The 72,089-nt window shown below is 39.4% G+C and overlaps 1 protein-coding gene across 1 annotated transcript; it reads left to right on the plus strand.

Annotated features, from left to right (window-relative positions):
* The first annotated feature begins 22,397 nt into the window (after positions 1 to 22,397).
* On the plus strand, positions 22,398 to 55,976 carry Btla (B and T lymphocyte associated). Its single transcript, XM_052740800.1, has 6 exons — positions 22,398 to 28,080; positions 43,058 to 43,378; positions 47,369 to 47,404; positions 48,890 to 49,048; positions 52,691 to 52,737; positions 55,462 to 55,976. Exons 1-6 carry the CDS (start codon positions 27,996 to 27,998, stop codon positions 55,708 to 55,710), a joined length of 897 nt encoding a protein of 298 aa, XP_052596760.1. The 5' UTR covers positions 22,398 to 27,995; the 3' UTR covers positions 55,711 to 55,976.
* The last annotated feature ends 16,113 nt before the right edge of the window (positions 55,977 to 72,089 follow it).

Below are 72,089 nucleotides of genomic sequence, written 5' to 3' on the forward strand. Positions count from 1 at the left end.
GAAAATTGACTCTTCCCTCACCCAGAAGTGATCAGCTATCAATAGCTCCTTACCCAGGTGTGATGGCTCATGACCGCCTCCCTACTCCATGTTGGAATGTTGACTGGTTTGATTCTACGCAGGTCTTATTATGTAGACAGTCACTGCTGCTGTGATTTCATTCATAGAGTGGTCTTGTTATGTCTAGAAGACACCATTTCACCTTGGTCTTCCAGACCTCTGACTTTCCCAATCTTTCTGTGCCCTCTTTCATGATGGTTGCTAGTATTGGGGGAAGAGGTGTAATGTAGATGTTCCATTTAGGGATGAGCACTCTATAGATACTCTTTATCTATACTTTGACTAGTTGTGAATTTCTGCATCAATCAATGTTCTCTCCACAAAGAGACTTTCCTGATGAGGTTTGAGAGCTGCACTAATCTGAGTATAGAGATATGAATTCAGAGGGCAGTTTGATACTAGATCTATTTAACAAAATAATAGTAGTAGGTTCATCCCTGGAGCCTATGAGCTCCCCAGCCATGGGATCTTAGCTAGATTTAAAATACCAACCATGTGTTTCCTGTGGAGAAGGCCTTAAAAAACTCTGCCCATATTTAAATTGGATTATTTTTCCCATTGAATTGTAGACATTCTTGGATGGTTTGAAAGAAAATGGCCTCCCAAAAAGGTAGCACTATTAGGAGGTATGGCTTTGTTGGAGTGGATATGGCCTTGTTGAGGGAAGTATGTCACTATGGGTATAGACTTTGAGGTCTCATGTATGCTCAAGTCATGCCCAGTGTGACAGACCACTTCCTGTTGCCTGCAAGTCAAGATGTAGGACACTTGGCTACTTCACCGTGTCTGCTTGCATGCTGTCATGTCGCACCATGACAATAATGGACTAAACCTCTGAAATGTGAGGGAGCCACCACAATTAAATGTGTTCCTTTTATAAGAGTGGCTGTGGTCATGATGTCTCTTCACAGCAATAGAAACCCTAAGACACATTCCTTAACTGTTTTGGAATCAACTACATGGTTTGAAAATATTTTCTCCATAGTTTAAATTATTTTTAATTACTCGTCTACCTTGAGATCAAACAATTCTAGCCCAAAGTAGTCATTTTCCCTCCAACTGAAACAAATTTAAAGAGCACTTGTACAAGAGTGTTCACAGTATCTCTCTTTTAAAAAGATGACAACTGGAAATAGTCTAGGTGGCCTTATGGGAAAATTGATAAACTGTGGAATTTAGCATATATTGCATTCCCACTGAGAACACTTGAGAGATGCTGGTGCCACAAAAACCTCACCAACATCTGGGGGCATTCATCTTTTGGTTAAACATTCTCTAAGCTTATAGTAGTAACCTATGGTCTCTAATTTGCATTTCTACAAATAATTATGGTAGGCATAATTTTATGGACTTACTGGCCCCTTATGGATCTTTCTAAAATAATGTCTATGTTTTCCCATTTTTCAGTTGAATTTTAATAAGTTGTTTGGTTGTGGTTTTTATATATTCTATATACTGGAATTTTAACTTTTGTATATTTCACAAATATTTTCTTCTACTTTGTGGTTTGACTGTTATTTTCCCTTCCTTTTTTTGTTGTTGTTTGAGGTTTTTATTTTTTATTTTTGCTTATTTTGTTTTTCAGACAGTGTCTCACAAGGTAGCTCTGGCTGTCCTGGAGCTTGCTATGTAGATCAGATTGGTTTCAAACTTAAGAGATCTTTCTGCCTCTGTCTTCTGAGTGCTAGAAATAAAGGCACACATTATCATGCTGGCCTTCATCTTTTTAAGTGTATTTTTTGAAGAGTATACTTTTTAGTTTAATTTTTATGAGGCTGGTTTTCTAATATTTTTTTTTTAGTGTTGCTTCTGTATTCTGCCTCAGAAATCATTCAATGACATTACTAACAAATCAAATTGTTAGTGAAAATTTTGGGATGTTTCACCAAAGTAACCCCTGTTACTGAGTAAATTGGCATCCTCTCTTGAGGTTCTTAGTTTTGAAAATAAAAGAGCTTAAGAATGGATTCAAAAGGAAGCTTGAGAAATTTTATTAGAGTTTTAAAAAGAAATGAAAGCAAGCAAGCTGCAGATCTTGGCTGCCCAGAGGAGGGAGATGAAGAAGAAGGAAAAGGGGCTATACTGTTTAAATTAAGCCATCATGAAGATCAGCCGCATGGTAGGGAGGGAACCCTGAGGGAATGAATGAAGTGTTAGGGAAAGCATCGTTAGGCTCTGACCAGCATCTAGAAGAAAAACACGGAGAAGAAAATGGAAATAAAACACCTTTCAGTCAGGACTTAGAGAACAGCAGAGCCTCATGTCAGCTCTCCAGCCACTGCCAGGGTAAGAATGCTGGCAAGGGAAAGAACATTATCTTATTAAGGTGATAATTATTCCTCCCGCCTCTTTAATATAATAGCTTCAAGTGGACCTGCCTCCCTGAGACCAGGTGATTGACCTGCCCACTGGGTTAACCTTAAGGGAGGAAAAGATGATATGTCTTCACCCACAGGTAGATTCCACTCTTTATAGAAACAAAATCATGAATGTATTTGTTACATTTATATGCAACACTTAATAGTTTCAACTGTTAGGTGTATGTTTGGTGTGGGTGAGGTATGGTCCATTTTTATATTTCCCCCATTTTGTTTAGAAGGCTTTCTTTACTGACAGACATTGAATAGACAATGGATGTAAAAGTGAGAGAATCCTTGAGCTTTTGCTTCTGTCCCTTTGATCTGTTTGTCCTGACACCTTGCCTTGATTATATGGCTCGATAGGAAGACTTGATAGCAAATAACATATATCCTTCAAATTTGTTCTTTTTCTCAGATTGCTTTGGATATTTTGGGTCCTTTGAATTTCATATAACATTTTAAATAGAGGTTGGAGAGATGGTTTAGCGGTTAAGAGCACATACCACTCTTATAGAGGACCAGAGTTTAGTTCCCAGTGCCCATGTTGAGTGGCTCACAACCATCTGTAATGTCATTTCCAGGGCATCTGACACCCTCATCTGACCTCTGAGGACACCTTCACCCATGTGCATATACCCACACAGAGACACATACATGCACATGTAATATAAAATGTTTTAAAATCTAAAATAAATATAAAAATTATCCTGTTAGATTTTTTTAATTGAGATTGTTTTGAATTTATAGATATATTTGGTGGAGAAGTACCATTTAAACAGTGAGTTTATGTTTCATTTCATGAATGTATTATAGAAATGGGCCTGCCTGCCAGGGAAATAGATATTTTGAAGAAACATGTGTGTCCTTTAATTTGGCTTCTAGACTGTTAACATGATAGACTCCAAGCAATTGGAATTCTTCCAGGCATCTTATGCTGGGAAGAGAAAAAAGCTTAAAGGGCCAGTTGGAAGGTAAACAGAGATTTACCACTGTTGGACCACCTCACTGAAGAGACAGTGATAGGTCAATGGTGGGCAGGACCATGCCTTGATCAGGACTACTTAGATGTTCTTACCTCTGGCCTTCACTTTAGAGTACAGAAGATGGACTCGTAGAGGGGAGATATCGCTGTATCTCTTTGTTACTCTTCCCAGGGTGCCTACATTGAATGCATCTGCCTTTCCTGCTTGTACTACTAATTAAACTGTCTGTTTTAATCATCTTATTGAGAGGATGAATGGCAGAATTTGGCTTCTTGACCCCTATATTGGTAATAGTATATCTCATTGTTTATTTAGGAGTTCTATTTACTTTGATACTTTCTAGTTTCTCTTTCTAAATAGTTTTAGAATTATTCAGTCAGTTGCTGCAATGTTTTAAAATTACAATGGTTGAACTCTTTCTTCTCTGTTTCCTTGGTCTTTGTGTTTTATTTCAGAACCAGAAAAGTAACTGCTACACCAGGATATCTGGGAAGATAAATGTTGAATTGAATTGATATAATGACATAATTTTCTTTCTTCAGATTTTATGTTAAGAGCATTCAATATTTCATTATCAGGAGACAGTTCTCTGTGAGGGTCTCATATTCCTGTATTTTGTGCACACAAGCATAAATCACTCTTTGCTATGGACTGTATTTTCAAAGATACTTAGTGAAAAGCCTTGGCAGATACAGCATCTAAAAAATAGAATGTTCTCCTTGTTGTCCTAGATAATAAAGACAATGTCTCTCCCTTTGGGCAGGATGGCACATGTTCAGTTATTGTTTATCATAAGAAAAACTGGTTCCTTTAGTTCAATGTTCTGTAATACAAACCACCTAGCATGCAAATATCCTCTGGCTCTTATATTACCTTTTGGTAATTGGGGATTTGGACCCTGACAAGAAAATATAATTAATATAATTAATACTGCTTTCCCTAAAATAAGTAACTGTCCTCAACTATTGGATTATAAGGCATATGTCTTCTGCCAGTATCTATGAGGTGAGGTATGATAGGCTAATTATTAACTTGTAAGCAAAGAAAAATATCGTATTTTCAGACTCAGTTCTTGCCAATAACTTTCATTAGACTGTAAAAGGTTCCTTCTAATTATAACTTGATGAGAGGTTTTATCCCAAACAAATAAATTCTGCTACATGCTTTTTTTTTTTTACCTATTAAAATGCTTTTCTTCATTTAAAATATTTTACTACTTATATTGAGTTTTGAATGCTAAACTGCTTTGATATTCCTGGGACATGTCCTATTTGTTTGCAGTGTGTTATTGAGTTTTTCATCCAATATTTGCTTTGCTAATATTTTGCAAAGGACCATTTACATCTATGTTCCTGAGAATCTTTATTTTCTCGGAAGATTTTTTTGTTGCATATTTAATTTCTTCCTATAGGCTTATGCAAAGATGCCAAATTTGTTTGCATAAAGTTATTCACTGTATTTTCTTACCATTTTAATGCGTGGGAGCTGTTGGTACATGTTCCTTTTTCATTTCTTCTGCTTGTAGTCTCTAGTTCTCTTGGCTCCAGATGAGTCACTTTCATTAATCTGTGCAAAGATTGAACTTCTGGCTTTCATACCTTCGTTTTCTTTCATGTATTTTTTTTTTAATTTTTATTATTTTCTTCTACTACTTTGGGCTTTTCTCTTGCTTAAATTTTTGCTCTGAACATAACCTCATTAATTTTCACTTTTTTTCATTTCTAAAATAAGCATTTACATTATACCTCTCAAGGCTAGAGAGAGTACTCAGTGGTTAAGAGTGTTTGCTACTCTTGTAGAGGATTGTACCCAGCACCCATTTCAGATGGTTCACCACTGCCTGTCACTCCAACTCCATGGGGGCTGATGCTCAGGCCTCCAGGGTATCTGTACTCAATGTGCATATACCCATTTACAGACATATGCACATAATTGAAAATAAAATAAGCCTTTAAATTATAAATCTCCATGTAAGCACTGCTGTGGCCTTCTTCACGGATTGTGGTGTGCTATACTTTACTTATCACTCAATTCACAATAGTTTCTACACCAAAGCTTAAGTAAGGTACTTTTATTAGTAAAAATTAGCCGTCCTAGCAGCTCAAGGTATCCGTGACCCCTTCCCCTCCAGGGCTGGGATGTCTATTGCAGCTCCAGTTGCCAGAGCTGTCCTAGAAGATCAAGGTGTTGCCTGACTCCCGAACAGTCAGGATACCTTTCCCCCAGAGTTGCAACACACTCGCCTACATTTACACTGTACAGTTAGGTTTTGACATATTTATATGTAGTGAAATGATCAAATAAAACTCATGGACATGCCCTTCACATTACATACTTGCCTATTTCTTACTGTGAGAATGAGATCACTCTTTGGGCCACTTAAAACTATCCAACCAACTACTCTCCGCTATAATCACCATTCTTTATAATAGGCATGCAGAACTTATTTATTCTAATTTGAACGTAATAGGGGTTTACAGTTTCTCTTAAGATTTCTTTGACCCATGAACTCTTAAGAAGTCTGTTGTTTTTAACTTGGGGATTTTTCTAGATCTCTTAAATTTTTTCTAGATCATTGAAATGAAAGCGCATCCTCTACAACTGCAATAATTTTAAAAACAGTCCCATTGCAGTCCAGCATTCCTGCTAGTGTTCTTTCTTCCTAGGCATGAAAACCTTACACAGCTTCTTCCTTGCAGTTGAGTGGACAGTTTGATAATTCTGATCCAAGAGATGTGACAAAGCAGTGACAAAGCCACGGCTAAATTAGTCGCCCCTCTGCTGCCTTCATGAGATAATGAGAACACAAATGGGGAAAATCCTGAACACCCGCCTTACTACTCAAAGAGTTTTGCCTTACATTCACTTGGGATTCTAGATGGTGGTAGAAAAAAATGAGGGATACATATATGTTTAGCCACTGGGATTTGAAGGTTGTTTGTCGTCGTATTAAAGTCTGATTAAAACAGAGAAATTTTGAGTCAGAACTCAAATTTTAAAACTCCAAACCCTATCACTTTTTGTACCATTTTCCCCCTTTCACAACATGCACAGGAATCAGGGTGGTTCTAGTTGTAGCCAGAGAGACAAAAGAGAAAGAAAAGCTTAGTGAGGTTCAGCTAGATGTGAAGACTTTGGAGTGACATGAGGCATTCTCCTTCATTCATGGACTTACTTGAGAAAGACTTCACAGGGACCACCCATGTGCCTAGCATAAGGCTTGACATTAGGGATGTATAAGAAAAGCAGTATTATAAATAACCACTGGTCGTTCAAGTGGGAGGGAGATGGTACAAACACTGACAGATTTCTGCAAGATGCTGGTACCTAGGAATCTGGAGTGAGTCACCGATCTTGTTATGTAAGCTGGGCTCTGTGGTTTATGGTCATGCTTTGTTGTTGGTTTCCTGTGACTTTCAGGCCACCGTGATGGCAGATTAGCCTAAATTAGTTTTTACACACAGTATGGCCCCTTCAAGGCCTGCCTATCCCTCATTAACCTTCTGGCCTCAAACTCACCTACCCTTATACTTAAAGAATTATAGAGGAAAAATGTAAAAACTCCCAGGAGAAACCCTCCTCTGGCAGAAGGAAGACAACATAGGCAGACTTACAAAGTTGTAAGTACCATGCAATTTAGAAAGTTTTAGGGCATGTTTAATTTTTTTTTTGTGAACAAAGGAACTTAAATCCAGAGAAGGTCAAAGGGTTGATAATATCACCAAGACAATAAATGACCAAACCATCATCAATCCTGCCACTCAGTACCACTAAAGTGTATTCATGTTTATTTTTATGAACTAAAATAAAAACATAAGAATTGAAAGTGAATTTGCAGAAAAGTTTATAGCAATCTAAACACTTCATCATTTTTTTCTAGCAACCATTATTGATTTTAACACAAGTATTGAACACAACAAATGGGGAAGACAAAAATGGTCCTTTTCTGCAGATGGGCTGTGAAGCATTGCTGTATGTGGCATGGTCTCTGAGGGAGTGTCTCCCTGGATGTCCAGGCTGGTCAGGCTGGCTTAGTTAGTTCTCTCTGGTCAGCTGGAGTACCTGGAGTCCCTAGCATAAGCAGAACAGTGCTAAGTCTCTTCTCTTCTCTCCATCCCTGACTCTTGGTCTCAAAGAAATGATATTTCTTTTGAACTAAAGAGTTTTGATTGTGCTTTTATGATGATACTTATTTCTCACTATTTTCTATTACAGATTTTTGTGTACATGTAAAGTCTAAGTTATTAGCCCCACAGAGGCAGTCCATTGTATCTTGTGCCTGTCACAAGTAAGCTAAATAATTATGACACATGGATTACAATTAAAATATGTGTATTTTTTAGACCCTACCATCCCTTCAAATTCTTATGACAATTTGTAGGCCATAGTGAATATGTTCTTTCTTGAGTAGATCATCCTAGAATCTCTATGCAACTTCAGTGACATTTCAGTAACTACTGTTCTATCCAGTGTAAAAGAGAAAACCTCCAACCAAGTTCTTGGTCCTGAGATGGACATTCTGCTCTCATGCCTTCACCTTCAATGGGTCTTAGTAAATTGTGATTATTACCCATTTAGAAGAAACTCAATTATCCCAACTTTGGACAGGGGAACTTCTTCATGTTGACTTTAAGTCCCTTTGACATATCTCTAGTGACTTCATGTCCTTGCTTTACATGTGTGTTAGGGGAAAACTCTCATTTTTCCTCTGATCTTACACCACAATCAACACAGGCTTCTATGAAGTATGCTGATTTCTCATCACCCATAAATAAGCAATTTTCTAGAGAAAAAGCCTGAGTATCTTTTAATTCAGTTGATCTTTGGCATTACCTACCTTGAGATTGAATCAGATGACACAAATTGAGAGCTCACTCTTCAAGTTTTCTCATGCTCTAGATGCCAGTCAAATGCTTGTCTTTCTGACCCACTGAATATAAACCTTATAACTCCTTTCTGTCAGGTTTGGTTGAGTCTCACAGAACTCAGGGGAATACTTTTATTGGTTTGTTGGAAAGGACATTAAAACACACGTGAACAATGGAGAGCTTTGGTGTCCTCTCCTCACTAAGAATGCCACCTACAAGCACTTCCGTGTGTCTGTCTAGAAGCTCTTAACTCCCTCTTCCCTTCTCTGCTCTGCTCTTCTCCTCCCTTTCCCTCTCCCTTCCATTCCTCTCCCCCTTTCTCTTATTTTCTTCCTGGTCTTTCTGTGAAACATTCTTCATAAATCGTATGGGTCTGGACTCCTCAGGCACGAATGTCTTAGAACCTCCTAATCAGTTAAGGGTAGACCAGAACTTTTTAATGATCAACTTCAACAGAAATGCTGTGGGATGGTCTGTATGTCAAATGCTCTGATTGGTCAATAAATAAAACACTGATTGGCCAGTGGCCAGGCAGGAAGTATAGGCGGGACTAACAGAGAGGAGAATTGAGAGAACAGGAAGGTGACAGAGAGACACTGCCAGCCGCCGCCATGACAAGAAGCATGTGAAGATGCCAGTAAGCCACAAGCCACGTGGCAAGGTATAGATTTATAGAAGTGGATTAATTTAAGCTGTAAGAACAGTTAGCAAGAAGCCTGCCACAGCCATACAGTTTGTAAGCAATATAAGTCTCTGTGTTTACTTGCTTGGGTCTAAGCGGCTGTGGGACTGGCAGGTGACAAAGATTTGTCCTGACTGTGGGCAAGGCAGGAAAACTCTAGTTACATAGAAAGGCAGGGGAAATTAGAGTATCTGTGACCCACTGTGAAGAATAGGAACTATAGTCTCAATGGATTTCTTTGGAGAAATTAGTTATGGAACTGTGGTTGAAATTCAAAACAAATATTCATAGTATGACAAAATGGTTTATTTTGTAAATTTTTTCTTCAAAATTTGGGTTGGACGTCTCTTCAAGAAGCTAATTTTTAGTATTCTTGTTTTATTTTAAAGTGGAAAAGGTGCATCAAGACTGTAATCTGCATGCCAGAGATGACAGTTACTCCTGAGCTGATTACTGTTCTGGAATTCCTTCACTTGACAGAGCATAGAAAGAGCTTGTCTCTCCCCTTTCCTCTTTATTTCCTTTTCTCTCCCAGTCTATTCTTTCCACCCCTTTTCTACCCATTTCCCAACTATGTACATGTGTGTTGTGGAATATTCCTTTATACTATGTGAAGAAGTGTCACTGTGATTAGTTTAATAAAAAGCTACATGGCTAATAGTTAGGCAGGAGGTATAGGTGGGACTTCTGGACAGAGAGAGCTCTGAAAAGAAGAGAGAGTCACCAGCCAGACATGGAATAACCAGGATAGGCATAGTGGAAATGAGGTAATGAGCCCATGGAAGAATGTAGATTTAAAAATATGGGTTAATTTAAGTTATAAGAGCTAGTTAGAAGCAAATCTAAGCTATGGATGAGCTTTCATAATTAATAATAAGTTTTTGTATCATTTTTTGTGAACTGGCAGACCAAAAAGAAAAGTCTGTCTACACATATGTATGTACATGCTAAAGAATAAAATATTTAAGGCCTCCAATTCAAGTTTAGAAAGTTTGCAGAATTTCTGGATTGACTTCCTCTGTATCACATGTGTAATAACTCCTTTCTTTCACATAGAGAATCATTGTTTTCAAGGATATAGAGGTTATTTCATAATTACTGACTGTATTCCATATTATGAATTTAAACATTAGAATAGTATTATTTTTATTTCAGGGCATTTTATTAATTTAGTTCTTTGACATTTTCATATATGTATATAGTGCATTCTGGTTACTCTCTCTCCTTACCCTCTCTTATCTCCTTCCCACTCCAATCAACACCCTCCTTCGCTACCTTTCCCAGATTCATGATTTTTTTAATGACCTATTAGTTTAATCATGGCCATTTGTGTGACCATCAGATTATGACTATCCATTGGAGCCTGATGGAATCACCAGTGGATATACAATTGAAGGCAATAATTCCCTCTTTACCTGAATCCAGCAGGAGGAAATAGTTTAGCAGTGAAGAGTAGGTCTTACTGAATCCCTCCTCCATCCACAACTTGTTGATTCATTACATTACTCCTCCATCCACGTTCTTGGGTAGATTCATTACATTCCTTTGCAGTTGAAACATGATTGTGATGGCTGTGTGTTGTCCAGAAGATGACATTTCACAGCCCTTATCTCTCTGTTGCAGCTTTTACATTCTTTCTGCTCCCACTTCTGCAATATTTCCTGAGTTTCAGAAGGGATGGTATAAATGTCTTGTTTAGGATTAAATACTCAACTGTCACTATTCCTGACACTTTTTGCAGTCATATATCTCTCTATTCACTGAAGTTCACTGAGAAGAGAGGCTTTTCTGATTAAGGCTGGGAGTAGATAATTATCTGTGGGTATAATGATATATGCCTACAGGAGAAAGTGTCAGTTTGAATAAACCACAGAACTAAATTCCCCAGTATGGTATATGACCTTCATGCATTACATTTTTGAGTGTGCTTACATATAGGTATAGATTCAGTTTTTTTTTTAGAGTAACCCTTAAATTTAATCAGAGAGCAGCTGGTCAGCACCATAGTGGTTGCACCACTGTTACACATGTGGGCACATCCTGTCTGGTAAATTAGAATCATGTTTCTTAAGGTTTACAATTGAATGAGACTGTCAATGCCTTTTCCTCCTAATAGGCTGCATAGCACCTTGAGTACTGTGGGAAAATAATTTTAAAGCAGGTTGTGTGTGTTTTTTTTAAGTATTTGTTCTGCTTTTTTTTTTTCAGGGATTTCTGTTAAGCATATATTGATTCTTGTTTGTATAATTTCAGCATCTGCTACTTCCTCCTGAGTCCTTTTTATTGGTCTCCCTTTGAATTTCTAGAGTTGTTTTCCTTGCTTGCACTTTCATTTGTTCTAGTATAATCTGTGTCGTTTCGCTCATTTTCTTGTTTAACTTTTTCTCCTGAATTAGGCTGTTCCTTTTCTATTTTTTTAATCACTGCCTAATTTGGAGTTTTTCCCATGCTCAATTGTTGCGTGACTCCAGGCTTTTTAAAAACAAATCTGTTTGTAGACATGTATTTTGGGCATGCTTTAAATTTTGTATAAAGAAATTATTCTGTTTTTATTCTCTTTTTTTTTTATAAATAACTTTGTATGTGACTTCACCTCTATAGTTTCTTGCCTCTAAATTAGTTTTATCAAACATTTTTTTAATGAGGTAGAATCTCATAGCCTACACTGGCCTTAAACTGCTGATCATCTTGCTTCCTCCTGCTTAGTGTTGGGATTGCAGATGTGAGTCAACATGCCTGGTAGTATTACCAAACGTTTAGAATGAAGAGAATTCTCTCTCTTCTTTCCTCCCTTCCCAGTCCCTCCTTCTCCCCTCCCTCCCTCCCTTCTTCCCTAAAATACTGTGGCTAGCTTTTTCAATGGTTTCTCTCTTTTTCCTTTTAATAAACCCTCCCTTCATCTTTATTATCCATGTCCTATTCTATTTGACAACTCTGGTCAGTATCACATCAGTAGTAGGGAGGGTCCAGCCCTAGAAAGCAGCCCATGGTAACTCAATTTTTAAGATTATGGTGAGCATTCTTCTTCTGCCCCTTTAGTTCTTATAGAAGGCCCCATGATTACTTTCTGATGGAGTGGGCAAACCACCCAGGCTAAACTCCTGTTTGTCTTTGACCTGCGCTGTTCTCTAGTGAGTCCTTTTTGGCTCTTTGGAGTTCTCCTGTTTTTAGGTGTGCCAGATTTCCCATTGGCAGCCCTCTCTGCCTTTTCTGGTCAGGAGGCAGACACACAGATTTATAGTGTCGGTGGTTTTTCCTCATGTCTGGTCTGTGCTTTGTTGGGCTCTTTGTAGTCTCCTTAGTTTCGTAAATGTTGCTTATGAGCTTTGGATTTTGCTGTAGTAGATGCTCTGTATGTTCCATGTGAGGATTCCCCAGGATGGTATATGACCTTCATGCATTGTATTTTTGAGTGTGCTTACATATAGGGATAAATTCAGGCGTTTTTTAGAGCTATAGCCTTAGAACATCAGAGGTCTGATGTTATGTGTTTTAAAATATTCTCCAAAACTCACTGACTAACAATGGGAGCTAGCTTAGTGAAAAATACCATATTAAGAATTTCCTCTATACTTACTAATTGACCTAGGCTGGCTCTTACTAAAATGGGAACAAGAGGCTGCAGAGCCCAGTGTTGAGTAAACCTCCATGGTTTGAATATTCATGGCTACATCATCCTAGTAGGTTCAGAAAAGACCTTTGACAAAGTTTAATATCCTTTATAACAAACGTCCCTGAAGAAAGTAGGAATTGAAGGAAAATACCTAAACATAAAGTGTATAATAAGCAGATGGCATTGTAATAATGGGGAAAAACTGGAAGCATAATCTCTAAAATTAGTAACAAGATGGGAATGCCAACTCTTACTGGTTTTATTCAATACAGTGATGGAGTTTTTTAAGTAAAACAATAATGTAAGAGAAATAAAAGGGATACACAGAGGAAAAGAAGTTAAATTATCCTTATTTATGGGTGACATGACCCTATACTTAAAAGACCCTAAAGATTCTACCAGTAGACTGTTAGACTTGACAGTCATTTTCAACACATTGGGATACAGTTAACATACAACAAAAATGAGTGCTTTTTCTTTTTAAAGATTATATATGTAGTGTGTGTGTGTGTGTGTGTGTGTGTGTGTGTGTGTGTGCATGCGCAAGTAAGTTTCAGATTCCTTGGAACCAAAATTAATAGGTATTTGTTAGCTTCCTAATGTGGGTGCTGGGATCAGAATTCTGATTCTCTGATAGAGAAGTAAGTGCTCTTAACAACTGAGTCATCTCTTCAGCTCCCACATCAGTAGTCTTCTATATATCAATAAGAAACACACTGAGAAAGAAATCAGGAAAATAAATTCTATTCAAAATAGAACATCCAGGAATAAATTTAAGCATAAGGATGGGAAGCCTCTATAATGGAAACAATAAAATACTGGAGAAGTCACCGGAAGATGGAACAAAAATGGAACATTCATGGGTCATCAAAATAATATGGTTAAAATGATTGCATTATCAAGAGTGAAAAAGATTCTTTAACACATGGTGTAAGTGGCCAAGTGGTGGTGGCACACGCCTTTAGTCCCAGCATTTGGGAGGCAGAGGCGGGTGGATCTCTGAGTTAGGGGCCAGCTGGTTATAGAGTGAGTTCCAGCATAGTCAGAGCTACACAGAAACCCAGTCTCAAAAATCCAAAAACAAAGAAAAACAAATGGTACAAGAAAACTGGATATCTACATGCAGAAGAATGGAACTGTGCACAGAAATAAACTCAAGATCAAAGGACTTAATGCAAGACTTGAAACTTTACAACTACTTGAAGAAAACACACGTAAAACACTGCAAGGTCTATAGAGATAGGCAATGCCTTTCTGAATATGAGTCCAATAGCTTAGGAAGTAATAGCATGAATTGGCAAATGAATTTGCATCAAATTGAAAAGCTTCTACGTCAGCAGAGGAAACAACTATCAGAGTGAAGAGCTGCCCACAGAATGGAAGAAAATCTTGGCCATCTGTAAATTTAATAATAATTAATTTAATAAGGGAATATATATTTCCAGAATGTAGAGAGAATTCAAACATTAAGCCCCAGAAGAATGAATAATTCAATAAATTAATTCACACATTAATGGGACAGACAGTATTCAAAAAAGAAGTAGCAATGGCCACTCACCCTAATCAGAATGACTGTCATCAAGAAAACAACAGACCCAGGTGAAGTTGCTTGGGGGAAGGAGGACATAGTCACTGCTGGTGGACATTTAAATTAGTGGAGCAAATTTAGAAATAGGTATGGCATTCTTAAAAAAATTAAAAACAATCAAGAGTAAGACTCATTTTATTTGTGTGTGTGTGTGTGTGTGTGTGTGTGTGTGTGTGTGTGTGTGTGTGTGTGTATGTGTGTGTGTATTCCATATGAGCTCACTATACTGCTCCTGGGTACATGTCCCAAAGAATCAAAAAGATTTTAACTGTATATCAATGGTTATTTTGACATTGCTCAAAATATCCAAGGCATGAGATCAGTCTAGGAGCCCATCAATGTATAAACAGATAAAATATCTTACATACACACACACACACACACACACACACACACACACACACACACAATTTATATTGAGCAATAAAGAAGAATGAAATTGTGTCATTTGCAGGAAAGCAGATGCAACAAGAAAGCATCTTAAGTAAAATAAACTGGACTCAGATAGACAAATATGTTTGGTTTCACTTGCAAAGCTATATATGTGAAATGAAAGAACAGGGACCATTTGAGAAGAGGAAGGGGCAAGCAGGAGGGAGTTGGGAAAAAAGAGAGGGTAATGAGAGCTGAGTGTGACAAAGAACATGATATATGAAATGTCATAATGAAGCTCACTATTTTGTGAAATTAATACGTGTTAAAAATAAGAAAGGCCTTCCAGAGTGCAGAAGCCTGGACAAATTTTTGGCTAATTAGGAAATTTCATGTAATATTATGGCAGGCTAGTTATTTACCAGTGGACATCTCTGTCTCCCTTATGCCTTTTTCTGAATAGGTTGTGTGTGTATATGTGTGTGTGTGTGTGTGTGTGTGTGTGTGTGTGTGTGTGTGTGTGTGTGTGTTTCCTAAAGACTGCAAATGCCATATTGACATTTTACCTTGAGCTAAAGGTTGCTTTCTATTTAATGTTCAGCAAAGATGGATCATTGCTAGCAAGATGGACAGAAATTTAGCTCACCATACTTGTCTGTTTGGAATGCTGTGATGTTATGCATAGAAGTGGGAGATTGATGAACAGAAATTTGTTCCTCTTATTTTTGGAGGCTAGGAAGTCCAAGATAAGGCACCGGCAGATTCAATGTCTGATAGGGCTACTCCTTGCTTGTATGTGGTGCCTTCTTGCCATATCCTTGGCAGCAGAGAGGGACAGGCTGGTCATCTCTGAAGCTTCGTTTGTAAGGTGATTGACACCAGTTGTCTCTGAGACCCTGCTTTCTATTAGTATCACTATGAGAGTGAAGCACCAGTATTTTTAAGATTTTTAAGGGCATCAATATTTTAAAAACCTAGCAGTTATTTTTATTATGGGTTAAAAATACTAGCCAGTTAGAACTGATAACCACTGTTCAAGAATTTGAAATTTATATTAGGAGATCAGTTGTTCTAAAGGTGAAAATGCCTCACATTACATTTTATTACTGCAAATAACACTTCACTTGGGAGCCAAAAACTGGTTATCCAAAATTTTTAAAGACGGTGATGGAGCTGTTGAAGCAATGGAATGTGTACCTTATCTTTAGAGTTCATAGGTCATGGAGCCACACAACACAGCATACAGATCTGATAGGAAGGGATCATGTCTTACAAGTACACTTCTATTACATTAGTGAAGTGAGGTGTCAGTATTTTTTCTTTGTGGAGGGGAGTGTGTTCTTCAGGAGGGAAGTGTGTAGATATCTTATGACTAAAGGAGTGAACTGTGGTGGAAACTATGTTGGCTATTCTTCATAATGGGACCTAGACATTTATTTAGTACTTCTGGCTGGTCAGAAGTCCATTTCCAACCATTCCTTGCAGAAAAGTGGAACCCGTGGTTAAGTTGCACATGCTCAGTGAGTTTTAGGTATCAGATTTCCAGAAAGTTTCTTTAATGACTGCTGCACAGCACTGAGGGCCGCCATTTCCCTCTTTTGCCTCTTCCACCAAACAGCTCATACAAGGTCCCTGGATCTGAGACCATGAAAGCAACCTGGAGAATGAATCTCGGAGTTAAGATGGAGAGGCAAAAGACAGAGGCAAAAGAGAGAGATTACTGACCAGGAAGGAGCCTCCAGATCGGCGGCCCCATACTTCCTATTTCTGAGTTTCTATTTCATTTGTAAGAAACAATTTTCAATCCTGTGTGGCCATCCCTGCTTTGCATTTATTCCACTGTATGCAACTGAACTTTATCCACGCTAACAAAAAATTCAAATGACACTATCCTAATAGTCCCTACGCTGGTCATCAATTCTACAAAGGAAAGTTGGAATGAATTGCAGGATGGCTTCCATACTTGTCAGGTACCTGATTTTTGCAGATGGTCAATTAGGTCCTAGAGTTCCACACCTTCTATTGCATTTCCTCATTCACCCTCTCTCTCTCTCTCCTTTCTCTCTTCCTTCCTTCTTTCCTTTCTCTCTTTGTCTTCATTTTAAAAATGACTTTTTAACTGAAAGACAATTGTATCACTTTTCCCCTCCCTTTCCTCATTCCAGCCCCTCCCAACTACCCTCCCTCAAACCCGTCCTATTCCCCTCCTTAAGTTGTTAGCCCCCTTTTCTTTGTTATTGTTACATACATACATATGTATGCAGCTGGGCAGTGGTGCCGCACGCCTTTAATCCCAGCACTCGGGAGGCAGAGCCAGGCAGATCTCTGTGAGTTCAAGGCCAGCCTGGGCTACAGAGCAAGTTCCAGGAAAGGCACAAAGCTACACAGAGAAACCCTGTCTCGAAAAAAAAAAAAAAGAAAAGAAAAAAGAAAAAACGTACATATGTATGCATGGATATGCACAAATATGTATTTGTTGGTGTATATACAATTTCATGGCTAACTAGTTTTGTTGAGCAATCAATAACGGAGCTCTTGCCTGGAAGGTTAATTTTCCTTCTTCCAGGAGTCAGTTCTTTATCTAGGGGTGGGACCCCATGGTATTTTCTCCTACCATGTTAACATATTCATTGATATTGGCATTGTTCTGCTCTTGTTTATGCAGCCATTTTTAGGAGAGATGATTTCACAGCAGAGTTCCTAGTATTCTGGCTCTGACAATCTTTCTGTCCCCTCTTTCTCGATGTTCCTTAAGCACTAGATGCAAGAGCTGTGATGCAGATGTATCCATTGGGGCTGGTCTCCCCATGGCCTGTTGATCTCTGCATTGTGTCCAGTTGTGATGGTCTTCATTTTCTGTAAGGAGACATTTCTTGGATGAGGGGTCATAGCTTCACTTATTGGTGGGTATAAAGATGAGTTTTAGAATGTAGTAAGAAATGGTAGTCCAGCAAAGTGCAGTTAGTAGGTTCTTTTCTAAGATCCAAAACTTCCCTAGTCCTAGGAAGTTGAATAGGTTTCCAGTACTAGGCATAATTTCCCTCCTGTTGAGTGGCCTTCAGTCAAGTTAGGCACCTGTTGGTGGCCACTGACATTTAAGTGCCATTTCTTGCACCTTTATGCATACCTTGCCACGCTGCCAATTATTGTGGTTCATAGGTGGTTAGGGATGTTTAATTGCTTCCTTCCATTGGCTGTTTGCAGAGTATTTTCTGGAATAATGGAAGAAGCTAGGTTGCAAAAAAAAGAGACTTTTAGGTTAGATCCAGATATAAATATCCAAGTCCCATGTCTTAGGTGTGTTGTGTCTTCAGCAACAGGGAACCACTGTCAACTCCTGAGAGGCAGTCAGGGGCTACATCTATAAATACTATTTCATAAGTCACTTGACTGACCAACCATTCTAAGGGATGTTTCTCATGCCTGGTACTGGGGTTTTGTTACTCTCTGGTTCTTGTGGGGAGCATTGTTAGCCCAAGTGACTTTCTACTCCACAGATATTTGCTTAGCAATGTTTGTTGTTGGCCTATTCACATTAGCTAGGAATAGAAACAACCTAAATGAGGAATGGATGATAAAAATGTGGTTCATATACACTATGGAATGTTATTCAGCTACAGAGAAAAATGAAGTCATATAAGTAAGTGGATGGAGCTAGTAAAGATTATATGGAGTGAGGTAACCCAGACCCAGAAAGACAGATGCTACATGTTCTCTCTCATTTACAGTTCCTAGCTCCAAATACTCAGATGTGAGTATAAAACATGGTATAGCAGCAGAAACCAGGAAAATATAAAGGGACTGTAGGTATGTGTTGGGGTGGGGCTTGGGAGGCGTATGCAGGATACAGGTGATATGAAGTGGGAAACAGAGTAACAGGCAGGCTATAGCTGTGGAGAAGGGTAGATGGTAGATAGCAAGAGAGGGAGGGAAAAGGGATAAATAACACCAAAGTTGTTTAATAAAACCTCAAGGAATCATTATTTTTATATTTACCTAAAATTATACACCATATATATTATATATGTATACATTATATATCTATATCTATATATATCACATTGAAAAAATTCGCACAAAAGGTTTGTATGGACACACATTTCCTCTTGAAACACATGGACTGTTTACTGAGAATTGGACGTTTACTGGTAATTTGGGTGGTAAGGTACAAAATAACATCACTCACTCTATGACATTTGTTGTCATAGCAACAGATTACCACAAATTTAGAGTCTTAAAATCTAAGTATAGTCTCATAACTTACTAGAGCTCAGAAACCAAAGAGAATCTTATGAAAATAACACTAAATGCCAGAGAGTTGATTCCCTGGAGATTCCATGGAAACATACGTTCTTCCTCTTTTTCAATTTCTAGAGGGTGTCAGTGACCCTAGATTTGTGGCTTCTGCTGCCACAGTGCCTGTTCCTCCAGCCCTATGTTAGAATCTATGCCTCTCTTATAAGGATTGTTGCAAGCTCATCAGGCCTACCTGAGTAGTTCAAGATAAATTAACCTCAATATCCTTTATTTTTTCATTTCGCAATTGACATAAAGTGAGTAATTTATTTTTTTGCTTTCATGCATAATTTAGGGTTTTTGTTCTTTCCCTTAACCTCTTCCCATTCCCTCACTGATCCCTCTAATTACTCTTCTATCTCCAGTGGTTCCCTTTCTGCTTTCATCTCACATGTGGTCTGTTACACTCCTCTTTACTTCAACACTTCCAACTCAGTGTCCTATACCCACAATCATATCCACATAGGCACACATACATCAAAGATAAAAATCTAGGGTTCTAACCCACATGTGGGAGAGGGCATGCACTACCTGTCTTTGTTTCCCCCATTTAACGTAATCATTTCCAGATCCATCCATTTCTTTTGAAAATTGCATTTTCCATGGCTAAAAAAGCTCCACTGAATATGTATTTTCTTCATCTATTCATCAGTTGATGGATATGTGAGCCCATTTTATTTCCTTACTATTGTGAATACAACTACAATAAACAAAAATATACAAGTATCTCTGTGATAGAGAATTCTTAGGGTAGATACCCACAGCTATGGCTATGATAGTTCTATTTTTACATCCTTGAGAAAACTCCATCTTGCTTTCCATAGTTCTTTAAGCTATTCACATCTGTAAAGTATATATATATATATAGCCATGTAAGGTATCAGGGGTTTAAGGTATTTAGAGTTAAGATATAGGCACATATGGAAGGCTATGAGTCGGCCCATTCAATATCTCTAGATTTCTTGATTACAAATCATCCAGAGAGGGGGTTTTATAATTTAGAAACAACAGAAATGGAGAAATGGATAGATATGTCTACTTTAGAGAAAACTTCCATAAATCAAAACTTACTATTAAAGTACTTTCTTTCCAGCAAAAACAAACCACACTGACTATCAAGAATTTTTTTTTAGTGTTCATTTCTTCTACCTATCAACTTTACTTTGGGGAAGTCGCCTAAAATATAGTGGAGGAAAATGCTTATGTCAAACATTAGAAAAATGTAGCATCTTACAAACAGAGAAATCTTAGGATCATAATATGTCAAGCTATTCAAATGTGTGCCTGTGGAGAACATGTTTTCACTTAGAAAGGTCTACGACAAGGGCAACTGTGTGAGTAAAATTTGCAAGGGGTGAAGAAGCGTGCTACTCAGAACTGGGCTTTCTGAGTTTTTTTGCAAATTGCATTTGTATTGATGACTTAGGTGGACAGTTATTGGGGTTTGTTGGTACTGACCTCAAATAACACCAAAGGATAACCATGACTAAAGTTCAACCAGGGCACAGCTGTGGCTCTGCCAACTGTTAACATTTGCAGGCTTGTATTTCTGAACCATTGGCTAATGACAAGCAGTTGCTGCCCTGAGTCCTGGGGTAGTCCCTGCAGCCTTGGCTTCCCTGGGCCCTTTCTTGGGACCTTCATTATGATTCTCCTCTCTATTGAGCAACTAAAATGTCGTCCTACTTCCGGCTTATAGGAAGCTGCTCCAGTGCTCTGGATTTCATGTGCTCTCACTAATGCCTCTCCTATACTGGTTAATGTATATTTATCACCATCCCCTATACTCTTTCTGAGTGAACAATCAAATTTTTTGATCTCCTATGGTCTGTGAAAATAAATAAAATAATAAATAAATAAATAAGTAAATAAACCCCCAAATCAACCAAACAACCCTCCATTTCATTTTGCACTAAATTGCTGTCATTCATATGTTCCCTTTCTCATTGTAAAGCCCTGTAGGTGCTGGAGATATGGCTCAGTTGATGGAGTGTTCAATTAGCATTTCAGAAACTCTGGGTTGGATCACCACCATAAATAGGGCTTTGTGGTCCAGGCTTGTAACCCTGGCACTTTGGAGGCAGAAGAAGAGATAATAAGAAATTCAAGGTCATCCTTGGCTATGTAGTGAGTTTGGGGCCAGTCTGGGCTGCATGAAATTCCACCTAAAAATAAAACAAAATGATAACAAGAGGAGTCCAAGCCAAGACAAATGTGATAGTGTGTGTAGTGTAGTTCTGAAATGCACACTTTCATTTTCTTTTGTTGAATTCCCACTATGCTCTTAGATACCCTTATTTTTTATGATTAAAATATTATGAACTATCCATGTTTCTATTTTTATGTCTGTTTTACACATTGGCTAACAGTTTATCTTGAATTGATTGATTCAATCATATTACTTTTACTTTCTTTAATAGCTTCCTACCTCCTATAAAACAGATGCCTGTTGTGAAAAATGTTGCCTGTTGAACAAAGAATGAAGGAACATAGAATAAAATATTGTATGTTTGATATTGGCACAGTAGCATAGTACTACTGCATTAAGAGATGCAAACAAACCGTCAAATATGCAAAGGCTTTATCATAGGGAAATTGCTGTGGGGGAAAAAATGGGAAGTAGGGGAACTATTCAGTCACAGTGCAAGTTAATTTCAGGTGAAGAAAAATAGGAAGTAGTGTGAATGTAGTGATCCAAGACTGTTATGCAAAGCAGTACTGTAAAGTCCATCAGAGAGTCTTGTATCTTCCAGGAATAAGCCTACTTACGCATCTCTGTTGGGTTTAGCACAAAAGCAGTGATGAATTGTCAGAGTCTAGAGACTGGAGCCTCTTGCTCAATTACAATCCTTATCATCGGGGACACATTATAATACTCTATGCCCCATGAAAACTTCCTTCCCACAAGGCTCTCGTGGCAGAAGAATGTCATGGCTTCAGACCCTAGTATTTTGCTGAGATCTCAAAGCTGAGACATGTCAAAGCATATGCATATCCACAAAACTAAGAGAAGAAGAAGTGTGCTAATCAGTCATAACGTTGGTTTCACAAGGAGAGCAATGAAATATAGATATACAATGATCAGGTGGAGGGAGTGGACGGAGAGTATGAAGGGAGAGACAGTTGGAATTGGGGAGTATGGGAAGTGTGTGAAAGCTTTGAGTAGTGGGAACTTTCTGGAATCTATGAGGAGGACCCTAGTGAGGACTCCTAGTAATGGAGGACACAGAGCAAAAAAGAGTCAGCTATCTTTAGTAGACAGGCAAGGCTTCCAGTGATGGGACTGGGTAGCATTTGGTTGAGTTGTTGGCTGAGGGGGTCCTGTGGAGGTCCCTAAACAACCTAGACTTATGATAGGACAGAGGGGGATTGGGATCCATTCCTGGTGCATGAGCTGACTTTTTGGAGCCCAGTGCCTAGGGTGTGACACCTTGCACAGCCTTGGTGCAGGGGGGAGGGCTTGGACCTGCCTCAGCTCAGTGTGCCAGTCTCTGCTGACTCCCCATGGGAAACCTTGACTTGGGAAATGTGGGGATGGGCATGGGTTGGGGGGAAGGCTTGGGGTGGGAAGAGGGAAGAGGAGGGATCTGTGGTTGGTATGTAAAGTAAATAGAAAATTTCTTAATAATTAAAAAAACCTGATACTAGGGTCCCATTGTCGAAGACAACTTCCAGTTAGCTCATTGAATGTAGAGAGGTAGAGCTGGTACCCACTTGGAACCTTCACCCCTGTATTCTAATCTCTCTGGCACAAGAAGGTACTCTACAGGCTACAGGAAAAGAAACCTGGACACCATCCTAGTCACAAAACCCTTGATAGACAATCTGTCCTGCCTACAAGATATACTGGGGCAATGGTGGCCCAGAACTTGTGGGAATGGCCAACCAATGTTTGGTTTCATTTGAGGCCCACCCTACAAAAGGGAGTCCTTTCCCTACACTGCCTGGATGAACCTGAGACTGGATATCTCAGAGTCCTAGGGTAGAACCAAACACTACTGGGGAAAAAAAATCAATGAAATGATTCCAACAAATCTCTGCTGTACTCAAAGATCGGTGCGTTTTCCAGTCATCATCAGAGATGCATCCTCCAGCAGCAGATGGGAGCGGGTGCAAAGACCTACAGCCAGACGTTATGTGGACAACGAGTCTAAATTGGAGGTCTCCAACAGGTCTCTCACCTCGGAGATTGGGAACTCCATGGAAGAGGCAAAGACTTTAGGAGTCAGAGTGCATTGAGGATGCCAGAACAACATGGCCAACTGCGTCAACTAAGCAGAGTTCGCACGGGGTCACAGAGACTGAAGAGGCCTGTAGGGGTCTGCACCAGGTCCTTTGCATATGTATTTGCTGTTAGCTTGACGTTTTCGTGGGACTCCTGAATGTGGGAGTGGGTGTGTCTCAGACTCTTTTGCCTGATCTTGGGACTCATTTCCTCTTATTGGGTTGCCTTGTCCGGCCTCGATATGAGGGCTTTTGCCTGTCTTGTTGTAACTTGCTATGCCGAGTTTGTTTGATATCCCTGGGAGGCCTCTTTTCTCAAGAGGAATTGGAAGGGAAGTGGATCTGGGGGAGAGGGGAGTTTTGGGGGAGCTGGGAGAAGAGGAAGAAAGGGAAATTGTGTTTGGGATGTACTGTATGAGAGAAGAATCTATTTTCAATAAAAAAATTGTTTTTTAATCAATGTTAGGCATGATTTAATTAAAAAATATAAGTATATAAAAATACACTTTACACATGTGCATAGGATGTAAGAGAAGCCATGCTTTGGAGATACAAAGAAAAAAGATCCAAGAAACTTAAAACTTTCTGAGTGGGATGAAAGAAAGGAAAATGCATGTATTATAATCTTTTAAAAAATTTTATGTTTAGATTTACTAATTTATGTGTATAGTATTTTGCATACATGAATATATGTGTACCATGTGCATGCCTGGTGCCCAAGAAGGCCAAAAGAGAGGGCATCAGAGGCCCTAGAACTGGAGTTATAGACAATTGTAAGCTGCCCTGTGAGTGCTGGGATTGATTCCCAGTCCTCCAAAAGATCAACAAGTGCTTTTAACCACCGAGCCACCTCGACAGCCCTTTGTTTCAGGCATTGTGGTCGGTGTTTTCACATATATTAAATTAAAATATGCAACTCTTTATGTCTCTAGTCCTCATACCAACCTTCCACATGGGTGTTAATATCCTTCTAGATATTATGTAATTTCTGCATTCTAAATTCCAAACACAGAGACTGGAATCCTCAGCCTTGCTAAGGAAATGCCTCATTTTAACTCTTCATTGTGTTTCATAGAACACATCTTTTGTACTGGTTTATTGGTAACACAATTTGTAAAACAATTAATTTTTGTTTTTATTTTCTATCCCACACTCTGTGCCTCCATGTTCCTTAATTCATTCTTTAAAAAAAAAAAGAATTCTGCTGGAGATGTGAGGTTAAAAAATATGATGTAATTTGTGTTAAGACATCATAGTGAATAAATAGAAGAAACATAATGTATACAAGTCATATGATGTTCTTGGAATGTGGTGTGTGTGTGTGTGTGTGTGTGTGTGTGTGTGTGTGTGTGTGTTTCCATAATCATCAGTGCTTGGCTTATTAATGCAGTGTATCTTGTTATCTATCTTTTCCCAATAAAAACTAACCATTGTTTGAGGATAATTATAGATACAATTGCTGATCACTATGCATAATCACTTCAGTTAACCAACCAGCTGAATAGAGTAGTATTATTACCATCTTTATTCAACAAAGTTAGTAATAGAGGTCTGAGTGGATTTGGTTCACTGGGAGCAGATATTGAAATGACCCGGAATCTACATCTGTGTAAAGACAGAGGTCATGCAGGACAGGGGAGAAATTAAACCACCTTGGCCAATTCAACGATGCATTCTATCACAAGAATGCCCCAGCAGCATTCCATGTTGAGTGAAAATAGCCGATGCTTTGTACACTTCTCTTGGTCCATTGTTGCGTGCAGGGTGTCAAGAATAGAATGACTGTGGGTAAAGCACTTCTCAATGGAGAACACACTGAGGGAGTTAATAACTGAGGCTTGTGTTAACTGCCGTCCCCAGAGCAGTAAACACATCTATAGAGGACAGTCTTGTAGGACATCCCTGGGTCTACCTTGGGTCTTAAGAATTTAAAAAACATGACATCTAGTGAGTATCAAATATTTGGTACCACATCTCAGAACTTCACCAGCTCCACCAACAAGTCAATTTCTAACCATCCTTTCAATTGAATGTGTCAGAACCATGTTTATATCTTTTTCAAAATTGCGCTCTGGCCACAGCTCTGTGGGATCTGAATTCACTAGGTGAAGTGCAGGACCTAGGAATCAGTCATTTTCTAACAAGTGCTCAGGCTGATTGTAAAGAGCAGTCATGTATAGATGCCACTGTTAGCAATAACGTTAGCGCAGAAAGCAATACACTAGAATGAGAATGGTTTTAGATGTGGGGTGATGCTGTGGAGTATTATCTGGGTTTGCATTAAAAAAGTCATGACTAAGAAGGGTCTGATGTTGTCGAACATTATTGCATCTAAGTTTGTGACTGCTGTTTTTCTGAACACCTGGATGAAATACTACAGAAAATAAAGTTGCTTTATGCTTCACAGTAGTAACTGAGTCAGCAAGTAAGTGGAATAATTACTGTGCAAGTAGCTCCTGGGTGTTTGTAAAGATAATTTGCATTTTGCCAAATTCTATTTTACTTTTTGTCATTCAACATACAACTAGCAGTTTGTGTTCTAAAGTTTGTGTTTTAAAACTGTTCCCAGTATGCAACAAATCACTTCTAAGAATGCAGTAAACTCTTTAAATATGTGCATTGACATGGAAATTACAATGTTCAGATCAAATGATACATGATTACGGTGGGATCAAGTGATACATGATTACTTTTTATTTGAGACAAAAAACCTAGCTACTGGATAAGTTATAAACACAAAGCAATACTGACTTGTCATTGAGCAATGCGTTTCTGAATCTGGCTTCTTTGAGTTCTTTCCTAGAATAAAAAGGAGAGTGAGATTCTGAGGCAAAGTCTTGGCTAGTAGTGCTCTTAGTACTGCCAGCCAGAAAGTGATAAATAGCCAGACACACTGAGAAAACCATTAGAATGGACATTACTTAAAATCCATTAGATGATTGTAAGGCTTTTTCAAATTTTATCTATTAACTGTAGAGTCTTTTTTTCTTTTTTCTTTTTCAAGACAGGGTTTCTCTGTGTAGCTTTGAGCCTTTCCTGGAACTCACTCTGTAGCCTAGGCTGGCCTCGAACTCATAGAGATCTGCCTGGCTCTGCCTCCCGTGTGCTGGGATTAAAGACTTGCGCCACCATAGCCTGGCCAGTATGGACTCTTTTATATGACAAAAGAAATCATGAGGCTGATGGTTCAGCCAGTAAAATACCTGCTGTGCAAAAATGAGGACTTTAATTCAGATCCCCAGAAACTACAAACAAGGCTAGATACAGTGATATGTATTTGTAATCCCAGTGCTGGGGAGTGAGTGAGAGAGACAGATGGATTCCTGGAGTTCATTTCCACTTCACTCTAGTCAAATCGATGAGCTTCTGGTTCAGTGAGAAGCCCTGTCTACAAATATAAGGTGGAAAATGACTGAGAAAGAAACCTGATCCATGAACACGCTCGGGAGAGTGCACACAGCATGTCCACACATCTACACAAACACTTACATACATGACACACACCAAAAGCAGAAGCAGGAGCAGGAGGTGAGAGAGAACAATCCCCAGAGTAGAGAATGATGAAAGTCTATACTTGACAGGCTTTACTTCTGGTTGGACGATATCTTGAACTTTAGATGATTCAAGACTTTTCTTTTAAACTTCTCAGGCCATTTTGGAGGGACAATGAACATTGCTTTAACTGCCACAGGAATTGTGCACCCCATTCTGACCAGGAAAAAGGAATGAGTGGTAACGTACTATAAACAGGGTGCCTCCTTGGCCAGCAGTGCAGCTTCTAAGAGCTCTGCAGACTGTATTACCTGGTGTGTCTGGGGTACATGGATATCAATACTGGTTGGCCAAGTTTCTTAAATTCAGAAGCAGTGTGTTCATTCATGTTTGTATCTCCAGTCACTGTGGTTTATCTGTTTGAATAAATAAATACACAATACACTGGAGTTTGACCTTGGGTGGATATTACCAACCTTTGAGGAAAAAATTTCTCAATTTCTCCCAATGACTACAAATGCACAAGCAATAAACATCAAGCTTTTTCATTTGGAAAATGCATAAGTTCCTGTTGTTTTAAGCTAGTGATTAAATGTGTGCTGGGAACCCAGAACCCTCCCCCCTCCCCCCACCCCCAGCTATCTAATTTAGAACTTTCCCATTTCTTACTTTACTGCTTAATCTAGACAACAACCACATAAAGCATACCAAAAATGGAAGTTTCCTTTAATTGGTATTCAAGATCTCGTTTTGCTTAGAACTTTAATATTTAGAAAGAACATGGAGACAGCACTAATGGTGATTGTGTTCCATTGATAGACATCTACAGATCAAAGAAGAAGGCCCTGTCTTCTTCTGTTGGTAAAGTGCATCCTGTCACTCATTTTCTCCATAAGCTCGGATAAGTCTTCATTGTTTTCAGGTCAATAAGCATTCTCATCTTACCATGACATGATGGGTGGGGGTGGGGGCGGTTCTAAGATACACTACACAGAAGAAGTTTCATAATCACAAGCTATGGAAAGGGAACATGTATGCTTACCCTAGGTACTTTTACCATGAATTTCCCAACCTTGATTTGATTAAAATCAGCTAAAGACTGGACCAATTTAGATTTTTCAAGTTTAATTGTTCACTTTGAGAAAAACCTCAAGGCGACGGAAGAAGATTGAGTGGCAGGGCGGAAGGAGAAGCAGGGACCCAGGTGCTTTGTACATCAGAAGACCTGAGAAGTGAAGGGTAGATTGGATCAGAAGCAAAACCACAGCACAGTTTCTGTTCACTTGCTTTCAGAAAATCACTCAGGCTCTTCATACTGTCCTCTCCCACCAGCTCTCCTGACTTTTTCCCTCTAAGATGCTGCTAGGATAGATAATACCATCCAGCTCGGAAGATCCCTAGGGAGGAAGAGAAGCCTTCTGCTTGAGGAGTTTACCCCTGCCTGATATGTGCTGGGAATGAAGACACTGCCTGCCATGCTTGGGACTCCAGAGTTATTTAGGGAACTCTTAATCCTCCATCTGGGCCTCTGGAGCATCCTTGGTAAGGCACCTCCTAAGAAGACTTGTGGTTTTCTTCCTCGGTGTTCATGTCTGGGATAGTTTTTCTCGGGCTTGCTTAGTGGAGAGGGATGCTTACGTGCAGGGTGTAACTCAGAGTAGCTGCCATTGCTTCTTGAAAATGCTAGAGGATGTAACTGAAATTAGAACACGGTATTCACCTGCCTACAGAGCAGACACCGAGTGCATACCTTGGCCACGTTTCCTAAAAACGGGTCCTGATGATAAGTAAGGATACTGTAGCAGATGTTATAAACATTTAAGTACTGATTTGTCACTATTGCTCGTGAGATCTCTCTGGCTGCCATACTAACGGGAAAGAAATCTCATGTTCTCTCCAAACGGATGTCAGCAGGATGCTGCAGTGTGCAATTGGGTGGGGAAGGTACTGGATCCTCGAGTTTTACAGCTGTGGCCACGGTTACTGTCAAATGATGTTCAATCTCAATAAAATCCCTCCTTGTTTCTGTGGGATGTACTATGAGAACACTGAGCAAACACCATACTGTGAAGTAGAGGAGCAGAGCACTGGTCTTTCAATTTTGTTGGACGAGATGATTTGCAAGTGGTTGCCAACTGAACATAGAAAACAATTCTCCCTAGGTGGCCCTGGCTCGTCCCTACAAAGGCTTTTTGTTACCAAACCCTGCAATTCCTTCTTTATCTTGCCATCTCTTGTGACTTTGCTCAGGAACCATGCACTGGATAGGGGAAAGGCCTGTGGAATGGTCAGCAGAAGTTTCTTATTCCTCAGTTAATTCTGGGCTCAAGGATATTTTAAGGAATTATCTCCCACCAGAACACATGTATCGGTTGGGCACATTTGTTTTAAATTGGAAAATCCAACCACTGTGGTCTTGTGGAATGTCATCTTGAATTCTAGAACTATGAAGTTTAGAATTCAACTCTGATGTCACTAGACCACATATCCAGGGGCAGAGTAAAACATCTCCTCAGTCATCCAAGCCCCTAGTTATTAATAGTCCATCACATAGCTACAACTGGAGTCAAACATTAAACTGAATTTATTTAATTCCAAGGGATCTATTGTAGACTGTCCTCTGTGTAATGAAGGAAATTTTTAATTCTGCATCACAGTTGGGCTGTACTCCATATTCTGTTCTTCCACCCAGTATGCTATAACCTAGTGTTCATGTACATAAATTTGGTTATCAGAATTGGATTCTTTATCGACTCTGTCACTTACATTATAGACTCAGTTTCTTTTCCTTTCTTAGCTCTCCTTTCAATTAAAAGCATATAATAATTATACCTAAAGGATGTCCCTTTGTTATGTCTATAGTGCCTAGCTGTAGTAAGTACATGAACTTAAATCTTGATAAATGTTAATGGTAATTTTGCTAATAGTTTTTATTTTATCCGTACCTCCCACAAAATCCAATTAAATGAGGATTGAGATTTAACATGAACACTTTAAGTAATTCTGGTTTTAAGCTTTTTCATCTTTTTTAAAAAAAATTGTCAAATACTATATGTATGAAGTATTATGTAAGGCTATAATGGAGGCATACATTGTAGAATGTTTAAATCAAGTGAACTAACTTGCCTATGACCTCACATGCTTATTATTTTAAATCTATCCATTATTAATTTTAAAACAGTTAGCTGCAGTCACTGTGCTGTGACTAAAACTTTTTACTTCTGTCCAGCTTTGACTTCACGCTTTGTGATCAATGTTTCCCTAATACTTGCTTCAAAGCTAAAGTAATTAATAAAATATCTTGTGTGAAATTTTTAGACCCAGATGTAATGAATATATAGAAATTTAAATGGAAAGATTTAGGCATTGGCCAGGTGTCTTATACAGTAGTTGATAAGGTGGATTACAGCGTTACTCAGGTTTAATTAATGGATTAGAAGATTACAGTGTTATTCATATTGAATTAATGGATTAGTGGATTACAGTGTTACTCTGCATTACAAATATAGGTTGGATGCTGGTGGTATGGCTCAGTGAGTAGTGGGTAGAGGTGCTTGCTGCTAAACCTGAAAACTTGAGGTCAATCCCTGGGACTTACATGGTAGAAGGAAAGAATCAACTTCTGCATCCTGAAAGTTATCCTCTGACTTCTATGCAGATCAAATACACACACACACACACACACACACACACACACACACACACACACACACACACATACACACACACACTCCTGTGCACATTCACACATATACACACTAAATAAATAAATCCAATAAAATATATTTTAAAATAATATAGGTTGAGAAAGGAGCGTTTGGTGAGGTTTGAAAGTGTGGCTCAGTGGTAGAGCACTTGCCTAACGTTCGTGAGGGCTTAGGCTCTGTTCTCAGTACCCTGATGTCCCCTCCCTACAAAAGAAGAAAGCAAAAAGTAATTTTTGGTAATAATGAATTATTCTGGACAAAACTGATGGCAGTTCCATCCCTTAAAATTATACTAATGACATAAAGAACCTTTATATCTTGAAGAATTCCTGTGACTTTCAATAACTACTGAATTCTTTATAGTAGTGTATTCTCAAACTATTTAAGAACGGTTTAAACATATTTCCCTCAGTTATAGTAATATGAAATGCTCATGAGGTGTGCTTTTTGTATTTCTCAAAATAGAAAAACTCTCCCCTCAGTTTCATGAGCGTCATTTCCTCTCCTGATGGAAATAGCATATAAACACCTGCATCTCATGATGCTAGAAAGTTCTGAGTGCAGGTGGAGATTGCGCCATCTCTGAGGGCCTGATCACTCATTTAGTTGAGGCTAACTGAGGACTTCAATGTGTGTGTGTGTGTGTGTGTGTTTGATCTGGAGTAAAGGCAGTATAAAATCTTTGATTGATCGTTGATTATTGTGATAAAAAGAGTCATAATATGGCCCAGCAAGGGGACAACATTTACAGCCTGGCCCTTTTGAGAACACCCTGCATAGAGTCATGTTGCCAACGTGGCCTTGCCTGTGTCTCCTTTCTCCTGAAGGTGGGTATTGTGATGTTGCTGTGTGGAGCCATTTTTAAATTGGGTCAGAGAGGACAGATGCTCTGAATCAGTCTATTATCCCTTGACAAGGTAACATGTCCTCATCTCACTTGAAAACTGAGTTGTTTCTCCAGCCCCTCTCTGACTCATCTTCATGACTCTAGTTATTCCCGTTGAAAAGTTCACATGGAATACTGGAAACAGAGCTGCATCTTTCCCCAAATTCCAAACACCTTTTGTGTATCATGAAAGTGTCTGGCACTTATGCAAATACCTAGAAATACATTCCTACGCTTCAGGATTTCCTGGATTGAGCACAATCATATTAAGCCATGTGCTGATTACATCCTTGAATTGACTAACTAATATTGTTCAGCTCTTTAAATTACTGTTACTTCCTTTACTGCACTATAAAACTGTCCTCCATTGTATTACTGAAGTTGAAACTATTACCACACTTCCATGGGACTTTCCTACTTAGCTTCCATTACCTGCATGCTTGTTGGAAGAAAAATTCTGAAAAGTATTTGTAATCAGGTTCATATGACACAATTGATCTTTTGCTTGATTTTTGTGCCGTGGTTAAGAATAGGTGTCTGTAGACAGCCTGATCAGTCCGTGGCTGTTACTTACTGGTTATGTGGCTACAGCAGCTCTAGTTCTCAATTCCTCATCTAAAAAAAAGGAAAACAGTCATGATGTTTCATTGAGGTGTTATGCTGATTATGTGCCTTGATGCTGTACAAATACCCAGAACGTTGTAGAGCACACTGTCAGTGCTGTGTAAATTCTGCTAAGAGGGATTATTTGTTATTGTTTTCTTCTGCTTCAAACTTTAATTAGCTTAATTGTTTCCTTAAGTGGTATTGGGAAGAGATATTTCTTTGAGGCTAGCAGACTTAGCAGTTCTCTATTCTGTTTTCTGTTACCGTCTTCGGTCACAAGGAGTACCACCATGCGTTATCTTTTTGAGAGTTAGTCAGTTTCTCTCACCCAGTGGCAGTAAGGTGTCATTTGTGACTTGTAATTCACTTTTCTCAACTTCTCAGTTCTCTTACCTTGAAATTACTTAATATTGTGCTCCTGTCTTATATGCTTTTGCACTTATGGTTTATTTATCCTATGAAAGGAATGTCTTATGCGCTTGTGCTCCTGTCCATGTATGGATGCCATTCTTCATATCCTCAGAGTCTGATGTGTATCCTTTGACACTCCTGTTAAACACAGGTCAGGGGACTGTCTGATGGACCATGTAGGACAGTCACAAACAAAACCAAGTTTATCTGGTATGTCTAACACCTTTTCCTCTTCCCTAATTGCCATGTTCATCTAACAAACAGCCTGGAATTCACACCCATCACCAATAGTCCATGGTTCAGAAATCATCAACAGGAGAAACATTCAGATTTTAGCTGGATGGTCACGACTCCTTTCACTTTCTTCTGTGGTATTAGAAAAGGAAAGTGAACACTGGGGAACAACTGGAAGATTTTTTTTTCCCCGCACAAACCAACCTTGTTTTCCACACGTCAGTCATACCTGGAATTGAGAGGCAGTGAAGCTCAGTGTGCCGTCTCTGTAATAGACTGTATTAGGGAAGTGAGAAAATACATTGGAGGGAAGTGAAAGTGGACTTTGCTGTACTTTTCTGACTTAACACATGCTTACTGAGCATCACAAAGAAACACCATTCCCCTGACAAAATTTGTAAAAACTCAAGCTGGTTTATGACAGAATAAGAGGAGCTCACCAAACACTGCTGTCAACAGCCTTTAAGGTCGGCTTCTCTTCCTGAAAGATTTGTGACCAAGGCAGAGGACCTAGCATCTCTGGAAGACAAGGCCCACTTGTACCAGGTAGTCAGTGTCTCCCTGACCAGAAGCATCTGTAACTTATCAGTATGAATCTTTATTCCTCAGAGTCTCAACAAAACTTCTGTTGTTCACTGGAGATATTTATATATTATCTACCATTATCTACCGAGCTATCTGACAAAACTCACCCTGGACACATAGGAGGGACAAGGCTCCATGAAGTGGAATGCATGTGAATCCTCTGAGCTGGGGAGCAAAGGCAGTGAACAATAGGGTCAAAGGTGACATAAGGTGACATCTGCCACCTATTAGACTTATAATGAAGTGCCAAGAGCCAACTTGGAAAGAAAGCCAAAGCCAAAGCCAAAGCTCTTTAGTTTGTAGTTGTGGCCATGTCAGCTAGGCCTTGCTGGTCAGTATAATTCCATAACATTTCTATCTATGTGAAAGAATTACATTGTTATACAACATTCCCTTTTCTACCTGTGTATTTGTTTGGCTGACATAGATCCCACTCATTACACACCGCTGTTAATTCCATGAAAGTAGCTAGGATTAATTTTTAAGAACAGAGGTACTTGGGAAAGACCTTTGGATTTTTATTTTGTCCCTGAGACTCATAGTTTTTTATGGCTTTTGACAGTTATTCAACTTATAAGTCAGTTTTATAAATCCATCTCTATTACAAAAATAGTAACACTTGGTATTTATTGTTGCTGAGTATAATTTAAGTGTAGCGCCAAGAACTTTTCCTACATATTCTCATTCACAATAACTCATTTGGAGTGAGCAGTGGACCTGGGTTTAAATACTATTCCCGAGTCTCACTCCCAATAGCTGGCAAACTATGGTAGATGGCTTATTTGTTCTAGAATTCATTTTGTTCAACTGTTGATCACTTATAAATGCATGATTCATTAATTAGGATGGTTCAACTTAGAAACTGTCAAAACATTACAATGGTGCATAAGTGATATGAAATCTGCAGATGATACACTTCACAAGTTTTGATACTTTCCGTGGCTAGCAATATGTGTTGTGATAGTCTTTTGCAATGCTGGCTAGAGCCCTACTCAACTATGCAATCACTAGGGTAAATGACCAACACCATCCAGTATACCATGTTGCCAGCAGTTTTTGGTTAAGTATAAAACTACACGAAGTACCAACACTTAACTATGAAATACAGTTTTTCTTAGTTTATTTGGGCTAACTGTAGGCTAATCTGTTTTGAATAAGTTTAAGGAAGGCTAGGTTAGGATACGGTGATTGATAAATTTAGATTTACTAAATGAATTTTTCCTCCCAATATTTCAAAATTATGATGGGTTTATCAGGACACAATTCTACCATAAGCCAAGGAGCACCTCTGTAAATGGTGCCCCAAAATACTTAGCACATAGTAAGAACTTAAGAATTATTAGCCATTTTTCCATTTGTCCACTTTTGTGCTGGATCTGGGAGATGTATGTGCACACTGATATGGAAGGGTTAGTGCGCCTGTGTAACTAGCTATGAATGGGTACAGGAGGTTCTGAAATTATCTGCCAAACATGACTTAAACTGCATATCTGCTGTCTGGATGACCTTTCAAGGTCTGTGCTTGTCGTACTTTAAATATTTCTAGGAGAGGAAATACCATAGGCACCTTTGAGTATTTAAAGACAAGTGGTATTTTAATATCAAAGCAACTGGTTTTAGACAAAACAATTTCAAAATTATTGGTAAAAATAAGAGATGTCTGGCTTAATGTCTGTGATTATCCTATACAACTAAATTTAAGAGATAGTCTTTAAATTCTTCCCCAAAATGTCATGTCACAGTAACTACCATAAACTTTAGCCTTAGAAGAATCTGTGTTCTTAAAAAATGTATTAAATCAAATTTAAATGTTTCACATGTGATTATAAAGATGTATAGGCTTTAAGAGGAAAAAATAATAGATGATTATAAAAATTCTTCCAATTTTCTTACTCCATGGTCTCTGCTATGTTTTAAGTGATGTTATATGAATTCATACCATGTGTGTGCTTCACATGTGGTTACTTCTTTTCAGGTTCATTTCACAGCAGCCTCAGTTTTCATTGTATGCTTTTTCCCTGAGACCAAGACATAAGGTTTTCCTCCAACAATGGTTCTTTTCCAATTACAGTTCTGATTTTAACTTAGATATATATGTATTGCTATCATTCATATTTCTCTAGATGTTCCTAGAATTTTTTGGGATATCTTACTTATGGAATATGTTTACTTAACATAAAGTAATACATTTAACAATGACTACAAAACATTCAATGAATGGTTTCTGAATGGAGTGCAGATCCCCCATTACAGTCTCACGTTACCATGGTGTTTCTGGATTTGTGGCTGTGGCAACTAGCTTATGATGAGAAATACAATACTTTGACTTTCTGATGTGGTGCCTGTGATTTTCTCAAGTGTCTGGGTTGATGTCCTAGGATGGTTACTGTGAAATTACAAGACTGTGCATTGACTAACCTTGGCTAGGTGTAGGGCACCTTCAAAGGATTCCTACATCCCAGTTCTAGGAAAGATGTATCTCTTTCCTTTCCTCAGTGAGTGTAACCTCCCCACTCCCTTCATCATCCCTAGCCTTTCAAGTAAGCAGAATATATTATCAAATATTGTCTGGAGACCTTTCCCCCTCCTGATTGTAAAGACATCATTAATATTAATTATTAATACACCATTTGTAATAATTTTATTTTTCTAAAATGGTTTACATTCATATGTTCATCTTTGACATTGTAACTCAAGTTAATCCACTCTTCACCTTTTTTCATTAATTTCACTCGATGACTGCAAACATTTTTGAAGTTTCTATAAGCTGTAAGAATTTTTCAATGGAGGGTTGGTGACTGTTGGTTGGGACTTGCTTTACAATAATAGTTATAATCAAGGCAAGGCAATTGAAGTAATTTTAGACTAGCACAAGGCATTTTAAGGAGTGGAGATGGCATTGTGAAGACAAGAGGACTGGGTTTCCCTCGAGGTGGGCTTGGGTTACTTTCCTCTTCTTTCATGAAAACTTTCTTGACCAACTCAACCAGAAGGGCTCTCCCCATCTTGAGTATCTGAAGTCTGGGAGATTACGTCATGTCTAAGATTTAAAAAGTCTAACTGTAAAATTCTGTTAGAAATCATCAGAATCCTAAATGACCATAGGCAGTGGAATGTCCATACCTTTAGAGTATGGACAACAGGAAGGCACAGGATATATACTATCTGGTGTTGATCATCACTATGTATTAGAAGTTCTGACAATGTCCATGGTAAAACATTCCCCACTGGAGTATTTTTGGTTTAAGTTCTAACTAGTTAATATGTTACCTTTGAGTTTTAATAAATATGTATATAATTTGTAAATAAACATGTTTGTAATATTTATCCTCAGCAGAAATTTCACTCTACATAAAAGTTAATTCAGAACTGCCCAGCTGTAGAGCTGGCTCTGAGCACATATGAATTCAACTCCTTTTGCTCACTTTAAGCATGAATTATACTCAGAATCACTAGAGTTTGATTCTGGCCAGTGTCCCCACATTCTTTGTGATAGCACATATCCTTACAATATTTTTGTTTTGTGACTTTATTCTATATATCTGAACATTTTATTGTTTATTTTTTGCAATTTCAGAAAATATATTTTTCATATGGAGATAGCAGTTGTCCAAAATAATTCAACCCAGTTTTCTCATTGGCTAGACACTAACTGGTTATCCATTGGTGTGTACAGTTCACATAGAATACAACACACAAGTAGCTTTCAGAGGCTCCTCCACTTCCAGTGCCTCACAAAAAGATACACATATGAAATCCTGGGGTTGGTAGGTATTTTTGGTGTTTTGCTGCATGTGCTTTCATTATTCCTCATTGAAAATCCCTTATCAGATAAGAATGTTTGAGAAAAGCAGCAGGAACAATAATACCAAGGACAAAGTGGCTGGGAGTTGGCAGATAAGTCAGAGCTAAAACCAATGGTGATTATTCCCTCATCAGAAACTATTTGCTTGAGGAGACAATCCAGTCAAAGATAGCTGTGTGCATCTTGAGTGTCACATGATTGATTGGCATATTTCAAGGCAGACAGAAAGGAATTGTCAACATGCTTGCCAGATAGAAAATTAGAACTGTGACATCTGACTCAGTGGATCATTCTTGACCTGCTAACATCAAGTTATAGGCTTTGAGGATGAGAAGAAAAAAAACCCTGCCTTACTTGCACACAGAGTGACTATTCTTGATGTTTAATGCTGTAAAAGCATTCGTCTTCTATTTATTCTAACACTGAAGAAAAAATTCTGTGCTAGCTAATGTGATTGTCAATCACCTTTATCCTGCTGAGAAGAATACTCGGAAGCCACAATGTTTCTGTCATTGCATTCTAAGTCAGTGATGCTTCTCTCAAGTGTAGAGTCACAGAATGCTAATGATGGACAGTATGTTTGACTGGGATATTAGCATGAGGTAACAATTCTCTAGCTGAATGGAAGGGTAATACATTGCAGTGAGGACAGACTTTGTAGACTAGGAATAGTTTCACAGTCATGCATTGAGGGAAATGAGTGTGTGTGTGTGTGTGTGTGTGTGTGTGTGTGTGTGTGTGTGTGTGTTGACAGTTGATACATGAGAACTTTCCTATTTTTTTTTTTTTTGGTTTTTCAAGACAGGGTTTCTCTGTGTAGCTTTGCGCCTTTCCTGGAACTCGCTTTGGAGACCAGGCTGGCCTTGAACTCACAGAGATCCGCCTGCCTCTGCCTCCCGAGTGCTGGGATTAAAGGTGTGCGCCACCACCGCCCAGCTGAACTTTCCTATTTTTGTAGTTCAATGTGTATCTGATTTTGAAGAAATTGGAGGTTGGTGAGAATGTTCCAAGTATCTGTTCCAAGCACACACTGTACTGCCACTGGAAATGGCCGTGTTAAATAAATGTTCCCATTGTTCTCTAATTCCATGCCTTTTGTTGGGCATCATATTTTTTTTCTTCATGGATAGGAAAAGTTTCAATGTCCCCAAACTATGCTCATCCTATTCATTCTGGAATAACCAATGATCTTTATCACTTCCAGAAAGCCATGATCCACCTGTGTATCAGTCCCTTAAATCTGCTGTGAGACTATTGAACTAAGGAGAAGCCTTTGTTTTTCCTCTTCCTCAGACTCCAGTACCTAAACAGTCTCTGCTCTGATGGTCAAAGGCTGTTCATCCACTGAAGGGCAGCTCAGTTTCCAGGAAAGCACACCAGCAGCCCAGGCTAAGTGCTTTGTATCTGTGTACAGTATTAACCTCCCATTTGTTGTGCATGATTATTTACCACATGAAGGCAAATTCCACAAAGGCAAACCTCATTTCTAATTCCTATACCCTCTAACAACATGTGCACAAGACTCCTCTGAACCTTGCTTTCAACCTTGGGTATATTTCAGGAGAAAAAGAGTAGTATATAATAGATTTATTTAGAAAAAGTCATTATCATTATGTAATTGTCCCATGAATCAACAGTAAGCTCATTGAGGACAACATTTCTTTGGCCACAGCCACCTTGTTGTTCAGATGTTCTCAAGAAAATAAAAAAGGGAAGTGAGGAGGCTGAGGTCTCTTAACTTGAGAGAGGAACGGACTTTGGAGACAAGGTTTCACTTGACATTTCCACCTTTGGCTTCCACCTTTGACTTTCTTGCTTTTTGCCGTAAATCTGACCACATCAGGTATTGTATTATTAGGCACTTCCTTTTGGTCAGCGACCTTAACCTTTCTCTTCAAGTTTTTGAAAACTTGCCCTTATAACTTACCTTTTGATTTTCTTTCATGTTTATTCTAGAACATTTGAAGCAACTGAACCATGACATCTTAAAAGTGAAGTTGTTTGGGAATCCAATACAGTTAAAAATAAGTCACTAATTGGAGATGCTAAAAGTTCTCTGTAGGGGTCCCTAGTCTCTACCTGACTCCTGAGAATTCAGTCAAATTTCAGTTGTTCTAAGCAAGAGGAAGAGAGATCTAGGTAAAAGTTACAGTTAGAGATTTATTAAGTGTTAAGAAATAGTTAAAATAATGCCCTGAGCACTCTTCATCTTTAAAGGAAGCTTTGACTATAATCTCATTTAGGTGTCATTATAGCCTGTGATTCCATAATCTACTCAGAAAAGTACTTGAGCATGAAAGTTAGTGAGGAGGCAGAGGACGTTTATTGCCATGAAATAGAATATTTCAAAACTAAGAAAGAGCTGGGCATAGTGACTCATGCCTTTAATCCCAGCACTCCAGAGGCAGAGGCAGGTAGATTTCTGTGAGTTTGAGGCTAGCCTGGTCTACAGAGTGATTTCCATGACAGCAAGAGCTACATAGTGAGATCCTTTCTTAAAAATTCAAAACAAAACAATAAAATAACAACACAACAACAAAACTAAGAAAGATCATAAGGCTGGAGGAAAAAGAACTTGAAATACTTTAAGACCCTGTGTTTAGCCTCATCTTTAATGTAAAAAGAGGAAGCTGGAAAGTGCCACAAAGTACTTCACGAAAGGGATCTTTGCCTATTTTACTTATTTCGTTTTACCAGCTCAGGAAATCCCATCAGTCATTTCTTGTTGCATCAGACATAGCAGTTATACGATGGACATGACTCCCAAAGGCTTCTAACGTTGTCATGATCATGCCATTTCCTCTGCTCATTTATGAATGAACATTACGCATGACCATTTCATGAGCAATTGCAGCTTGTGACTTTGTATCCAGTTTCTGTTTTGAATTACCCATGCTGGTAGAATCGTTTGTGGACCAAATTGCACACTTGTTTGTTTCAAGAAAGGAATATATTTGAACCTGATTTTAAATTTTATGATTTTTGTGCTTTCAATATAACACAATTATAGGTTGATTAACAAATGATAATGAAATTGTAAGAACTATGTGTAAAGTGAGGTAAATTTGGTATCTTAAATTGTCTATCTTTTTAGCTTAGAGAAGATCTTTTTCATATGCCTTGGCCTCAAGTTTATGTGTTGAGGTTACAAGGTATGTGATAATAAGTTAATAATAAAATAATACATAAGTGAATGATTATATAACATACAGTGAGATTGAAAATTTAAATTATTTTTCTATGCTATAGGTTGTTTTTGTTCGCTTTTTTTTTTCTGGTATTGCTCTTTAAGACAGTGTCTTGCTATATAGCACAGGTTGGCCTGAAAATTACTATGTGATTCAGTCAATTCTTCTGCCTCAGCCTCTTAAGTACTGGTATTATCCATATGAGCTACGACTCTTGGCTTGTGTGGCTACTTTTATAAACTCCTGGCAATTATTAACCAAAGGTTCATAAGTCATTGGAAGATGCATATTCAGGAGAAAAGCTCATTTCCTCAAAACAACAAGATGCATATTTCCAAGATACCTGTCTGGTATGCAGAAATTCCCAAAGAACTGGGGTGCTGTTTCTCTTTCTGCTTCATAAAGTATACAAATGTCGGCTGTCATCAGAACACATCTTACCTTGGGATGGTTATTCTGAGCTGCATGTCTCTTACTCAGATTCATGGAAAAGACTGAAAGACAGTATTAAAGCCATTGAAAAACAAGGGAATGCTTATGTATACTATCATATCATCTGCAAATAGTGATACTTTGACTTCTTTCTTTCTAATTTGTATCCCCTTGATCTCCTTCAATTGTCTTATTGCTCTAGCTAGAACTTCAAGTACTATACTGACTAGATATGGAGAGAGTGGGCAATCTTGTCTTGTTCCTAACATTAGTGGAATTGCTTTGAGTGTCTCTCTGTTTAATTGATATTGGTTATGGGCTTGCTGTAAATTGCCAGACAATGCTTCCAGTGGTGGTACTGGGACATCAACCCAGCCACAAAACCTTGAACCTACAATCTGTCCTGCCTACAAATGTTCTGGGCAATGGTGGCACAGAACTTGTGGGAGTGACCAACCAATTACAGGTCTAATCTAACTTGAGGCCCACACCATGAGAGGGAGCCCATGCCCAGCACTGCCTGGATGGCCAGGAACTAGAGGCTGGATAGCCCAGAGACCTAGGGTAAAACCAAACATGACTGCCTCCAAACCCTCAAAAACTAGTGAAGTTATTCCTAACGATATTCTGCTATTATGATCAGTGCCTAGCCCAATTGTCATTAGTGAGGCTTCCTCCAACAGCCGATGGGAGTGGATGCAAAGACCCACAGGCAAACATTAGGTGGAGCTCAGGGAACCCCACAGAAGATGGAGAGGAAGGATTATAGGAGCCAGAGGGGTTGAGAACACCAGGAGAACGTGGCCCACAGAATCAACTAAGCAGGACCCATAGACTGAAGTGGCAATGATGGAGCCTGCATGGGCACGCACTAGGTCTTTTGCATACATGTTAGGATTGTTACCTTGGTATTTTTGTGGGACCACAACAGTGGGAGTAGGGGTGTCTCTGACTCTTCTGCCTGCTCTTGGAACCCTTTTTGTCCTACTGGGATGCCTCTTCCAGCCTTGTTATGAAGTTGTGCCTATTCTTATTGTATCTTGTTAGGCTGTGGTTGGCGGATATCCCTGAGAGGTCTGTTCTTTTCTGAAGGGAAATGGAGGAGGAGTGGATCTGGAAGGGAAGGGAAGGAAGGGATCTGGGAGGAGTGGAGGAAGGGGAAACTGTAATCAGGATGTATTTATTGTGTAAGAGAAGGATTTAAAAAAAGAATCCAGATCAAGAACAGAGAGGGAGAACAAGGAATAGGAGACCATGGTAAATGAAGACCACATGAGAATAGGAAGAAGCAAAGTGCTAGAGAGGCCCACAGAAATCCACAACGATACCCCCACAATAGACTGCTGGCAATGGTCGAGAGACAGCCCGAACTGACCTACTCTGGTGATGGGATGGCCAAACACCCTCATTGTCGTGCTAGAAACCCCATCAAATGACTGAGGGAACTGGATGCAGAGATCCACGGCCAGGCCCCGGTGGAGCTCCGGGAGTCCAATTGGCGAGAAAGAGGAGGGTTTATATGAGCGAGAATTGTTGAGACCAAGGTTGGATAAAGCACAGGGACAAATAGCCAAACGAATGGAAACACATGAACTATGAACCAATGGCTGAGGGGTCCCCAACGGGATCAGGCCCTCTGAATTGGTGAGACAGTTGATCGGCTTGATCTGTTTGGGAGGCATCCAGGCAGTGGGACCGGGTCCTGTGCTCAGTGCATGAGTCGGCTGTTTGAAACCTGGGGCTTATGTAGGGACGCTTGGCTCAGCCTGGGAGGCGGGGACTGGACCTGCCTGGACTGAGTCTACCAGGTTGATCTCAATCCTCGGGGGAGTCTTTGCCCTGGAGGAGATGGGAACGGGGGAGGGGGGGGGGGCTGGGAGGAAGGGGAGGGGGGCGGGAGGAGGGAGAACAAGGGAATCCGTGGCTGATATCTAGAGTTAAATTATATTGTAAAATAAAATAAAATAAAATTTAAAAAAAAGAAAAAAAAGAATCCAAATGAAACAAAGATAAACATCAAAAAAAAGGAAAAAAGAAAAACAAGGGAAGAATATTACTAATGCCAAGTATTGTGGAGAAGTGATTGTTTATAATTCCTTATTTAACTTGACCATAGCAGTGCTGATAAATAAGAAATTATACAAACAAAATAATGCCAATAAATAACGCAGTAAAGATCTCATCATGATTTTAATGCCTCAGTTTTTCTAATTATTAGCATATAACCATGGACAGGCTCTTTAGTATTTCAACCTCATCTGTAAAACAGAAGCCATAATGTTATCTTGTGGGGAGGATGAAACTAATTAATTAATTGTTTGTTAGTTTGTTTCTTGAGACAGAATTTCTCTGTGTAGCCCTGGTTGTCCTGGCTCTCTAGACAGGGCTGGCCTGAAACTCAGAGATCTGCCTGTCTCTGTCTCCAGAGTGCTGAGATTAAAGGTGTGTGTCATTACCACTCAGTGAAATGATTTATTTTTAAAACAACTCTTTATTATGTGCTAGCTATGTACTGCATTGGGCTAGTGGAGGTGAAGTACTGAAAAATAGCACTGAGGAAAATTATGGAATTGTGCACAAGAAATCTTTGGTGGAAATAATTGCTGCATTATCTATGGTCCTACTAGAAGATCATACTGATTCCAGTTTTGCTTTTGTGTTTTAGGTGAAGAATCATGTGAAGTACAAATTAAGGTTAACAGGCATTCGGAATATGTCACAACAGGAGAGCACGTTAAAATTAAATGTCCTGTGACACACTGTGGTCACAGACCTAATGTGACTTGGTGCAAGTACAGGGAAAAACAATGTTTACCTCTTGAGACTGGACCTCAGCAACACACTAGTTGGGAAGAAAACCCCAAGTCTTCAGTTTTTTTTCTCCATTTTGAACCAATAAATGCCAGGGATGATGGATTGTATAGCTGTTCTACAAACTTTAATTCTAATGTTATTAACAGCCGCATAATAACCATCAAGGTGGCAGGTGAGTGCTCTACCCCAGGCCATCCATAGTTTTTTTTCATTGCGTTTCCATGGAAGAGACAACCCAGATTCCAGGTACTTTGGTTAAAAGTTGCAACACTTGTATCACATCCACAATCTGCCACATCTTCCAGACTGTGACAGTCATGAATACATAAAGTATTTGTGTAGGGGGAGAGAAGAATGAGGTAAGAACAGTAGAGGAAAAATAATGGAAGTTACTGGCCTTTTTTGAGGTAGGGTCCAGCTGTTCTGGAACTCTCTTTGTAGACCAGGCTGTCCTGGAACTCACAGAGACCCACCTGCCTCTGCCTCCCGAGTGCTGGGATTAAAGGTGTGTGCACCACCACAGCAGGCAGTTACGGATTGTTCTTGCCTTTAGAGATGAAAACATTTATTGGACAAGTTCAAAAATGATCACAACAACATTGTTTTCTTTTTCCTTAATATTTTTCTGTTGTTGGCTCTTGTTGATTAGAATTTGTAGAAGTTGTGTTCACATAAGCAGCAGATTTGTAGCATGAATCAACAGATAAAGATGTAAAAATACCCTATTGTCATCAGCTTGGAAGACTGTTATAAAGATGACAGTCCCCAAGATTGAACATCATCGTCTCCATCAAATCTTACTTAATTCTAAAATTCACATCATGTTGTAACAGACCCCAAGAAGCCAAAATAATCTGGATAAAGAAGAGAGTTGGAAGTTTAAGACTTCTCTATTTCAAAACTCATTATTAAAATTAGCTATTTAAATACTGTTGTGAGATCAACGTAGAAGAATTGAGAGTCTAGTATAAAACTCTGTATAGGATCAATTGACTTTTTACACTATTTTTATTTTCTCTGTGTGGGTGTTTTAGCCTGCGTGTATGTCTGTGTACTACATAGATGGTTTGTGTTTCTGGGACTGAAGTTACAGATGGTTTGATCTTCCATGTGGGTTCTGGGAATTGGGCCTGGGTCCTCTGGAAGAGCAGCTAATGCTCTCAATTACTGAGCTTTCTCTATGCCTCTCAATTGTTTTTTGTTGTTGTTGTTTATTTTTGTTTTGCTTTGCTTTGTTTTTTTGAGACAGTGTTTCAGTACGTACTTTTTGCTGGCCTGAAACTGGCTGTGCAGACTAGGCTGTACTGAAACTCAGAGATTCACTGCCTCTTCCTCCAAATACTGGGCTTAAAAGTATGTGTCACCTTGCCCAATGCCCTCGACTGATTTTTGAGAAGTAAGATAAAAGTCATCCATATGGGAAAGAAAAGTCTCTTTAACAATAGCAACTGGGAACTTAGCTCAGTGGTAGAGTTCCTACGTACGATGTTGGAGGCTCATGATTTGATTCCTAGCACAAAAAGAAAAAAAAATCCAAAAATGACAAAGAAAGAAGGAAGGAAAAATAACCCCGACACAAATGATGTTGAGATACAATTGTATATACATATGCCAAAATTGAATTTGAACCTCCTGCTTCATACCATGTTAATAAGTAAGTCGGTAGGAGAAGGAAATGATGGGAGTTGAATGAACGAAATTCATGATATATGTGAATGAAATTGTCAAATAATAAAAGAACTCAAAATTGATCAGAAATTTAAAGGTAAGAAATTAATCTACAAAACTACTTTTACATAAAACCATACATCTGCATAGAAAACTAAGTCTTGATCTTTGATTTTGTAATCATTTCCTAGATATGATTATAAAAGCATATAACAAAAGCAATAGCAGATGGAGTAGACTTCATCACAATTCAAAGGATCAAGAGTGAAAAGGCGCCTCACAGAACCTGAGAAAGTGTTGGAGAATCACATGCCTAATAAGAGACTATTGCCCAACATGTATAAAGATGCACCAGAACTTTCTCCATACCTTCCTGGATCACTTCAGGGAGGGAACCTTTCCGAGCTGAACAGCGTTACTTTCCATTGCCACATCTTTGTGTGTGTGCATATATGTGCCTGCACATGTGTGTACGTGGAAGGCAGAGGTTGACATCTGGTGCCTTCCTCAATTGCTTTCCACTTTATTTTTTGAGACAAGATCTCTCAGTGAACTTGGGACTCAATGGAATTGTTAGGCTGGCTAGTCAGTGATAACCTGGGATGCTCCTGTTGCTGCCTCCTTAGCACTGGATTACAGCCAGGAGCTGCCATGTTCTCTCTCTTACGTGGATACTGAAAATTCAACATAGGTCCTTAATCTCACACATGTGACCCATCTTCCCAGGACCAGCCTTATCACATCCCTATCATCACCTTCCTATGGCATTCTCACCCATTTCAGAAGATGCATTTTTTTTTGTTGTTTTTTGTTTTTGTTTTTCGAGACAGGGTTTCTCTGTGTAGCTTTGCGCCTTTCCTGGAACTCGCTTTGGAGACCAGGCTGGCCTCGAACTCACAGAGATCCGCCTGGCTCTGCCTCCCGAGTGCTGGGATTAAAGGCGTGCGCCACCACCGCCCGGCCAGAAGATCCATTTTTATACCTATCACAACTATACTTTTCCTTTCAAGCCCAGATTATTGCCCAAGTTCTCCAGGAAGCCTCCAGGATTACCCTCAATGAGCTGATTCTGCAGTCTGTCAATTTGCTTATCGTTCAGGTCTATGTCTCTCATTTATCATACATTTCCTTTCCCTGTGCATTATATAAAAATATGTCAAGTTCCATAAGAGCGTATAGTGTCTTACAAAATAGAAATCATGTCTTGCTTTTTGTGGTTGTTTTTCTTTTGTAGAAGTCACATACATTTCTTTTTAGGATTAGTTTAAATTTCAGCTGAGTATATAGTCTCCTTTAGGGAAATGGTGATTACAGGGAAAGAATAAAAATATTCTTTTTATTTTTATTTTTTATTTTTTTTTTGGTTTTTCGAGACAGGGTTTCTCTGTGTAGCTTTGCGCCTTTCCTGGAACTCACTTGGTAGTCCAGGCTGGCCTCGAACTCACAGAGATCCGCCTGCCTCTGCCTCCCGAGTGCTGGGATTAAAGGCGTGCGCCACCACCGCCCGGCTCTTTTTATTTTTGAACCCGAGAGTGCTCTGGGAACTGCTTATGAAATGAGGAAAGAAATATGTCCTGGAACTATGGTTATGCTTGCAATTATTAAAATTTGGAGATATGATACAAGTATTTTGTTTTTTTTTTTTCCCCTTGAAATATTTTTCTGAGGGGATGTTGGAAATGCCCCTGTTTTTGCATATGTTTTGCTTTTTATGTTCACGATAGAAATTGGTTTGTGTAAGGACAAATGTGAGCAGAAGGAGGCTTGGGTATTCTTGAGAAAGCAGTTGTCTTCCAGAATGAGGAAAGGCACCTTGTGAAACAAAGCAATGTCCAAGGGGATTATCTCACAGAGCCAGGAACAGCCCCTGCATATATACATTGGTATATATATATATATATATATATATATATATATATACATACATATATATATATATGTATGTATGTATATATATACCTGTGATTCTCAATCGTCCCAGGTTAGTTTCTGATTAGGGACATTAGAAAAATGCAGAGGTCATTTATCTGTGTATGGCGATGTGTGTTGAGTGAGAAGGCAAGAAGTGAGAGGCACAATCTTTGTTTCAGAATGAGCACCTTGACTGATTCTCACCCAGAGCATCCAGTCTCAGAAGCACCTAAGGGTTGCGTGTTTTATTATATTGCAGGTGTCAGAGGTCACACGTGGTCTCTGTGTCCTTGTGCCTAAAGTATGAGGAGGAGAGAACCAAAGAAGTCAGATGAAGGTTATACTGTGTTGATAGTAGTCTTTCTTCAGACTTGAAAAAGAACTCCTTTGCTTTGTGTATCATGATCTCAAGGTGAAGATCCATGAATTATGCAAGCTGAACTTGGCCTGGATTATTGGATTCTCTGTTGTTGTGGCAACACTGGAGTCCTTTCTAAATAGCTTTGACTTTAGAGATAACATTGAATACCACCTTAGTGTTTTCTCAAGCCATTTTAATAGTTAATCTTGTTTTCTATTTCAGAAAGGACTCAAAATGATTCAGAACACCATCTAATAAGTAAGTATGAAACTAATCAAAATTAGCAAGTTTGTTTGGTGTTCAGATAAATAATGGGAATAAGGTCTTCTTAATTGAGTTTGTTTGTATTAGATTATTTATTGTTTGCCATCAGACTGCCTTCCCCCAGACAGCTGCATCTGCTTCTTGGCTGCTTGCCCAACCTAAACAGCAGCTGCAGTAATTCACCACCATTCTGTACCATTAAACTATATGCCCACTGTATGTCCCCTTCAACTGCTCCTGATTGTTTTTACCCTCAAAGAAAGGATCCGAGGGGGTGTGTGTGTGTGTGTGTGTGTGTGTGTGTGTGTGTGTGTGTGTGTAGGGGGGAATCACACACATAATTCAATACTTCACTGCTTTTGATACTTAGTATCAAAATAATAGTAACCCCAAAGAAGCAGTACATCTTACATCATAACCCAGAACACATACACATGAAAAGCAAATCCACACAATCCATAGATAGTGGAGCTGTTGGATTTCTGTGCTATGGAAATGGAAGAGTGCCCTGTGTAGTGCAGGGATTTTATTAAGCCCTTGATCTTTCCTTACTAGATGCAGGCACTCTCCCACCTTGTGATACCAGAAGGGTCTCCCAAAACTACCACATGTTTCTGGAGCATGAGAGATTTTCTGGTTGAGAACCACTGCATGTACTATGAATTCAGATATTTTCTAGTTTGTTTTATAATATTAAAACACTACTATTTTGGGGGTCTGGAGAGATTGCTCAGCAGTTAAGAGCACTGGCTGCTCTTCCAGAGGACCTGGGTTCAATTTCCAGCACCCACACAGCAGCTCACAAGTATCTATAACTCAGTGGATCCAATTCCCTCACAAAGGCAATCAGGTCAAACACCAATGCATATAAAAATAAAAGAAAATATGTTTAAAAAAAAACCCTACTATTTTTTGATTCACTAAGTTGTGTCACAACTTATTTGTAAGTTGCAACCAACCTTGACCAAAGAGGGATCCAGTGAATGCTAACACTGATCAGTCATAACGAGCACTAGCTAGATGCTAAGAAAAGCATATTTGGTAAGAATAAAAGTATTTGATGTTTGGAGATAATGATGTCTTACAAGAGGGAGCAAAGGTACAGATAGCATCAGAAACCCTCTGGCAGGAGTCCCGACCGCCATTCATGAGCTGCCTGTCTTTGGGCAATTTTTGGAGCAATAACATTCCTTTCAAGTTCTAAAACTGTATAAAGAAAATGGTTTCATGAGCACTGAGCTAAATATATAAATGAAAGGGCCTGGAGTAGTTTGTGAGAACTGTCACAGAGATCTTTCTTCAGATGACTTGTTCAAGATGAGTGTGAGATGTTCACAAAAGTTAAAAAGAGTAGGTTGATGGTACTGGGACCACCAAAGGAGAAATAGAGGGCTTGAATTATTGTCATAATTCAAACTATGACAATGCAAAGGGGTATTGTTAACTCTAATGCTTCTAGAACATCTTAATTGTTTTCAGCACCGTCTGACATCCCAGATGCCACCAACGCCTCAGGACCACCCACCGTGGAAGAGAGAGTGGACAGGACCTGGCTGCTTTACAGCTTGCTTCCTTTGGGGGCATTGCCTCTGCTGCTTGCCTGTTCCTGCCTGGTCTGTTTCCTGAAAAGGCGCCAAGGTGGGTTGCAATTTCCCTCTGCCCTCATGTGCCACACATTTGGGGCCCATTTTCTAGGGCATAAATTTTTTGCTGGCTAGTGTTTTTTTTTTTTCTGGATAATGATTCCTGGGGTTCTACTGGTTTCCACTAGAAAACTGAATGGATTAACGTGGGCTCTCCCCAGGCATGGTAAGGCATATTCACCACATCACAATGCTAGCCTAGAGTTGTGGCTAAGAGGGCACATGCTGGAATGTTCTCATTCTATACACATCAATCTTAGGTGTGTATAAGACAGCATTTTCCTAAACTTTAATCAAGTTGAAAGGCAGGTTGAAATAATCTCTTGAATCAACATGTTTAATTTGAGTTATTCTTTTTAAGCCCTTTGCACAGCTATACCACAAAATTCCAATGATACACACCCTTATCTAAATAAAGGACCATTGTCCCCAGAAGGGATTCATATGCGTTTGTACTTTCTATGCTGTCATAAACCCATGCTTGAGTCAGGTTTTTACTCAGTAGCGTTGCATTTGAAAATGTGGACTTGCCTACAGTAAGAGTTGCTTTTTCCTTTTGCAATCATGTCTTCATCGTCACCACTGAACAGTAAAACTCAGCAAGAGAGGCATGCTGATCTGGTCCATCTATATTTTCTATTTCCTGTTCTTCTCCTTGTCTTCCCCTCCCCTTCCTTACAATACAAGCCACAGTGTAGCTGTAGAAAACGAGCCAGACAGAGCATCCCTTGTTTGACTGCCACAAGAGAAAGCTTTGTCTGGACCGAAGAGCTTCTGGTGTTTTGAAGTAAGTGCTTCTGGATCCCAGAACCTTTTTATAGTTCTAAGGAATCCCCCTGTAAACCCAGCTCTGCCTCTGTAACTACACAGCACAAGAAACTAGAATAATCTTTATTGGTGATCATATCCAAAGGGAATTGGGAGCATGGATATGTGACAAGAACCTTAGTTACATTTTTATATTTCTGTTTGTTGAGAATTTCTTATACAAAAACAATACATTTTGACCATCGTCACACTGTCCTTTTCTCTAACCCCTCTAACCCCTCCTAGATCCTCTTCCCAATTACACACACACACACACACACACACACACACACACACCTCTTAGGTTTTTTGTTGCTGTGAAGAGACACCATAACCACGGCAACTCTTACAAAGAAAACATCTAATTGGAGTGGCTTGCTTATAGTTTCAGAGGTTCAGGCCAATATCATCTTGACAGGGAGCATGGCAGCATGCAGGCAGAAGTGGTGCCAGAGTAGTAGCTAAAAGTCCAACATCTTGCAAGCAACAGGAAACTGACTGACTCACTGGGTGGTATCTTGAGCAAAAGAAACCTCAAAGCTTACCCCCACAGTGACACATTTCCTCTAGCAAGTCCATACCAATTTCACCAAAATCACACCTCCTAATAGTACCACTCCCTATGATATTATGGGGGTCAGTTACATTTAAACTACCACATTCTACTCCCTGGCCCCCATAAGCTTGTAACAGTATCATAACGCAAAATTCATTTAGTCCAACTTCAAAAGTCCCCATAGTCTATCACAGTCTCAACACTGTTTAAAAGTCCAAAGTTCAAAGTCTCTTCTGGGATTCATGCAATCTCTTAACTGTAATCATCTGTAAAAATCAAAATCAAAAAGCAGATCACATACTTCCAACATATAATGGCACAGGATATACATTACCATTCCACAATGCAGGGAAGGGAGCATAGTGAGGAAATACGGGACCAAAGCATGACCAAAAACCAGCTGAGCAAACTCCAAACTTTGCATCTCCATGTTTGATGTCAAAACACTCTTCAGATCTCCAGTTCTGTTCAGCTTTGTTGACTGCAACACACTTTTGTTTTCCTATTGGGCTGGTTCCACTCCCTGTTAGCAACTCTCCTCAGCAAGTATCCCATGACTCTGGCATCTCTACCATCTTGCATTCTCCAAAGGCAATCCAGGCTTCAACTTCACAGCTTCATGAAATGGCCTCTCTACTGTCACAAGGCTGGCCTCAGTGGCTTTCTTTGGTGCACAAGCACATTCCATAACCCATTTTTTTCTGTCCTTAACTCAAGAGGCAGAAACACGTGGCTGAACCTGCCAAGTTCTGCTACTTACTGGGGCTGGAACATGGAATAATCATTCAATTATATCTTCACCAGCTTTCTGTCCTTTACTGCTGAGGGTTGGCTGTCCTGAAACTTGCTGTGTAGACCAAGCTGACCTCACATTCAGAGATCTGCCAGGCGCTGCCTTTCCAGTGCTGGGATTAAAGGCTTGCACTACCACACCCATCTTTAAGCTTTTCTTTAATTCATAAGTTGGAAATTTAGTTGAACAAGGGCAAAAAGCAGCCACTTTCTTCACCAAAATATCGCAAGAACAGTCTCTAGGCAACATACTAAAATTATTCTCCTTTGTAACCTCTTGAGCAAGCTCTCCACAGTTCACCAAATCACATTCAGCATTACTGTCTTCCATGCCCCTACTAGTATGGCCCATCAAGCAGTGCTTAAAACATTCCACTATTTCTCTAACCCAAAGTCCAAATTCCTCCAAACAAAAACATGAATCTGGCCTTTCACAGCAATACTCCAGTCCCTGGTATCAACTTCTGTCTTTGTTAGGGTTTTTATTGCTGTTGAAGAGACACCATGACCATATAAAGAAAACATTTAAGTGGGGTGACTCCCTTACAGTTTCAGAGGTTCAATCCTTTATCATCATGATAGGGAGCATGGTAGCATGCAGGCAGATATGGTGTTGGAGTAGTAGCTGAGAGTCCTATATCTTGCAGGCAACAGGAAGTTGACTGATACACTGGGCAGTATCCTGAGCAGAGGAAACCTTAAATCCTACCCCCACAGTGACACACTTCCTCCATCAAGGCTATAAACACTCCATCAAAGCCACACTTCCTAATGGTGCTACTCCTTATCAGATTATGGAGGCCAATTACATTCAAACTACCACAACATATATCCCATTGAGCCAATTAGTGTTGTTCATATACATATAGCTGTGGAAATTCACTGAGGCATGGTAACCTACCAGAGATGATTCCCTCCCCCCCACAAAGAACTGACTCTTCCTCATCCTAGCAGCTATTACCTGTCATGAGCTAAAGGTTGCAGGGCTCCTGTACTGCCATGCTGGCTGGCTTAATCTTGCAAGAAATCACAGGTGTTATGAGTTACTTGATACAATGGCACAGTCACATCCAGGAGACAGTTTTTCCTCAGCCTTCACCAACCTCCGGCTCTTACAGTATTTCTTCAATGTTACCTGAGCCTTGGGGGAGGAGTATGCTATAGATGTCCCATATATCGCCGAGCTGACAGAAGCACTTTTAACATAGAGAATGCAATGACTCCCAACCTTTGAAACTGTTCTTCATTAGATCCCGCTCCTTCCTCTTGAATGTGAAGACTGTCTTATGACGTAAGAAGTGAGGGGAAGGAAGTGGGCATGTGCATTCTCACAGGCCGAGATGTGCATGGTCCAGTTAGCAAGGCAAAACAAACAGTGTGAGTGCCAGAGTGCATGAGGTGGGTGTGGTGGGAAGATAGTTTACCTTGCTTTCTTAATACCATTTGATGACCATTTGTCTTTCTTTCTTTTCAATCTTTCAGGGAAAGGAAAGATGCCTTCTGACTTAGCAGAAAGGGAAGTTAACCTGGTACGTCTGAAATATCTGCTAAGACAAACACGTTTTATGTTACACCATATGTATTTTTTCAGTAAGTTTATATTACATTATCACACACACACACACACACACACACACACACACACACACACTCCAGATTTTTCACGTCAGCTGTGATTGCCTGCATAATACTTGAGTAAGATAGGGCCTCTAAACAACTTGCTATGGAGTGGCGAGGAAACGATGGTAGTCAGTAATGGATGGGGAGAGAGCCGTTCTCAGTGTGCTCACTGTAAACAAACCCTCGCTTACATTATTGTAAGCCACTGAAATGAAATTCATTGTGGGAAAAACCATCAAGATAGAAAGGGAACGAGTTGGGAAGAGGAAGGGGATTGGGAGGATTGGGAAGGGGACAAGAGAGAACAATGGTGGGTGGGTGACTATGAACAAATCTATTGTATACGTATATGTCATGTAAAACATTATTATGTGTAGTTACTATATGCTAATGAAACATAAAAAAAAAAGCAAAACAGAAAAGTCCAGGGTTCTGATCTTATTTCAAAATGGTCCTTCTAAGGTAATGATTCTCAACCTTCTTAATGCTTCGACTCTTTAATACAGTTCCTCATGTTGTGGTGACCCCCCAACCATAAAATTATTTCCATTGCTACTTCGTAACTGTAATTTTACCACTGTTATAAATCATAATGCCAATATTTTTGGAGATAGAAATTTGCCAAAGGGCTCATGACCCACAGGTTGAGAACTACTGTTCTAAGGGACTAAAAGTGGTTTTATAAACATGTCCACTCAGTCATAACACACTTAACTTAAAAGGGTCAGACTTTTTGAAAGTGAGTTATAAACCAACATGTTCGTTTTTAAAAGAGCCTTACAACTGCAATAGGTCTGCAAGGTGAGATGGCTGCCTGTCTAACAGCCTTTATCGTCTGGGCCACCACATCACAGTGCACCTGCCTTGTGGCACCCGCTGCTTTTATAGAGTGTTACTGGAGAACTTGAGGTGCAAAGAACTAGGTTCGTGCTAACAGAGTCTACATGACAATGAGCCATTCTGGTGAAGAGGGCCAAGCCAACTGAACTGACAGACTAAGATCAGAAAATACAGCAGGGAACCTCGGTGGTAGACAGTGAATTTGCAGTTCTTTAGCAATTCATTTGACAGTCTTCAGTGCACCCCCAGGCAGGCTCATTTTGTGTGGGGGCACTTTCCATCTTAGCCAATCCATTCTTGGCTCAGTCAGACCTCCAGCCTTCGTGTGATTTCTGGGTGCTCACCTCACAGGAAAATTGCAGCATATCAGCCGTTATTGCCTCATTTCTCAAGTTAGGACTAAGCGTGCTTTGAGGACAGAGCTTTCCTCAGTAGGTATAAGAGAAATCCTACTGCATATGTCATAGTGAGACTTACCAAGGACCAGAGGAGTGTGACTAGTCAAAGGTCAAGAACTCGATAACTTTTAGGAAGAGCATAACTTGGCTGGCAAAGTGGAGATTTAAAAAAGTCAAAATAGAGCCCTGGGGGAAATGGACCAGTGGGTAAAGCACTCTGTGCAACTGTGAGGACTGGGTTTGGATCCCTACAACTTATGCCAAAGCTGGGTGTGGTTGCACACACTTTAAAACCCAGTGGTGGGGGAGGAAGTGAAAACTGGTTGAATCAGGGGCTCATTGGCCATCCAGCCTAGCTGAAAGTCTACTTGAAGTACCAGCTTCAGTGAGAACACCTTTCTCAATAAATAAAGTAGAGAGGAACAGAAGAAGAAACCTGACATGACCTCTGACCTCTACAAGTACACACATGGGTGAATGCACCTACTCACACACATACAGATCCACCCCTTCCCCCTTCCACACATGAAAGTTAAAACCCTAAATATTAATACAACATCATTTTTACCATCTGCACTTTTTGTATAACTAGGAGAAGTTAACAAATAACTGAAAAGAGGGAGAAAATATCAAAATTCACTTCAGTTTCACAGATTTCCCTCTGTCTCACACCATTTAGGTCTCTGGCACTATTTAAACGTATGATTTTTTTTTGTGTGTGTGGTAGAAACAACTAGAATAATATTTTAGAACTTAATTGAAACTTTATTCTTTAAAAATTGGCTTCCATTTTCCAATTTATCTCTCTCATTATAATGTGTATTGGATAACCCATGATGCTTCCTATTCCTGCTTTCCCGAGGAGGTCTCAGGTCTTTTTGCTTTGGGCTTGATCTTTTGATGTTCTATGTTCCATAAGCCAATGTGTTATAAGCTGCCCAACGTTTTCATTGGATTATTTTTCTCTTTCCATGAACTGGACTGTGATTTTTCCATGGAAAGAGCATTGTGTGTATGTGTTGTGATCTCAAATGGCCCATAATACAGCACAAAACAACTGTTTGGGAAGAACATAGTGAACTTCAAATGTTTGGCCTTTTGGGCTCAGTGGTCAAGAACCTGTCTAGCACTCATGAGGACCTGGACATAACATAAAACAAAACAAAACAAAACAAAAAAACCAAACCAACCAAACAACCCCACCCCAAACAAACCAACCCTTTCATTCTTTGATAATACAAAGTTTAGTGAAAAATGTAGAAAAAAAGTAACTTACATGCGGAACAATAGATGGTCTCTCTCAATGTGCATGACAACATGTAGCCTTTCACTCGGAGTCTAATAATCAATATGTTTTGTCGCATCCTTATGTGTTACATCTCTTTTCTCTTGTAGGTTGATATCCCAGTGAGTCCCAGGACAAATTCCCAAACACTGCCATCAGAAACTGGCATTTATGATAATGATCTCTGGTCAAGTGTCCAGGAAAGTTCTGAATCTACAACTAACTCCCAATTGGAGGGAAACAAACAGGGCGTTATTTATGCTTCTCTGAACCATTCTGTTATTGGAAGGAACCCAAGACAGGCAAAGAACATACAAGAGGCACCCACAGAGTATGCATCCATTTGTAGGAGAAGTTAAATCTAGTACTGACATAGACTGTGAGCACTGCATGATGAACTTGTCAATACCACTGTCTGGACCTCTGGTGTCGAATAACTTTCTTCAACCCGGGAATTTTCACAATAAGATGGTTCCTACTGGGCTGTGTCGTAAAGGTCATGGAATATTTAGTTAATTTCTCCTGAAAACTTTGGAAGAGTTTTGTGCAAGAGGCCTGAACAATAGACTTTTCTTTGGGAAAATTCATATCACAAATAGCAGAATAATAGAATGTTTAAATTTGACCATGTCTTACCCAAGGTGTGAATTTAATATTTCCTTTGGAACTATCAGAGAGACTTACAGAGAAGAAAGAAGTGTGACATTTGGATAAGCTCACTACACATTCTAGAAAAAGAATGGCCCAATTTGACTGACTAATCACAAATACAGTAATGATTGTATGTTCCCAATCTTCCATGATAAGACAATTTCCCATGTCAATCTATAGCTAAGGTTTTATTTTTTTAATATAAAGGAAAATTATCTTGGACTCAATTCAGAAAAAGATGAGAAAAAGTAACTGGTGCAATACAGATACAGAAGATGCCAAACAGAGGTGGGGCCAATGTACATTATCCCCGCTAATGAGATGCTTATCATCACCCTGTTAAATCAAGAAAGTCGGGTAGTACAGGATTCATCAATATATAGTGAGCACTTTTGTAATCAGAATGGTAGTGTTTAGATCAAGTGGAGTAATGAGCATGAATGTGATGCAATGCTACTGAACTAATACATGTATGAACATATGAACAAGAGTCAACAGGAGTAGATATTATAAGGCAAATCCAGATTGAACTTTTAAACCACCGTGTGCTTTACCTGAGAGCCAACTCAAAGGGCTGTTCAGAAAAAGAAAGAGTCTGGAATATTTAGTTGATCAGTAGGCGTTGACATACTTTCATAAATGTCTGTTTCTTGCTTCTTATCAAGTGAATCAGGACAAATCATATGTAATGCATATGGAGGTCATTCAGGTTTAAATTCTGACATTGTAGCTGCTTGAGAGGATAGATTTTCAGGTGTGCTGAATTTCCAGATTACTCGAGTCTAATTATTTAAAACATAGCTCATAATTTTATTCATCAGCTTGAGGCTTGAGTTCTCTGACTCTGAAACTGAATGTCGTCATCATTTTAGTATGCAGTGGATGGTAAAAGCTAGAAGCCACTAGAACAAACACATGGGCTGCTGAATGAGCGAATGTGGTCCAAGTAATTGTGCAGGTGTGTGTGTGTGTGTGTGTGTGTGTGTGTTCCTGTGCCCATGCATGCTAATATGAAAATGCAAGACATGTCTTACAGAAACAAGACAAGAAACCAATCAGATTGCCACCCTATTTTTAGTTTGCTTAGGAGGTACAAAGCACTAGAACAAATTAGGCATTAAAGAAAATAAGTTCTGAAACGGTGAGAATAAGAATGTGGTTAGAGAATGTATTCAGAAACAGACAATGTAGAGGCCTTACTGAAAAACTTTTCTCACCTACTGCTCACATCAGGTTTCAGTTCCCTGGATTTGGGACAGCAGACACTGTTTTCAGATACTCTTGCAACCAACTCTAGGTAAGCTCTTTCAACCAGGTGCATTTGTGGGTATTTATGCAAAAAAAAGTCTTAAAATAGCTGCTTTAGCTGCTCATCTTCAAAATAGAAACAGGAAGTGTGGGGCATGAGCACAGCGCCCTGTCCCTCTTATCAGATCAACATGTGAGTTGAACAATTCTATCAGAATAGTCTCCAATTTTAAAAACAAAGCTCTTCTGCCTATTTTGTTTAAAACAATCTTTTAAAAACTCTCTGTGTGTATTTATATCTGCGTATGCGTGTGTGTGTGTGTGTGTGTGTGTGTGTGTGTGTGTGTGTGCACGCACGCGCGTGTGTGCTGTATGCGTGTTGTGGCATATGCACACGTGTGTGCAGGAGCCAGAAGAGGACGCTGGGTACCCTTTCCTATTGCTCTCCACTTCACTCTGTTAGGGAAAGGTCTCTCCTTGAACCTGGAGCTAGGCCTGTAGACAGCAAGCACAGTGATGGATCCTTCTGTCTCTGCCCCCCACATTGCTAGGGCTATCTGCTCATGCCCAGCTTTTTACACGGGTGTGAGCCATCCAAACTCAATCCCCGATGCTTGCACAGCAAGCGCCCTTACCTGCTGAGCCATTCCCGATGCTCTTAGTCGGGCAGTGGTGGCGGTGCATGCCTTCAATCCCAGCACTCGGGAGGCAGAGGCAGGCAGATCTCTGTGAGTTCGAGGCCAGCCTGGTCTACAAATCAAGTTCCAGGACAGCCAGAGCTGTTACACAGAGAAACCCTATCTTGAAAAACCAAAAAAGAAAACATGAATGTTATTATTATATTTTACAATGAAAGGCACTGCTAGAGATTTCACCTCTATGAATGGTCCATTATGTTTATGTTTGTACCGTGCTTGTCAAAAATCACATATCATTTATGCTCTTATTCCTACTTAGCAAATATATATACATATATATTTTCTCAAATATATCTGTTCCAGGATTATTTTCGTGTTTATTTAAGTTACAGATGGTAGATAGTTTTATGATTTCCATGAACTTTAAGATTGTTGATTGTTCCCAGTAAGACAGTAAAATTCTTAAAATTTACCTGAGATCAAAGAAGCCAAAACTTACCAGTAGCTAAAACACTGAAGAAGACCCCCTCCCCGCTCTGGCCTGGCAATCAACCACTAATAACTCAGCAGGCAGGAGCAGCCATTGTAAGCCCCTTCCCCATCCATGAGGGACATTGATGGCACCAGTCTTGTGCCCGTCTTGCCCAAGCAAACCCAGCTGTTGTGAGTTCATGGGTACAACACTCATGTCATGGCCCAAAGCCAGCATTTTACAGTGTTCCTTCCTGTGTCCCCGCTCAAACGTTCTTTCCCTTCTGCCTTCCTTCACCTTTCTTAGTCACTGGAAGGGATGCTACACATGTCACATTTACAGGTGAGCGCTCAGCAGTCACTTTATCTTGACCCTTTGACCATCTCTAAGCCTCTGCATTGACCACACCCACCACATTAAGAAGCTCTTCTGACCAAGGCTGAGAGCAGTCCAGAGCTGTGGGTATAAAGGTAAGGATTTCGAAACCTGCTTGACCAGCTGACAATTTACCCAGCGTTTTCTCCATTTTTTCTTTGATTGAAAAAAGTTTTTTCCATACAATATAATCTGATTGCAGTTTCCCCTTCCCCAATGCTTCCAAGGCCCTCCCCATCTCCCCTCCCATCCAAATCCACACCCCTTCTGTCTCTGCTTAGAAAACAATCGGGCATCTAAATAATAATTACAGCCGGGCGGTGGTGGCGCATGCCTTTAATCCCAGCACTCGGGAGGCAGAGCCAGGCGGATCTCTGTGAGTTCGAGGCCAGCCTGGGCTACCGAGTGAGTTCCAGGAGAGGCACAAAGCTACACAGAGAAACCCTGTCTCGAAAAACCAAAAAAAAAAATAATAATAATAATAATTATAAAATAAGAGAACACAAAAGCGAATAAATCAAAGTAGGACAAAACAAACAGAAAAAGCATGAGAAACACAGATAGATGCCATGAGACCCATGTTCACACGCATAGGAATCCCATGAGAACACAGGACCAGAAGTCATAATATACACACGAAGGACCTGGACGATTAAAAAAGAGTATGCCCTGACCAAACATTATGAGACAAAGAGCCTCCAGAGATTCCACTGAATACATTGTGTGTTGTCCATCTGCTGCTGAGCAGGAGGCCTGCTCTGAAGAGTAGTTTGTATATCCAGTAAGATTCCATTGTAGAAAATTAATTTTCCATTTGTGAGTGGTTAGCCATTGGAGATGGCTTCTGGGTTAGGGATGGGGGCTTCTGTCCACATCTTTCAGCTCAAAGACCCCCTCTGGTACAGACCTGTGCAGGCCCTGTACAAGCTGCCTTTGTCTCTGTCTCTGTGAGTTCATATGTGTGTCTGTCCTGCAGTGTTTAGAAGGCCCTGTTTTCTTGGTGCCCTTTTTGCCAACTGGCTCTTACATTCTTTCAGCCTCCTCTTAGGCAGGGTTTCCTGAAGGGAGAGGTTTTATGAAGACATCCTGTTTAGGACAGAATGTTTCAAGGTCTCTCACTCTGTACATGTGTCTGGAGGTGAGTCTCTTATTTATTCCCATTTATTCCCCAACACAAAATGAACTCAATGGTTTTTTTTTTTTTCTGTAGACTTTTTGTCTCATATTGCTTTGCTTGGGATTTTTTTCCTTATTGGTAGTTTGCTTGTGTATTATAGTTTATAATTCTGTGTTTTCATGGGCTCTGTTTGTGCTTGGGTATGTACATGTTTCTTGTGCTTTCTCCTTTAAAACATTTCTTTACTCTGGTTTGTTTGCTAAAGAGGTAAAGAAAGGGTGTGGAGTTGAGTGAGTGGGGAAGATCTAGGAGGAGTTAGGGGGGGAATCATATTCAGAATATATCTTATGAAAAAATATCTTCAATAAAAACACATAAAGAATTAAAATAATTAAAAATTAAAACTTTCCATCAGAACAAATATCAAGAAGAAAACACAGAAGTTTTCCATGTGCAGGTTTCTGCAATGTGCACAGCTGACCCCCATCAGCATCCTGCAGGACAGGAGACTAGCAAATGAGGACCAATGCTAAGATATCATTATCAACCAAAGTCTCTAGTGTGCCTCAGGATTTATTCTTGGTATTCTTGTGTCTATGGAGTTTAGACTTGCATAATGACCTTTACGAAGACATGAAGAATAACATTGCTACTTACCTACTACACACTGAGTTCTACCTATTCAACCCTTCTGTCCTCTTAACTCCTGGAAACTGTGTAATCTGTGTATTTTATCTGTAGCTTCGCCTTTTCCAGAACAGCTGGAGTCACATTCTATGTGTCCTTTTCATACTGGCTTTTTAGATGCAGTAACATGTATTAGTTCTATCATGTTTCCATAGCTTGATAGTTTATTTCTGTTGAATGATATTTCATTGCTTGGACAACTTACAGTTTATTCATTCTCCTTCTGAAGGAAATCTTGGTTGCTTCCAAGAACTTGGTAATCTTAATGTGCTATAAACATCCATGCAGAAGTCTTTGTGTAGGAATAAATTCTTATTTTATTTGGATAAAAGCAAAGGAGGATGATCGCTGGCCTAGGGTTGTGTTTACTTTTGTAATAACTGCTACAGTAGCTGTACCATTTTATATTCCCACCAACTTCCTAGCCAACATTTAATGTCATGTTTGGGAGTTTCATCATTCTAATGTTCAGCAATAATATCTCATGGCTGTTTAAAATTTAAATTCCATAATGGCATGTGGTCTTCATCATCTTTTATAGACTTACTTGCCTTCTCTGTATTTTCTTTTGGGAGGAATGTGTTCAAATGTCTCATCCCAATCTATGGTTCATCTTCTTATATTCAAGCTAATCATGGAACTTATTTGTTACGTTGCCTGCACATTAGATTGCAGACTTTAAAAAAATATTTTATATGTATTAATGTTTTGCCTGCATGTATGTGTATTCATACAAACTGTCTCATGCTCATGAAATCCAGAAGAGGGCATCAGATCTTCTGGAATTACAGACAGTTGTAAGTTGCCTTTTTGGTGCTAGAAATTGAACCTGTGTCCTCTGGAAGAGCAGCGAGTGCTCTCAACATCTGAGCCATCTCTCTATCCCTATCTGTGGGCTTCTTTTTAAAAACAAAATTTTAAAAAATGTATTTATTTATTTTACATCCTGACTGCAATTTCCCCTCCCTTCTCTCCTCCTTGTCCCTCCTCCCACCTCTCCTCTCTCCCCCCTCCATCCTCTCCTCCATTTCTGTTCAGAAAAATGGCAGGCCTCCCACAGGTATCAACAAAACATGGCCTATCAAGTTGCAGTAAGACTACGAACCTCACCTTGTTTTAAGGCTGGGCAAGGTGACCCAGTATGAGGAATTTCTCATATTGGATGAGCCATCTCTCCATCCCTATCTGTGGGCTTCTTAAGGGTAAATATTGTCACATTCCCATTTAGTTTCACAACCCAGTGCTTGGCGTGTATTATAATTCAATATGTTGAATGTTTGTGAAGTAAACCATCCACTTTCTTTTATAGGCAAGGGATGATCTTTATGTCAGATGCATAGGAACTTTTGGGAGCATATTAGTAATGTGAAATCACACTCTTCCCACCCTAAACATGGATTTGCATTTGAACAAAGCCCCAGGTGGGTTGCATGCCCTCTCTGGGTCTTATAATTCACTGAGCCTTTGTGAGCATCTCTTCCCAACCTCAGTCAAGTGCAGTAGGAAGCAAAGGTACATTTATAGGAGAGATGAATCTGGAAAGTTCTATTTTGAGCGGATACAGGAAAGGCCTCACCACCCCACTCAGAAAGTAAAAATGGCAAGTAAAAAAAAATAACACAACTTTAAAAAAATTTTTTTATAAGCTTGTGCCAAAGAACTTGAGAATATGAGAGCTGAAAGTTCTGTGCTAGAAATCAACATACAGCCTCAAAAGTAAATTGTAGATGTTGATTTTCAAAATGAAGCCCTCTCCAGGAGTCAGAACCAGTAAACACTCTGTGTGCATTGCTTCACCTGAGTTTATGAACACATGCTTGCATCTCCTGGTTTGCTGGCTTCTGAGATGACATGATGGACAAAGACACTATTTCTGCATGACATTGTGTACTGAACAAAAATTGTAACCCTGCAGCTAAATGATGTCATACAGGTAGTTGCAGAACATGTGGAAACCCCATGCAACTCTCAGTCCCTTGAAGGTAAAGCTTGTTTTTTATTTTACTAGAATCTTCATTCCCTAGAAATTGCCTGGAGGGTTATGAAGAAACTCCAATTCACCATGTCCCTCTCTCTCTATTGGTCTTTAACCAAATAAGAAATGGAGGAGTCAGAGCAGGAAAATTATCAATATCAATAGTAAAAATGAACTGGCATGCCTGGCTTGAGCCCAAAGACAAAAGGGGTTTCCCAAAACTTCCTTTCTAAATCCTGCTTGACCTTGCCACTCACATGCGGGTAGAGTTGATTTACAGAGCGATGTTCCAGCCTTGTGGAGGTGCCAGCTGGCTCCAAGCTTTGATTGTAGACACAGGAAGAGAAACAGGATGAACACTTCCTGAGCTTTAATGTAAGAGTTTTTTTCCCCCCCGAGGTTAATGTGGTCAAAAGGGCAAGAGCCCTGTCTCTCAGAGCCAGCTAAACATCCTCTTTCTAGAGGGCGTGCCTGAACAGAGGTAGGCCAGATAAAGATCCTATTTTGTGGCTAAGGTAAAAACCATGAGGAAATCAAAAGAATGGCTTCTTGCTTGTTTGAGTTTATAATAAGAATGCACAAAATGTTACACTAATTACTGGGTGGAATAAAATTAAAAGTGCAGTTCTTTAGGAGAGATCAAAGAAATATTATTTGTGCTTTCTCTTCTAGCTAGACAAAAGAAAAAAATTTTAATTGGAGATAGCCATTCTAAGGGTATGGGGTATTTTGAAAAGCTGTTTCTGTTAGTGAATATATACATATGTATGTATGTATGTATGTATGTATATATATTGTCCTATTTTTATACATGTATATATTTGATCACATTTACTCTCTGATCCTCTTCCCAACTAGTCCCCCTACTACTATAATGTCCTTTTTCGATTTTGTTTGTTTTTGGTGACTCAATGAGTTTCATCAGGGTTACTTATGAGAGCATGGGTGGGAAGGTTGTTTATAGGAGCATAGACGCTTTACCAGTGGCTGTATCACTGAGGAAAATCCAGAAGGCATTACCTACTTATAGATCCTCAGGGTTGCAGGTGAGTGGGCTTCATTTGCCCCTCTCTGCTCCGTGATGGGATGTTGATAGGCTCAATCTTTTGCAAGAGCTGTGCAGGTACCCATATTGCTGTGAATTCAGGAGTTGATATGGGCCAGCAAGATGGTTCAGTGGGTAAGGCTGCCTGCTACATGACTTGGTGGCCTGAGTTTGATTCCTGGGACCCACAAGACTTAATGAAAGAATTGACTTACACAGTCTTGCTTTGACCTCCACATGTGTGCTGTGGCATATGTATCCCCCTCCACCCAAACAAAGAAAGTAAAATCTAATTCTTTAAAAAGAATTCAATGATTATATTGTGCCCGAAGTCTTCATTCTACAATGCCTGGCTCCTTCCTCAAGCTCTTACATTCTTTTTGCCCCTCTTCTGTGATATTCCATGAAAGCTGGAGTGGGAGATAGAGATATCCTATTTATGACAGAGTACTCAAGCACTTACTGTGATCACTTTGAACAGGTAGGAGTCTCTGTAGTTACTCTTGTAAGCATTGCATATCTTGACAATGTTGGAAATGCAAACATGAAGATCTGAGTTTGACCACCCAAACCCATGTAAAATAACAGTCAGACACAGCAGTGCCAGCCATGATCTCAGCTCTGAGGAGGTAGAAACAGGAAGGTCCCAGGGGCTTCCTGACCATCCAGTCAGTCAAATCAGTGTGCTTCAAGTCTGGTGAGAGACCTTGTCTCAAAAGTTATGGTAGAGGAAGTGAGGAAAACACCTGACATTGGTCCTTGGCTTCTACATGCATGTACACATTCATGAACATATATACGTACACAAACAATGCAGTCAATATGCTTATATAACAATAACTTTCATTTTTATTTGTGACAGTGCTATGAACTTTGCCAAGTCTTAGTAATTATGTTGATAATTTTATTTAGCAGGAATGTCTAGAATTTTATCAAGCCCTGTGAAATAGTAAACAAATAGAGATTAGAAAGTTCAAACTTGCAGGGCAGTGGTGGCTCACACCTTTAATCCCAGCACTCGAGAGGCAGAGCCAGGCGGATCTCTGTGAGTTTGAGGCCAGCCTGGGCTACCAAGTGAGTTCCAGGAAAGGTGCAAAGCTACACAGAGAAACCCTATCTCAGAAAAAAAAAAAAAAAAGAAAGTTCAAACTCAGTAGCCTGGAATGGTGGTGCATATAAATGGACATTTCCTGTCCCAACTGCCTGTTCCCAAATACCTGGCAGCCTCTTCCCAAATTACTACACAGAGACTTAATATAAATTATAAATGCTGGGCCAATAGCTCAGGCTTATTACTAACTAGCTCTTAGATTTTAAGTTAACCCATATTCCTTATTTATGCCCTGCCATGTGGCACCTGCATTAGCATGTTATGTTCATCTCGTGTTCCCTCTGTGTCTGGCTGACACCCCTGGCTCTGCCCTTCTCCTTCCCATCATTCTTAGTTTGGTTGCTCCACCTATCCTTCCTGCCTGGCTACTGGCCAATCAGTGTTTTATTAAACCAATTTGAGTGACAAATCCTTACAGTGTATGAGAGGATTATCCTACAGTAGGTGCATGCCTGTAATCCAAGTCCTCAGGAGACTGAGGCAGGAGGATCACAAGTCTGAGGCTAGTCTAGGCCATGGAATATGCTGCTGTCTGAACAAAACAAATCAAAAGACAAATAGAAATACTAACAACAAAAACCCTTCACACTTTCTTACTATTCGCAAACTGCTGAGGATGATTAAAATGATAGCTCCTACCATAGATTATGCTGGCTTTCAAACTTTAGAGAATTTTTATTTTCTTCGGATGATATTCAATATAGAGTTTGGACCAATGTGATCTCCAAGTTCGCTTTACATCTATAAATGCTCAGTGTACCTTCTTTTAAACTTAAAAAGAATAACTTAAACAGTATAGTACATGTATTCCAATCATTGGTGGGACGCTAAATTGAGATGATACTATTTAGGGCTTTCTATGGCTCATAATTATGCATGAGCACCACTGCTTACAATAACAGGCAGCCACCATTTGGCTGTTGGTTTGCTACACACCAAACACTGTTCTAAGAACTTTATGTATATGACTTGTTTAATTCTCCCAACCACCATATGACAGAGGTGGTCATTGTGCTCATTCTTCTGGTCAGAAAACTGAGGCACATAGTAATCAAATAACTTGCCCATGTTCCTATCACTAATAACTTTAAGGAGTGAGTTGCAAGCTAGCAGACTTGTTGCAGACCCTATATTTCTCTCACTCAAGAAGCTACAAAGGAGTCCAGTTGTTCTGGGCTCTGTCATATGCACAAGAGCTGATGTGATGCCTTAGAGCTGTCTGTTAAAGCTGACTTGGAGGTGTTTGTTGAGTCCTGGGTGAGATTAGTAGTGTTTGCAATTGTCTGGTTATCAGCAGGAGCTGAGCAGTGGATGAAAGGAATCACAGCCAAGGGAAGTATACACCACTGCATGGGAGTGGGCAGCGTGCTTGTGGAAAGAAAGGGCAAATTGCAAGATGGCTGTCAGGGCAGGTATGCTCAGAAGGAGAAAAATGAGCAGACTGTGAATGAGAGATCAGTGATCACTGTAAGAGTGGCTGGAGACAAAGCAAATGACACAGAAAACCAGCATTTGCTGAGAGCTCAGGCCATTACATGTGAGTGTGGGGGCTCTAACATGCTCCCTACCTAGGCCTAGTCCCAGACTGGAGTGGCCTTAAATCTGAAGATGAAGACACCCCTGGCTTTCCTGGAGAAGAGTAATGTGGAATGAGAGAAGGTGATGCTTCCAGTAACAATTCTGAGAAAAATTCAGTTCGTAGGCAGAACTGACAGCTCTTACCATACTTCTCCTCCCTCAAGAAGCATGGATATGTTGGGCAAACAAATAAAACAGGATCAGCAATAATGCCAAAAAAAGGAAGGAGAGGTTGGGGTGGGGGCAAATTACCAAACCAAATTTATGGTTAAGGGTATCACCCATGAGCTAAAAATGAACTCCAGTGGTCTCAGGAAAATCAGAGGGTAACACATTCACTAAACCCCATATGTCTTGTGAACATCTAATTTAACTCACTTTTAGCTGACAATTCTAAAATATGCTGGTCCTGTGGTATACGTTCTATGGAAACCAAAACAACTTTCAAACAGACACAACCACACAATCAAGCTGTTTTGTTTTGTGGAATTCTTATTCTGTACTGTAAGAGTTTTTGAGCATTTCAGAAACTCCAACTAACAGTATTATCAAAAAATATAACATATCTATACACATTCATACATAGATACACAGACACAGAGATTTTCCTGGACACACACATATATTTAGTTCAAAAAAATGAAAACTAAAAATTTTTAAAAGGCTACCACTTCGTGGAAAGAAATAATAGTGTAGAATAAGCAAAGAAAAAATGAGTCTTGCTAGGCTGGTGGTGCATACTTTTAATTTTAGCACTTGGGAGACAGAGGGGGCAGATGAGGCAGAGGCAGAGGTAGAGCCAGGCATATTTCTGCTAGTTCAAAGCTAGCTTGCTCTACATAGTGAGTTCCAGGACAGCGGGGGCTACATTGAGAGACTCTGTGTCAAAAAACTAAAGAAAAAAAGAAAATGGGTCTTTAAAAACTATATTTTGGCAGGACAGTGGTGGCACATGCCTTTAATTCCAGCAGAGGCAGAGGCAGGTGGATCTCTGTGAATTCAAGGTCAGCCTGGTCTACAGAGTGAGTTCCAGGACAGACAAGGCTACACAGAGAAACACTGTCTCAAAAAACAAACAAACAAACAAAAAGAAAAAACTGTACCTTCTAGAATTTGACTTTGGAATCATGGGAATTGTTTGCAACGTTAGGCAATAATAATACTTCAAAAATAATTTTTAAAATTAAAAAAAACCCTAAAATCATCTCAAATTCATGTTGGGTTGATGGCATAGCCAGACAGATAAAATAAATGTATCTAGTGATTTTAATCAGCTTGATATGTTATAAGAAAAAATGAGGTGGAGAGGTATTTTAATCCATATTTTTCATAGCAAAACTAATACTTTATTTTAGAAACAGCACATAGAGGGCTAAGGAGATGGTTCAGTCAGTACTGTGTTTGCTGCACAAATAAAAAGGTCTGAATCCAGTCCTCTAGGATCTACATTAAAAGCTAAGTGTAATGGTGCCAGCCTGTAATCCCAACAGTGGGGACGCAGAGACAGGAAGACCCTGGGACTTGCTGGTCAGTCAGTCTGGCTAAATCTACAGGCTGCAAGTTCAGTGAGAGATTCAATCTCAAAACCACTAAGATGGAGTGTAACTGAGGAAGATATCAATGTCAACCTCTGGCCTATACACAAACACATTGTTTACATACATGCGTACATACATATGCACATATATGCAGACATACAACCCCCCATGCATTACCCCCAAAATAAAAATGGATGACATACGGAGAATATAGGGTACAACAAGCCTGTGTGTATGTGGTTGATGGACAACGAAGCCTTCCTGTGGGACACAAATGAGCACCAGCATAAACTAGATGTTAAATAAGGACCTGAAGCTCAGTTCTAAATTGAAAGTATGCTTGTAAATTCACCACTCTTCCTCCCAGAAACTCTTCCCTAGACCTGTCTACGGAATCCAAAGAAACTTAAAGGAAAGGGCACGAGCATTTCTCTGATCATTTTGATAAGCAACCTCCAATTAAAGTTTTCCAACAGGATATCCAAGAAACAAGATAATACAACCAAGCAAAACATTCTAAGGAATGCAAAGTAGTTTAATATATATATGTAACCATATCCTCAGAGAAAGACAGTAGTGAAGCTGATGCAGACAGACAAGAAGCATTTGGAGAAACAACAGCGCAATTACTTCTAAATTTGGTGGAAAAATATCAACTCAAATGTCTCAGAGACGGTAAGCACGAAGAAAACTATGACTAGAGCATGGTTAAAAAACCAAAAAAACAAACCAAAAAAACCCACCACCAACAAACAAAACAAAAACAAATATAAAGCAAAAATATTTTTAAAACTCAGAGAGGATATTTGCAGTATTTAAAAAGCATTCATTGGGAGGAAGAAAGTAACACCAGAGGAAAGTAGGTCCTGGCACCAGAATGGAGAGTGTCAGGGATAGAAACATCTGGATAAATATGAAAGGCATTTGAAATCCCTTTTTCAGAGTTTTTAAAAGATTAATGGCCAGGCGGTGGTGGCGCACGCCTTTAATCCCAGCACTCGGGAGGCAGAGGCAGGCGGATCTTTGTGAGTTCGAGGCCAGCCTGGGCTACAGAGAGAGATCCAGGAAAGGCGCAAAGCTACACAGGGAAACCCTGTCTTGAAAAACCAAAAAAAAAAAAAAAAAAAAAAAGATTAATGACTGGAAGAAAAAAAAGTAACAATGTAATATGGAAATTTTAGAATGTGCAGATGTAAAATATATAACAACAGTAGCTTAAAGAATGAGCGTGGTAAGTGGAAGCATGATGTGCTTAACAAGCTATTAAATAATAAATAAATTAATTAATTAATTAATAAACTTGAACTCCCCGGGACGTTAAATAAACCTGAACTCCCTGGGACACTCACTATGTGCTTTGAAGAATTGTAGCCAAAAAGGACAAAAATGAAAGAGGCTAAATATCAAACAGAAAAGAAATTAAACAGGCAGAAAATATGAGACAAATAAAAACAAATATTAAGATAATAACCCAACCACATAACCCATTTCACAAAATGAAAAAGAAATACGCGTCTCAATTAACTACCAGTTAATATTAGAAATTGCTGCACTGGAAAACAGCCAAAGCACAGTTAGATATATTCAGGTTATAAGATCTGTGCCTTGAATGCTAAAGTTCAGCTCCAAGGTAGAAGGATAGAAAAACTCCGATCATAATTAAACTGGAAAGTCTATGTTAATATTAACAGAACTTAAGAGAAGGGATTTTGTCAGGTGAAGAGGGACATTTCATACCTAAAGCATCAATTTTGTAGGAAAAATTTTAATTCTAAATGTATATGGAGTTGAAAAAAAGGTCTTAAAACACATGTAACAAAGATCAACGGTGTAGGGGGAAATTTATCAATCCATCATTGAAACCTCAATTGAGAAACCACTGTATAGACAACACATCAGTGCAAGAGAAGAGAGAGTCCATAAATCAACTCACACATTTTGTTATAAAATTAAATATGCCTTTATCCTATGACAGAAATTCCTTTCATAAATATTTAAAGAAGATCAATGAAAATATAGTTTTCATTGTACAAGAATGTGCATAGCAGTTTTGTTGCAGTTTTATGCACAACAGCAAATCACTATCAATAGGATTATGATTTAAAAATCACACTACAGTCACACAAGATCACTCAACAATAAAAAGGAATGCTACTGCCTGTAACTACGTGGATGTAATTCTAAATCATTTTGCTAGGTGGAAGAATGCAACGTAAAAATGGTGATTTCATTTGTAGGAAGTACTAGAATAGGAAAAACAATAAACCAGAAAAGCAATTATAGGATGCTAGGTGTAAACACCTATGTGTAGTAATATGTGTAGTAGTACTGATGGGAAGATTCACAGGGGGATTTTCTCAGAGAAGTGGAAGCACTCTGTGTCCTGACATGGAAATATGGCTACAGAGGTAGACGCCTTCAGCAAAACTCCTAGAATATTTAAGATCTGTATACTCTACAGCACACAATTATACTTCAAACCTTAAAGAGGTCCTCTATTAGATTATAAACTGAATTAAATGCAAAGACAAACTATGTCTTTAGACTAAGATTTCACACGACTCCCTAGAAATTTCATTATTTAATGAATTTCAATTAAAATATCAATGTAATTTCTTTTCCAAAGTTTGGAAAATTACATCAAAGCTTACCTAGAAAATAAAAAAAAAAAAACTGGTAGGCAATTTCTGAGAAAGGAAGAATTAGAACCAACAACACTACCAGTATTTAAAATCAGTTTGAGAAGGGAATGAACATCATTGGAAGAAAATTGAGCAGGTATAAAAACATCACCAATCAGAAGTTATTCAACACATGGTTTCTGCTTGGAGAATGGCTCAGAACTGTTTATATTTCCATAGAAAGACTTTTTAGGCTGAAATGAAATAATCACAGACAGGGAAGAAATTGTAGTGTTTGCTTTGGGCAGTGTTGGAAACTAGAGATCCTTGAAGAACTCAACAACACAGAGCTTCCAAACATTCTACATAAACACATTTTAAATCTTTGTCAGGAAAAAAAAAAACCCAGCTGATCAAGCAAAGTGGTAAAGCTGTTCTGAGGGAGAAAAGCTAAGAAAGATCTTTGCTTGAAGTATGATCTCTGAAAGCAAATGCTTGTGCTGCTAAATACTGGTGTTTGGTGACCTACAAGCAGTGCACCCCAACCTGAAGTTCCTTATACTGTTTGATCCTTTCAGTATCTCTATGAGTAGGTGACAGTCTAAATACCCACTCAGATGTGAAAAACCTGGGGCATGCAGATATGGTTCTTTTGTACATTCCAGTGAAAGTTTAGGTCTGCCCATTGGCAGGAAAAAGTTTGTTTACTAAAATTAATCTTCTCAATGATTCTTTCTGCTTAGAAAATATTGTAGCTTTCCTACGGTCTGGAAAGTATTCCCTCTTGTAGCTGGAGAGTTTTTCTCTCTGGGTCCCGCCAAGCCCTGGCAGTTCCTTAGCCCACTTATAAAATAAACATACAGACGCTTATATTATTTAAACTGCTTGGCCATTAGTTCAGGCCTACCATTGTCTAGCTCTTACTCTTATATTCAGCCCATTTCTATTAATCTATACTTTGCCACGTGACTCATGGCTTATCGGTACCTTACATCTTTTTTGTCCTGGCAGCGGCTGGCAGTGTCCCCCTCCGCCTTCCTATTCTCTCAGTTCTTCTCTCTGTTAGTCCCGCCTATACTTCCTGCTTGGCTACTGGCCAATCAGTGTTTTATATATTTACCAATCAATCATCCATAGCACCCTCTAAAATAGAATAGGCTAGGGCTGGACTGCCAGGAGAACTTGAGCTGACCAGAGAGATTATTAGTGACTTTCCCTGGATCTTATTTGACCTAACTAAAGTGGTGCAAGTTCACAGAAGTACTAGTCACTCTATGCAAAAAGCCCCACGATGTTGCCTGACAGATGGGAATAAACAGAGAGACATGTGAATGGGAGATGAGATCAGAGGTCAGCACGGCTAGCAGGCTTGCAGCAGAGGTTAGGAGCCATGTTGAGGAAAGTCTTGTTGATGTGGGTACAAGAAAGGGTGTTCATATTCAGGTTCTTAGTGAAGCTCCAGATGTGTTAGAATTTACATCACCCTTGGTTTAGCATGCTTGCAGCAGAGGTTAGGAGCCATGTTGAGGAAAGTCTTGTTGATGTGGGTACAAGAAAGGGTGTTCATATTCAGGTTCTTAGTGAAGTTCCAGATGGTTAGAATTTCTTGAATAAAATATGTCTAGAGACACAATGGCTTTCTGCTGACATTAGTTTGTGTGACGCAGTGTCCTGATGGTAGA

This window comes from Peromyscus californicus, unplaced genomic scaffold (genome assembly GCF_007827085.1).
Source record: "Peromyscus californicus insignis strain IS unplaced genomic scaffold, ASM782708v3 Scaffold_16__1_contigs__length_79575227, whole genome shotgun sequence".
Classification (NCBI taxonomy): Eukaryota; Metazoa; Chordata; class Mammalia; order Rodentia; family Cricetidae; genus Peromyscus; species Peromyscus californicus.

Coding starts and splice junctions, on each gene's coding strand:
- Btla (XM_052740800.1), top strand. CDS start 27,996: ATGAAGACACTGCCTGCCATGCTTGGGACTCCAGAGTTATTTAGGGAA. Junction 43,379..47,368: donor AATAACCATCAAGGTGGCAG/GTGAGTGCTCTA, acceptor TTTCTATTTCAG/AAAGGACTCAAAATGATTCA. Junction 52,738..55,461: donor CAGAAAGGGAAGTTAACCTG/GTACGTCTGAAA, acceptor TTTCTCTTGTAG/GTTGATATCCCAGTGAGTCC.